Source organism: Mytilus trossulus, chromosome 2 (genome assembly GCF_036588685.1).
Source record: "Mytilus trossulus isolate FHL-02 chromosome 2, PNRI_Mtr1.1.1.hap1, whole genome shotgun sequence".
Lineage (NCBI taxonomy): Eukaryota > Metazoa > Mollusca > Bivalvia > Mytilida > Mytilidae > Mytilus > Mytilus trossulus.
In genome coordinates, this window is record NC_086374.1 from 94177593 (window position 1) to 94236703 (window position 59111).

Below are 59111 nucleotides of genomic sequence, written 5' to 3' on the forward strand. Positions count from 1 at the left end.
AATTAAGTTCCCCTAAAGGCGTCTTACGTCAGTCAAGTATTGATGCCGTAACATGTAATACGATTGGTTTCAAGAAATCAAGAAGTTTAAGATTTGAAAATTCCAATCACTTAAAAACAAAATAAACATATAAACAGTAAAAAACAGTAAAAAACACTAAAAACAGTAAAAAAGGGAGTGTAAAAAGGATGAAATTAACTGGACAATTTTGCAACGGAAATAGATAATTTCTTTCACATTAATTGCAAATAAGAAGATATTTTGTTTTTGAAATAATAATTAAACAATAATAAAACAGAAAAAAATCCATGTCTCGCATGTGGTTTACGTTAAGGACAAATATGGGAAGTATTAAGGCGATTTGAATTGTTTTTAAGCGAATGCAAGATAACAGATACACACAGATTTCGACAATTTGTAAAAGATAAAAGAATTCATATCGAAACTTGAGCTGTTTTTGTTCAGAGAATGAGCTGTGTTTTCATGCAAAGAAAAATATAATTATTTAAAAATTCCTATATGGTCTGAATACTCGTATTTGATCCGGCCTGTTAATAACAAAACGAATGAAATACTCAAATGATCCGTCCATATGCGTATGGTCAGACAAATTGAGTATACGCTTATATATGCGTATGGTCAGACCAATTGAGTATACTCATACATATGCATATGGTCAGACCAATTGAGTATACGCATACGCATGAGAAGGCGCGTATGGTCCAAATTCTTATATGATCTGGAAGGAACACAGTTAAAATTGACGTTACAACAAATGATTTATGAAAATGCTTAACGTGATCCTGGCAAGATAATAAGGTGTTGATAGGTATATTGTCAATACGCATCATTTGACCTACTGTAAACCAACTTATTTTCGTGGGTATTTTATTTCGCGTTTTACTCTTTCTTGACCACTTTGAGGCTTTTTAATTTCGCGATAATCTGATTTACTTTGATGAATTTATTAAGGAAAAATCAAAGATTAACATATTCGCGACGATTTATATTCGCGTTATTTTTCGACTTGCGAAAATCGCAAAAATAAATCGATCGCGAAAATAAGTTGGTTAACAGTATTTATTTTATTGCCCAATCTTGTTAAAGCAGTTTGTTTGACTTTGGAATGATGCAAAACGAGCTGTTTCGTCCTCGATATAGTGGATATTGCTGTTAATACTGCAATGTATTAAAACATAGGTGCCATAATCCATGTGTATTTTTTGGGGGTCTTTTTTGGGGTTTATTTCAAAATTGGTAGGTTATCCATTTACAGGTTATTATAATATTTATGTCAATTCCAGGGTATTATCAATTCATAATTTGGTCGAGTTTTTCAAAGGAGAGACGGTTGATAATGAAAACTGAATGTTAAGCTTTAGATATACATGAATCTGGTTAAACGACAAATTAATTGCAGATAACATGATCCAGTGTAATACAAGCTCCAATATATTATTAAATGCATGTATGCTTAAGATACAACATATTTCTTCCATAACCTGTAACTAGATTCTCAAATAAATAAATAAAAAAAATATTGACATTAAAAATATTTGACAATTTCATGTATAGGCAAATAGTTATACAAGATAGCAAAATCAAAAGCAATCAATTTTTGTAACTAAACACAAATGAACATTTTGTAAAACAAATAGCACAAAGGGACTTTTAATCATAAGAAATCTTAAACTGAGGTTAACTGCTCCTATACAGAAAAAAACACACAGTATAAGGAAATATGCATTTGCTGATTTGATGCATTTTCCAAAGTTTAATTCTACCTTAAATGTTCAGATATATATATATATATATATATATATATATCGCCAATGGCAGTCAGCAGGGTTAAAGAACATCAGTTGTTCGACCTGTTAGTCAAATGCGTTTTGTTTAAATATACTTTTTCACTCTTTTGGTCTTTAGGAAAATGTTGTTTGTGCTGTTTTTAGACCCTTCTACAACGAAATTTGTTTGACATGCACACGTATAAAAATTGCGGTTTTTATCCAACGCAGTCATAGGTTTGAACGTAGTTTTCAATTTAGACTCGTATATATATATATATATATATAAACGAGTCTAAATTGAAAACTACGTTCAAACCTGTGACTGCGTTGGATAAAAACCGCAGTTTTTATACGTGTGCATGTCAAACAAATTTCGTTGTAGAAGTGTCTAAAAACAGCACAAACAACATTTTCCAAAAGACCAAAAGAGTGAAAAAGTATATTTAAACAAAACGCATTTGACTAACAGGTCGAACAACTGATGTTCTTTAACCCTGTTGACTGCCATTGGCGATTGCCAAATAAAATTGATCACAAGATGTAACAAAATGGATCCTAATATAAATTTAATACCATATAAAGAATAAAACCAAACAAGTTACTATCATATATACACCATTAAGCTATCATTTTAGCATTCAAAGGTCTATAAAGCAATAAATACATTGACCATGATTATTCAAAACAAAGCATGGGACCAAATATTTGCATACGAATTTATTTTGTAGGTATTCTTTTCTGTTAGACTGAATTGCTATTTTCCAATGATTCTCGCTCTTTCCCTGACTCACCAGTTAAACTTTCTCTATATCTCCAGTTATACAATAAATTTTTAAACAGAAAATTCAGTAAAAACACATTATGCTTCAACAAGATGTAAATTACCTCAGAGCTTAACTATGAAATGATTATACAGAAGCTGAATATAATTGTAATTTTCTCTTTTAGACTAGGAAACTGAAATTACATTTCGGCGCTGGGCGTCTAAAATGTTTTACATTACAAATTTTTCAAGGAAAAAATATCTCACAAACAGGCTTTAAAAATTTTGGCAAAATGCATGCTTCCAAAATGTCGTATGTGAACTTTAAACATTTTTAGCTCACCTGACCTACAAGGCCATGTGAGCTTTTCTCATCACTTGGCGTCCGTCGTCGTCGTCGTCTGTCGTCGTTAACAATTTTTCAAACATCTTCTTCTCTGAAACTACTGAATGGATTTGGATGAAACTTAGCATGATTGTTCCTTAGAGTATCCTGCACAAAGTGTCTCAAAAACTAAAGCATTTAGAGCAAATCTGACATGGGGTAAAAATGTTCATTAGCCCTGAAATTTTCAGATGAATCAAACAAACCATTGTTGGGTTGCTGCCACTTAATTGGTAATTTTAAGGAAATTTTGCAGTTTTTGGTCATTATCTTGAATAGTATTATAGATAAAGATAAACTGTAAACAGCAAAAATGATCAGCAAAGTAAGATCTACAAATAAGTTAATATGACCAAAATTGTCAATTGACCCCTTAAGGGGTTATTGTCCTTTAATGACAATTTTTCACAATTTATTCATCATATTTGCTGACTTTAAAAAATCTTCTCCTCTGAATTTACTGAATGGATTTGGATGAAACTTAGCATGATTGTTCCTTAGATTATCCTGCACAAAGTGTGTGCTTCGATTTTTGATCCGTCAAAAAACATGGCCGCCGTTACTAAAAATAGAAAATAAGGGTCAAATGCAGTTTTTGGCTTATATCTCAAAAACTAAAGCATTAAGAGCAAATCTGACATGGGGGTAAAAATGTTCATTAGCTCAAGATCTATCAGCCCTGACATTTTCAGATGAATCAAACAAACCATTGTTGGGTTGCTGCCACTTAATTGGTAATTTTAAGGAAATTTTGCAGTTTTTGGTCATTATCTTGAATATTATTATAGAAACAAATAAACTGTAGACATCAAAAATTATTAGCAAAGTAAGATCTACAAATAAGTTAATATGACCAAAATTGTCAACTGACCCCTTAAGGGGTTATTGTCTTTTAATGACAATTTTTCACAATTTGTTCATCATATTTGCTAACTTTAAAAAATCTTCTCCTCTGAAACTACTGAATGGATTTGAATGAAACTTAGTATGATTGTTCCTTAGATTATTCTGCACAAAATGTGTGCTTCCATTTTTGATCCATCAAAAAACATGGCCGCCGTTACTTAAAATAGAACATAGGGGTCCAATGCAGTTTTTGGCTTATATCTCAAAAATGAAAGCATTTAGAGCAAATCTGAGATGGAGTTAAAATGTTCATTAGGTCAATATGTATCAGCCCTGAAATTTTCAGATGAATCAAACAACCCATTGTTGGGTTGCTGCCACTTAATTGGTAATTTTAAGGAAATTTTGCAGTTTTTGGTCATTATCTTGAATATTATTATAGATAAAGATAAACTGTAAACAGCAAAAATGATCAGCAAAGTAAGATCTACAAATAAGTCAATTTGTTCAAAATTGTCAATTGACCCCTTAAGGGGTTATTGTCCTTTAATGACAATTTTTCACAATTTTTTCATCATATTTGCTGACTTTAAAAAAATCTTCTCCTCTGAAACTACTGAATGGATTTGGATGAAACTTAGTATGATTGTTCCTTAGATTATTCAGCACAAAGTGTGTGCTTCGATTTTTGATTCATTAAAAAACATGGCCGCCGTTACTTAAAATAGAACATAGGGGTCAAATGCAGTTTTTGGCTTATATCTCAAAAATGAAAGCATTTAGAGCAAATCTGAGATGGAGTTGAAATGTTCATTAGGTCAATATGTATCAGCCCTGACATTTTCAGATGAATCAAACAAACCATTGTTGGGTTGCTGCCACTTAATTGGTAATTTTAAGGAAATTTTGCAGTTTTTGGTCATTATCTTGAATATTATTATAGATACAGATAAACTGTAAACATCAAAAATTATTAGCAAAGTAAGATCTACAAATAAGTTAATATGACCAAAATTGTCAACTGACCCCTTAAGGGGTTATTGTCTTTTAATGACAATTTTTCACAATTTGTTCATCATATTTGCTAACTTTAAAAAATCTTCTCCTCTGAAACTACTGAATGGATTTGAATGAAACTTAGTATGATTGTTCCTTAGATTATTCTGCACAAAATGTGTGCTTCCATTTTTGATCCATCAAAAAACATGGCCGCCGTTACTTAAAATAGAACATAGGGGTCCAATGCAGTTTTTGGCTTATATCTCAAAAATGAAAGCATTTAGAGCAAATCTGAGATGGAGTTAAAATGTTCATTAGGTCAATATGTATCAGCCCTGAAATTTTCAGATGAATCAAACAACCCATTGTTGGGTTGCTGCCACTTAATTGGTAATTTTAAGGAAATTTTGCAGTTTTTGGTCATTATCTTGAATATTATTATAGATAAAGATAAACTGTAAACAGCAAAAATGATCAGCAAAGTAAGATCTACAAATAAGTCAATTTGTTCAAAATTGTCAATTGACCCCTTAAGGGGTTATTGTCCTTTAATGACAATTTTTCACAATTTTTTCATCATATTTGCTGACTTTAAAAAAATCTTCTCCTCTGAAACTACTGAATGGATATGGATGAAACTTAGTATGATTGTTCCTTAGATTATTCTGCACAAAGTGTGTGCTTCGATTTTTGATTCATTAAAAAACATGGCCGCCGTTACTTAAAATAGAACATAGGGGTCAAATGCAGTTTTTGGCTTATATCTCAAAAATGAAAGCATTTAGAGCAAATCTGAGATGGAGTTGAAATGTTCATTAGGTCAATATGTATCAACCCTGAAATTTTCTGATGAATCAAACAACCCATTGTTGGGTTGCTGCCACTTAATTGGTAATTTTAAGGAAATTTTGCAGTTTTTGGTCATTATCTTGAATATTATTATAGATACAGATAAACTGTTAATAGCAAAAATGTTAAGCAAAGTAAGATCTACAAATAAGTCAATTTGATCAAAATTGTCAATTGACCTCTCATGAAGTTATTGCCCTTTAAAGACTTTTTTCACAATTTGTTCATCATGTTGACTTACTTTAAAAATCTTCTCCTTTGAAACTGCTGTATCAATTTCAGCCAAACTTAGGCTAAATGAGTTTCGGAGTTTCAGAGTATCTAGTATAAATTTTATATTTCATTTCCTTGTATATCAAGAAACATAGCTCCTATGGCTAAAATAGAACATAGGAGAAAATATTTTTTTTTTGCTTTTGAAGATAATATGATGATTCAAAGAACATTTAAATAAATTGAAAAGCCAAAATAATCATTGATGAGAGATTAAACCAAAAAAAATCAGGTGAGCGATTCAGGCTCTTGAGAGCCTCTTGTTGTAAATAGCAGTGAAATAAAAACTTTGACATTTCTGGATAATCCAAGAACTTATTTTAACAGAAATAAAGAAATGTACAATTATTTTTTTCCCAAAGCCATTCTACAACGATTTTCAAGTTTTCATACAACATTTTGGAAGCAAACTTTACAAACAACTGACATTGGTAATTTTGTAATATGTCTTATTTCACACATTTTGATTGGTCTAACTGCATGCTATTTTGTAATACCAAAGATTTCCTCCCGCCCAGACCATTGGTGTCAAAAAAGATTTTTTGCCAAAAATGTCATATACGACAAACATTTTAGAAGCCCAGCGACGATTTGATAAGGAAAAACATGAAAATGTCTTGAATGTATAGCAACTTTTCTAACAGCGTTATTCAATGACCTACAATTCACAGAAGGGATTAGTTTTGGTGAAAAATGGGATTTATTTAAACGTGTTTATTGGTATCTAATATTAAATTTAACACCGAGTTGTTTTGTAAATATTTTTCACATAGTAACACATACCTTGATGTCAAATAATAAATTATGTCATCAAAAGAAGTGAAATAACATTGAAGCATAATTGAATAGTAAAGAAAACTCTTTGAATATTTTTACGTGTTCACAGTTGGAAAGGATTTTTTATCTGTCCATAATGGACTGTTGTTTGTCGTTTTTGTTTAATCTTTACTTGAATTTGCCATACATATAAATTTATCTTCATTTGAACAAATCCTTACTGAAGATTGATTCGCTCCTTACTTCTCAACTGAGAATTGAGATATATACATCATTCATAATAAGTTTATATTAAACAGACTTGTAAATGTGCCAGCTTGTCCATTTAGTAAGCACTTCAAAGAGATTTATAAACTAATACGTGTAAAGCCAAACCCTTAAAAGAAATGCCAAAATCACTGAAATTGGCAACTGTCACATTTTCTTTGATTATCATTTTAATCAACTCAATCTTGTAATGATCAAAACTCATTTTATTCTATTCTATTTTACAACGTTAAACCAAGTCAAATGCCGTCTAGAAAACAGAATAGAAAACCTTAAAAGTAATACAAAAAATAGACTTGTTTCACTCCTCTCGCAGCAAAACGCATCTGTTATCATCTATAAATAAGTAACTGTAGTTCTAGAATATAGCAGACAATCCAAGTGTTGTTAGTGCTCATAGGAATGTTTAAATAATTGGAAAATTGTTGTAATTTATCATCTGCAGTTTCTCATTCTTTCTTTTTTTAAGTATGATATGGTTGAATTTTAGTAGGGCTATCACTTAGTCCGTTATCATATCGTATGTAACTAGGGATTACATTATTTTCAATGTATAAGAATTCAGCAAATAATATCTTTCATTTAACGAGACGACGAGAACAATAAATATAGAAATCGACCAAATCAAAGTATTACAGAGTCATGTTTTGTTTCCAGGACAAAATATATTCCTATATTGATTTAAAATACGAAAGTTTTAGTATTTGTCGTAATCTTACACTTTTTAATAATACACTCTATGACAGGCTAATAAAAAATAAAGGCATTGATAAAATAATAAGCCAATGTGAGCCTTATGTAGACGAAATGATCGTCTGGTGTAACAAATGCTTTCAGTCGAATGTCTTTAAAATACATTTTCTTGTTTTTAGAGTAAAAAAAACAGTGGAAAATATGAGTCTAATATTATTACCCAAATTTATTTCGAGAATCTAATATAAATAACGGAAGCTTAATTGGCATACATACATTAATTTGATATATAGAGACAAGAGGATATGAAAGAATCCATATTCAAATATAAACAGCAACTTATATCAATTTATATTATTAATTTTGAAATTTCCTTGTTTAATTTCTTGTCATATCCATTCGGAACATTGCACTCGGCATTATACATATAATTATTTGACAAAAAAACAAGATTCTATTTACCCCTTAGACTTCAATAGTCTTCCACTCTCAATAGTTTAACCAAAACATGTTTATATGATTGGTTTCATGGGTTTCATCGTTAAAAAAATGCCGAGGTAGAATGTAGATATGTTCCCGTTTTTCTCTCTTTGACTTAAATGTTGGTATAAAAAAGAAAAATATACCTATAAGGAAGTAAACACTATACACTAATTAAAGAAACATAGACGTTCATAACTCGAGAAAGACACTAGAAAAGGGAAATATGAGATAGTCTACGGATAGAAAGGAATTATCGTCACTTGATATACAAAAGAAATGTACCTTTAATACAATTCTCATTTGGTAACAGGGTGATAGAATTGACTTTAAATTAGGTAAATTTATCGGTTGAAAATGGCATTTTGATACCTTCTAGGTGGTCGGAAATATTTTAACATATGACCTGAATTATAGGAAACATTGTTCCTAACCTTTTATAATGTTCAACAGTTTATATAGTTATCGGAAGATTATCGCTTAGCCTTTACAGACTTTAGATTTGCAGATGAAGTAACATGCTTAGAACTGATATATCTTTTTCCTAAGAATTTTAATATCATAACTAAAAGTCCATGTATTTGTAAATGCCTGACAGCACCAGGCGTTTATTGATTACTGTCAGTTACAAAAAAGGAGGAAATGAATTAAATTTAAAATGAAACTGTAAACTGTAAACTGCAAGGATGTTTAAAAAAAAATACATGAAATCCTCGCATGTTGTTTATATGAAAGACAGCGGTAAACTATGTATCTAAAATTCGAAAAGACTTATTTTTGACATTTCAAATTCTAAATCATTCCTCTTTTATTTGGTGGACTTATAAAAGGTATAATTAGTTATCGTAGGTACTAATATAATAATCAAATACGCCAGACGCGCGTTTCGTCTACATAAGACTCATCAGTGACGCTCAGATCAAAAAAGTTATAAAGCCAAACGAGTAAAAAGTATGACAAGAATGTTCAATAAAAGCCCAGTTTTCACATAACGTGAACTATATGGGAACTAATATATTAGACGTGTTTTGTTTTGTTTTTTTGTGGTCTTTATGGTTATTTTACTCTATAAGAAAATGTTTTTATATTTTTTGTGTTTTCAAACTTTATCATTCCAGATACACGGGTTGTGAATACTGTAACCATTATCTTCCCAGAGACACATGTCATAAGTACAGAAAACAATATCATACCAGAGACACATGTCATAAGTACAGAAAACAATATCATACCAGAGACACATGTCATAAGTACAGAAAACAATATCATACCAGAGACATGTTATGAGTACAGAAAACAATATCATACCAGAGACACATGTCATAAGTACAGAAAACAATATCATACCAGAGACACATGTCATAAGTACAGAAAACAATATCATACCAGAGACACATGTTATAAGTACAGAAAACAGCATCATACCAGAGACATGTTATGAGTACAGAAAACAATATCATACCAGAGACATGTTATGAGTACAGAAAACAATATCATACCAGAGACACATGTCATAAGTACAGAAAACAATATCATACCAGAGACACATGTCATAAGTACAGAAAACAATATCATACCAGAGACATGTTATGAGTACAGAAAACAATATCATACCAGAGACATGTTATGAGTACAGAACATAGTATCAAACATAATTTCAAAATTTTTCATTGAAACCATAATTAATGATAATACGATATATAATCTTTATGTATGCACGAATTCCAAGAACGTTTCACAAGTTACCAATCCTCATTTAACTATTGCTTTGATATACATACTCTTAAAATAACTCATTTAGTTTCTCTTACAAAGATAAAGAGTCTTACATTATACAATTTATTACAAAATGGAAATAAAATAAAAGTTAAGTACACTAACAGCTTTAAATATAAAATGTGTAAAATGTATTGCATTTGCAATATCATTTACTTTTTTTGGCGGAATTGAAAGAAAAAAGACGATAAAGTACCGTTTAAAGTCAACACGGAAAAACCATTTAAATGTTAAATAAATTGAGTGAATTTATCAAAAACACTTGAGATTCCTATATCTACAAGTGACGTATAATATTCGCTCATACTATATTAATTCTGATACCTGTTTATACAACGCAAAGCTAAACGTTTGTTTCCACATTATCAAAAATAAAAACGCGTGGCTAATTTTGAAAATTTTATCTGTAATCATAACTTATTGAGACACGAACCGGGGAACATTGAATGAATACAATGAAAATTCGCACCATTCCTCATATTTTGTTGTTTATTTGGACTTTTACATATACAGAAGCCTTTTTTCCTAACCCTTACGGACTACATGTTGGTAGAGATGATTTTACACACGCAGAAATAACAGAAATTGGAATTCTGAAAGCAGTAGCAGCCTTTTATGAAGAAACACCACTTACTCCCGGAGGATCAACACCTAGCTCCGGTTCTCTGACGGGAATCCAAGATATTACTGCTAAGAAGCTATACGATAAGGTGTTTACAGGTAAAACATAATTTCAAAAATCTAAGCTTCCAGATTCGTTATCAGTAGCTACAAAACAAGGTTCAATCCACCATTTTTTACATAAAAAATGCCTGGTTCAAGTCAGGAATATGACAGTTGTAATCTATTTGTTTGATATGTTTGAGGTTTTCATTTTGTCATTTGATAAGGGACTTTCCTTTTTTTAATTTTACTCGGAGTTCAATATTTTTGTGATTTTACTTTTTTCCGTACCTACTGGATCAATTCTTACATTATTATATTTGTTTTCATTATTTTAAAAGATTCATATTCTTTTAACAAATAAAATTGAAAAATATATTAGAGAACAACAAGTAAAAACAACATTCGCTTATTTAAGCATATATATATATTCAAACGAGAAAACATCATTGATAAATTTGTTAGTTACAGCTTTTCATCATAATAATTCGTCTTAGATCAATTAGTAATATATGATTGCACAAAAATTAATCACTGCATTATAGTTTCAACAACTGATCAAAGTGGTATGACCCTATGAGGTCTTACTTATATATACAGGCAGCAGTAGTATACCGCTGTTCGAAATTTACAGATCGATTAGGAAAAAAACAAATCCGTACTAAAACGTAGATTAACTACTGTCTTGCTTTGTCTTTCTGAAATTTGAGATATTGACTTTATAAAGAGTTCCAATATTTTTGTTAAATTTGAACACTTCTAATGATAATTCTCTACAGGTGTATTTGTCCTGTTTGCTTTGCTTTTTCTGTTTTATATATGATTAATTCCATTTTTAAAAGAGCATTTTCAATTTATAAACAATTATCTTACACTACATTATATATAACCTGCACGATAAAAAAAAAACTTTCGACAATGACTATTCCCAGATATAAGTTTACCCGTAAAAAGTAAAATAACAAAAAAATCGAACTCCGGTAAAAATTCAAAACGGAAATTCCATATTCAAATTTTTAAATCAAAATCTCAAATACATTAAACGAATTGATATCAACCGTCATATCCTGACTTGATGCAGGCATTTCCTTCTGTGAAAAATGGTGGATTGAACGTGGTTGCCAGCTAAACCTCTCACTTGTATGATAGTTGCATAAAAATTGACAACAAAATGTGAACAAAACAAACATACATGATAAATAAAAAATATCCAAAATAGGGGTACTGTTGTCAACATTGTGTTTTAATCTAAATGACTATTACACAAATAAGTCAACAAAGAAAAAGGCATATGAATAAAGCTCATTAACAAAGACATAAGACAAACATACAATAACTTACCATTGCACAACAACGGGATGTATAAGTACCGTGCCACGCCAAATGGATATTACCAAAAATAGACCAAACAGTATAAGTAAAATTGTACAAAGACAATTACAACAATGCTTTAACACCTGTTTAATGATAAAAAATGTCAGTTCCTAGAATATATACTTCAAGACCATCGTGTATTATTTGTGTATTATTTGTGAAGTTGATATGGAATATTTATAAACAAAGTATTGGTATATTCGTATAAACTATTTTAGATCTTTAAAAAAAAAAGGCTAGACATTCTTTGACATGACAGTCAGACCAATACTTGTATGTTCAATTTGTATAATGTATCATTTAGTGATTGAAATGATATTCCATACGGAAGAACAATGATAAATGTCCCAAAGTTTTTTTTTAAATCCGTTTTCCTTATAAAATATTATATAACATATGTTGCACTGTACTATTATCATTTTTGACTTTTAAACAAATAATCAATGTATTAACATATCCGGTGAATACTTCCTGACACGGCATTATTCGGCTCTGTGTGTTATTTTAGAAGGACTCAAGTTTTTCTACTTTATCTTACAACATACTATTGAGTATTAAAATAGTATATATTAATATCGCTTGAAAAACACATCGTGTAAAAAGTAAAATCACAAAATTCTTAAGTGCGAGGAGAATTTAAAACGGAAAGTCCCTTATCAAATGGCAAAATCAAAAGCTCATACACATCAAACGAACGGATAACAACTGCCATATTCCTGACTATAGGTACATGCATTTTTCTAATGTAGAAAACTATGAATTAAAACTGTTTTATAGGTAGGTAGATAAACCGCTCACTTGTATGACAGATGTATGACTTGTGATAGAGAGTTCTGTGTTGAAATAAGTTAGGTTGTCTTTGTTCTATGTTTAACATATGTTCAATAAAGTTTAGAGTCCCAAACAATTACTTCAGATGTCTTTTTCTTTTACCTCAATTTACATATAAATGTAAGATTCCCCTCACTGTTATACATAACTTAAGTTGAAAAGATTGTTCTGTCAAAATATCGAAATAGTACTGTATTGAAATAGCTTCAGAATTATGAGAGTTCCCTGTAAAATATATTAACTTAAATTTGTAAAAAATAAAATAACAAAAATACCGAACTTAAAGGAAAACTTAAACCGTAAAGTACCTAAGCAAATGTTGAAATCAATAAGACTTACTACAGATCATTTAAAAGTAAAAGTAAAAGCTCACAAACATATCAAACAAATGGAAAACAACTGTCATATTCTTGATTTGATACAGGTAGTTGCGTAAAAAGAAAATGGTGAATTTGACCTGGTTTTATAGCTAGCTAAACCGTTCACTTCAATGGCAGTCACCGGAATAAAAGCATATTTCGAACAATTTTAATTAATCAACTGACACGTACGGTAGTTTAGTGAATCTTTTATGACAATGGATTAACAAATGAATGTTTTTTGTAAAGTTGAATTAATGAATTGTACTTCACATGCAACGAATTAATATGTAATTTTTTTTTTGCATGTGTCCAACACACTTACTTATGACACCTTATTCATACAATGCAACAGTTATCATATATTACACTACAAAACCTGCATGTTGTTTAAGGTCACTTATTTTCATGATGTAAATATTTTGTTAATTATTTTATACTATTTCATGTCACTGATCAGTTCAGGTAAAAATATAGGGATTTAAAATTATCGTCATTTCTTAAATTACCGAAACAAAAACCAGTGGAGAAATCACTTCTCCATGAGTGCTAGAACGAAATATACCGTATAGTTTGAGTTTCTCTGTACCGCGAAATGAACTAAATGTTCATTTGATAATAGATGTGTGGAAGTACTATATATATCTATGCTTCCTATATCACGAAACACGAGTTTAAAAACATTGTACCAACATTTTATTAATTCCAATTTAAATTGCCATGTCACCGTATGAATCTAAGATGATTGAGTTTGGAGTACCAAGTTATCATAACACATTTATTTGATTGTGAAATAAACTTTGCTTAAGATAACAATATTTGTATACTATTGAACGTAGAAGTACATGCCTGTTCTCTAACGGGTGGAATTTAAAAGCATTCGTGTGGGTTTTTCATGTTTTCACAGCCAGTAGCCTATCCCTTTCTCAAGTTAATTGGTTATATATAACGTACTTTTGTCGATAGGAAACCACCCAATAAAATGATAATGTCAAAATCCTTCGAATATAAATGTTCATTAAAAAATAAACTACATTTGTGTTAATAATGTAGTAAAAAAAACCCGGCTTTCGCCTAAAAAATAATGAAAGTTAAATGATGGATTGTTTGGTATTATTTCTACTGTATTACTCTCACCTTTAAGATCTTACATTATCTTCAACGAAAACATAAGTAGGTAGTTACTGACTTTGCTCGTGTTCAAATGTGACATCTACCATGTAGTCTTTTTCTTTTACTGCACTGCAAGCCTTTTAAGAGAGATATTTTGTTAATGACACAAGTCTATTCCTAACAAGCGATACAAATACTCTATACATGTGTGCATGGCAACATTGCTTGTTTAATCAATGACTCGCATATTTGATTTGTATGCATAATGCCATAAATTGGATTTATATTTTGTACTTTAGAAACAAATCAAGGACATATATATTTCTGTGCAGTTAATTCCCCTAATTAATGTACTTATCAACCCTTAGTTTTCAGTCTTGTTTTAAGTGTGGCTTTCTCGAAAAGGTACGAGTGTTAAAGTACCTTGCCACAGCATTGGCCGTCGACTGAACAAAATTTAGATTTAAATATAAAAAATGTTTTCACATAAAACTTATAAGAAACTAGACAAATTGATGCCCCCGCATTTTTTAAAATATCATTGTGCTTAGGAGAAACAAATGATGTCCCCGCAGATGCAAAGTCTTATTTTGAAATACACAAAGATGAGAATGTGAGCAAAATAAAACCCCTAATCAGCCAACAAAATGAAATCTTTATAGCAGTCTGTAGGAAGAGTTATCTGAAATAGCTATATACCCGTAATGAGCGGACGGAAGAAAAGACGGATGGACGGAATGAGCAAAAACAATATGCCCCTATCCCAACTTTCAGTAGCGGGGCATAAATGAACATTTCGGTATATAATTACGATTAAGTTTAAAAGGGCAATAGCTGAATGTATCATACTGAAACGTTTATCCAAATTCCAAAAAGTCTAAAATAAACTTTTTGCAATGGATTCGATACTTTGTTTCATGTTATTATTTTCTTGGCGCCATCTAATTATATATCAATAGATATCGACCATGTGCCATTTGAATTTCCAAGTTGTGTGTTTTTTAATATTGTAGGATACACACACAGATGATTCATTCATATTAGAAAATGTTCTGTTTTGTATAATGCAACATGAATAATTTCAGATTTCGTAATTGGATATTGCAATATAATGTCTAGACTTCATACTTAAGTATAGTTGCTTACGATTTTCCTGAATATTCACTTCAACATTCAGGTTGGTATGAAGTGTATGTTGATCCGTCAAACATAAATTTGAGTAATAGTCCATGTAGGCATAATGTTTTGTTCTTGGAATTTTTTGTTGGCCCCGTTTTGAAATAGCTTATAATATAACGATGGATTTCATAGTTTATTGTTCATATATATGAAACAAGATCTGCCGATAACATCTCTGGTTGAGGATCGTGACATTTTGATCCTCAGTTGCGTTCTCTGTGTTTGTATACCGGCGTTTCTTGTTCGTACGCCAATAGTGTCAATAAATCATCAATACAGATTTTCGGTGACCTATAGTTGTTAATGTTTGTGTCATTTTGGTCTTTTGTGGATAGTTGTCTCATGGCAATCATACCACATCTTCTTTTTTATATTTCCTTTTTCGTTTTTTTTCTTCAAATTCAGGTTCAAGATCACCTAGGCGCTTACAGGATGCAATTGACAACATTGTCAGATACAATAATAAAGTTGACCAGGACCATTTCAACGAGGCAGCGTGGCATTTCAATGGTGAACAGATTGAACCAAGTAATATTTTTTTCATTCTTTGGACATTACCTATCTAATTAATTGTTTTGTTAACTCATTATGAGAATTCCATGATATGCCATAAGGTTTCTTACTTTAGCTTATCAGCAGGTGATTACCATTTTCTGCGATAAAAAAGCATAAGCATAAATTCAAAGAGATTATGAAAAAACATTATTATGAATACAGGACCCGAACACAAAATTTGCTATCATTCTAGACACATTAAGCCCTTCTAGTCGCATTAAATATATAAACATATGAACAATTCAAGTAGATGCTATACATATTTTTGGGCGGACTTCTACCTGTTGGTTTAGTTCGTCATTTCAGGTCAACCGAACCATCGTTTGTTTTATTATTAATTTGGCTGATACATTGATAAAAACCTGCATAATGGAAAACTCCCTAGTACATTGATTAAAAAAATGCATAATTTGAAAACTCAGACTGCTCGTTCCCGGTTGGATCAGCAGGATAGCTAGTAGTCAGGACTTGGACACAAGGTTTGAAGATACGGATAAAGTTTTGCAAATCATTTAAAATTGAAAAAGTTTCTTCCTCGTTTGTTGAAAAGTTAGTGTTACATCGTCAGCACAATTCACTATACATATGTGTGTAATTTAGTGTAGATATCCTGACTAATTGCAGACCTTAATTTCACTCTAGTGCATTGTAAATATTGTAATGAAGTTGCTGTACTTTTATTTAATGTATAGGTAACTTAAAGCTCCAAGGTTTACGCTCACAACTACTATTGGAATTAAATAAACCGAATCCTGATTATGAATTGTCACGACAACTTATTGGCCAATTTTTACATATTTTACAAATGTTTTATTCAAATACCAACTGGATCGAAGACAACGGCGCAAACAAATATCCCGCTGTCGGTGAGTGCGTTATATTTTTTTATTATCATATTCTATCCTCTGTTTGTCATTATTACATTTAAAGGAAATTCTCAGATTAAAACTGTTTATTAAAATCAGTGGAAGGGGGATCGCCAAAAAATTGCATAGTACATAGCAGATAAATGTAGAGTAACGTTCAAAGCTTACAAGCTTATCAATAGAATTGATTTTTTTATTTTAAAGAATAAGGAGTGATGAAAGGGCCTTAAATCATCGGACACATTTTATTATTATACTGATCATGCAAGAACCTACAATATACCAAATGGGCACAACCTGTTGGTTAATAAGTAAAAAATGAAAAGACATCGAGAACAATTTAAATATATTTATACACATTTTATAAATAATCAATAATATTTCATAATCATAAACGTAGTACGTCAATGCTATGCTGAAATTTATAACGGGTTTATTTTCAAATAATTTAAATTTGGATGTAACGCGTCTTCTGATTGGCTGGTGGTGTATTGTCTATCATCTTATAGACATAATGTTGTCATGTGAGCGTGGCGTTATCAGCGATTTTTCATGATTAACTCCGGATTAAAATGAAGGTTACAATTAATTTACAAGGAATGACGCAGTCTATTCAGTGTGCACCACATATTTGTATTCAGTGTGCACCACATATTATTTCGTCATCATAGACAGAAAAAAAAATACAGTCATTCTTTAATTAGTACTTTATTAATATATGGATTTTTTTCTGCTTGTAAAAACTTATCTATAATATTTTACAAAACCTTTTTCTCTCAGGTATGACAGGAGTAAGACTATTACCAACTGCAGCACCCAGCGACGACGCTTGTAAAAGTTGTGTGTATGTATTCATGCTTCCCTTTTTAATAATTTAGATGTAGATTTATAGTAAAACTCTTCTATTCTTCTTCTAGATTAGGCTAATTTAATATAAGATTTGAATGCTTCTTCTTTTAATTTTATTGGAGTGTAAATCGAAATATTGTAAATATCAAGATATCAGAATGAGACAAATCGGAAGTTTAGGAGTGTTACATTAAACTAAAAACGTTGTTGAAGCCATACACAAAGGTATTAAACAATTGATGAAACACCATTATATGAAAGACATATTAATTTTTCATGAAGGATTTCGTGTTAATGTCTCATATTTTCAGATTTTTCAGATCAAGAGGGTCCAAATAATAGTTCTATAATACCGGTATCGTCATCTTTTCGTCTGTTATTCTATTTCTCAGTATAAGTGTATGTTTATGAACTATTGACGAAGTTATTATTTAAAAACATAACAAAATAATTTGCTGTCATGAATATTCTGTATGACTTTCACTGTTTGATTGTAGTTTTCAGACATATGAAAAATCTAATTTCTCGATAGACTCTAAATTTTTTTATAGAGGAGTTTGTGTATTCAATATAATATTGCCGAAAAAACAGTTTTTGACAAGCGGATATAAATCAGGACAAGACATTAAAAAGCCATTCAGTAAGTACATTGTTTATTTCAAAATCCAAGTTTTTTTTTACTTGTTTTAATTACATTTAATTACTTAAACTACAAAACACAATATAAAATTTAGAAAAATTATATTTTGTAAAAATTGTACTAACTTTATTTGAATAGAATATCAAAATATCAATTAACATTTAATTAAACAGAACAGATGCAGAGACACGTCTGATCTTACAACATACTAGTAATTCGTCTTAAGAATAGATTGTAGATTCTGCAGCAAAACTACGCTCGTTCAAAAAAGGGGCTTCATAGGTTGATCTACACAAAATAAGGAAAAATACAGGATACAAATTATAAGCATAGTTTTGGGTGTGTATTAATAGATTAACAAGTGATGACGATTACTGAGGTCATAAAAAGTGTCTCGTTTTAAATTTGTAATTTAAATAGAAAAACATAGTCATTTGAAAAAGTGACTAAGAACCTAAATAATATTGAATACTATTGTTAAAGTTCAAAGTGCTTTAACATATGTAATGTCTATTAACAGAAGACCCAAAAACAAACACAAAGGGCAAATGTAGCCATGGAGGACCAACTGACAACACCACAACTACAAGCGCAGCAACGGGCGGAATGAATAAAGACTCAAAACTCCCTGAGATGTCTCCGCATTTTTATAAACATACGCCTGCAGCTGAAACAGCTATTGACCATACTGTGTATTTCTTCAATGACAATAGTAAGTTTGGTATCAGTCACTTACGGTTTTTTGGTAAAAACATCTATTGTAGGACTCAAGTACACATATGACATTTTTTTTTTAAATCACTATTGAAAGCTGTTGAGAGTTGATGATTCAAGCTTAAACATGTCTTTGTATTTGAGGCAATATTTGTCCTTGTTTTATATATTTATTACGGTAGAACTTTGTCAACATGATGCTTTTTAACAAAAAGTAAAATCACTAAAATGCCAAACTTTTGGGATAATGCAGAACTGACAGTCCCTAATGAAATTGCAAAATCAAATTCTCAAACACACCAAACCATTATATAACAACTGTTATATTGTCATATTCCTGACTTATCACTTCTTCAAAAATATATTTATCCAAAACAAAGAATGATTTTTATTGTAGCAAATGGAATACGACATTTGACTACTCCAGAAAAATTCATGAAACTGCTCCAATTAGACTCTGATTACTCCTTAGTTTTTGTAATCGACACGAGTGGATCAATGGCTTCTGATTTACCGACGATCAAACAACAGTCAAATATTATTATACAGGCTGCCAATACAGTTTCCAATTCACCATCTAATTATATACTTGTTACGTTCAGTGATCCAGGTAAGTTTCATTTTGACCTCTGATATTAATGAAAGTTTGATTTTGACGGTCAATTTGGATCAATCGTGTCAAAATGAGCTCAACACATCGACAATATATAATTCGCTTTCATGTCAATAATTCAACTCATTTCAATCCACATAACTAAACTTGGATGCTGTTAATTTAAAAAACATAAATAACAAATACACTCAAACAAATGAAATATCATTTAGAACATTAAACCACAAGGTATACATTCATCGAATAAAGCTGTTCTGTTTAATTCGTTTTTGGTGTTCATTATTTCGGTAAAAAAGATTGTTTTTCATCGGCTTACCAATCAGGGTTTCTCCAAAAACACTTTAATTTTGTTTCGCTTTGTTTCGCACGTTGGAAGTCTTATTACCAATCCGATTTTTTTGTAAAAACTATGCAAGGAAAATAGTTGGAATAAGGTATATGACTCGGTATTTTTGTTTGTGATATGCCTATTGTAATTATTCCAATTTCTTTTTTACAGTGACATCAATAAATTTACAAAAGACTACACACTCAGCAGATATTACAAACTGGATAAATTATTTAAAAGCTCAGGGCGGCAGTGGTGACGATTGTCCGGAATTTTCGTTATCTGCGATTGAGTCAGGTAAGGGGAAAACAATCTTAAATACAATTTAAAATATGATTTTGAAACGAGACAAAAAACGTACAAAGGACACACGGAAATGAATGTAACGTTTCTTAACAGCAATAACTGCAAACATAGAACAGGCAAAAAATCGACAAAAAACTGGCAAAAGAAAGTAAAAATGAAGTATTACACATTATAGAAATTTTTCAAGAATAAATTTCGTATAAAACGTTTACACCAATTTAGCGGCTAACTGTATAGAAAATTACTTAATACAAAAACAACTTATATCCTTTTTCATTCGAGAGAACAGATGCAATAAAAAAAAATATAATATCAAACAAGCCTTTTACATATTATTAAGAACTTTTTCTGTTTTTTTTTTCAAGCTGCTAATGCATCTTCTCCTGGATCTATTATATACGTATTCACTGATGCTACACCAAAAGATCCTTATAAACAAGAGAAGATCGATAGTCTTATAGCAGAAAAACAACTACAAATATTCTTTACTGTCACGGGTACATGTTCAACAACGAATCACAACGGTTTGAAGTATAGTGACAACTCTAAGCCAGCAATAGGTAAGTACATCAAGTAGTAGGCGCGGAACCATAGTTGTTGTGATCCTTTGTGGTTTGTTTTTTGTAATTTTTGGATCAAAAAGCTGATGACCTAATGAAACTGAAAACAGTGTATAACAGACCTTCCGATAAATCCAAATATCTTTGAAAAGTATCTCTTTTTCTACCAACGAAAGCAACAACAAGGAACAATATACTTATAATTCAAATAAAATAAGTTTATCTATTTATTGAAGCCTTTCGCTTTATATATTACAAGTGCCATTGCAATTTGATATATCAATGCAATATAAGCAAACTTGCATCATTTCAAAAGAATTAAGACACACACTCAAATATACTTTATTGTTTTGTAGGTCGAAAGAAAAGAGATGCTCTGGACAACTTTTATAATGAGGACAACGAAGATGCAGATGTAAATATAAGATAAAACTCTCTTTTTTTTCATTTCAAGGACTTGCTTAGTTGAATATCGTCAATATACAAACACAATTTGTTTTTGATGCGTACGTAAAATTAAAATATTATACATGAATTTTGGACGGTGACATTAAATGTATTATGCTTAAATATTAAAAATAAAAAGTAATATCACAAAAATTAAACCATTACTGCAAGTTCTACAATTATTGCATTTTTTTTTCAGAATGACCTTTTTGTTTTTAGAGAATACTCATTTGGAATTCCGGACAATCTGAATACAGATATATGTGTCATAAATCAGAAGGTTGTTTCTTATAATTGCGATATCCAGCATGTTGCATGAATCGCATTAAGAAGAAAATCACAATTATATCTGAATTTATATTATTCTGACTGATGCTATTGTTTATATCTAGATAATTACAACATGCATTTGTTTATTTTGAAATTTTAATCTAAATTTCAGAACGATAAGCAGTCTAGTATTGTCCTAATTGTAAAAGAAAAACTAAGTGTATTAGAGCCACCTAGAATTCAGATTCCAGTTGACAATACCATTGAAGAAATTCACATCGACATAAAAGGCGATACTGCAATGCCCCATCCTGTGTTTCAAAAGCCTAACAGTAAGTTTAGGGAAATGTTGCTACAGTTTTGATCGATTCTTACCTCTGCTTAGAACAGTCAAATTAATATCAAAGAACTTTTCTAAATAGTTCTGTTAAATATATTGACATAAAACTATCCTTTGACAGGACTATCAGAATCAGTCCAAGGGTATAAATGTCAAATCCTGCAGGTTAGAACATTTCGGATCTCTTATTCCGATTGAAAGCAGATCCCATTAGCTGGGATATCCCTATCGTTGTATCTACTTTTTTTTTTATTTAACCAGGGTAATTTTTAATAGTCTGTATTGTTCTAACAGTAGCTCTATTGTTGAACCGGTATATGTTTGTAATAACCCCTCTCGTGTTTCCTGCATATTCGTTTTTAATAATCAACTTGGTAATGCTTCATGTGATGCGTAACATACACACATGTCGCCTATGCAAATACATTTTTTTAAACTATGAAAAAAAATCTATTTGCACAAATAAATGCAGTGGAAAAGAAAAAAAACCATTTGAATTGTTATTAGCTGTGTGTCAAAATTGCAAATTGTGTGTACATAGCATTATTGATTTAATTTGATTTACAATGTACAATTTGATATATTATCTTGCAGAGGAATACGTTAATATGGATGGACAAGATGCATCAAAGACTATATTAACAGAAAATATGATATCAATTACTATTCAGGTAGAGTTTGTTTTTAAAATAACTTACCTTAATTTGTAGAGTACCTATTATTATTTTATTTCTATGGAACACTAGTTGATATAAAGCAAACTATTTCATACTGCATGGTTTAAGAAGACACGATGTTAACAGAAATGGTTAGAAGAGTGTTTGAAATTACAGTCTTTTGTACGTTGTGAATTCCGTATAACGCACAAATCAATTGGAGCCAATCGCCTTTTAAAAAATGTAACAAATGTGACTTTTCAGTAGTTTCATAGCCAATATGAAATTAACATCAAGCCGATAAAAGTAGTATTGACACATTCAGATAGTGATCCAAATAAGTGTATTTTGTTTGTTACGCATATCACAGATGTTATTGCTTTTGTTTTAAAAGATGTAAAAAAAAAGATAAGAGTATGATGATTAATGTAAAATTCTGAAATTATTGCGCAAACTATAATTTTGAAATAAACATTTTATATGAATTAACAGAATTTTTCTCACAGTCGTAAAAATAAAAATCGCATTTAAGTCTTAAATGACAAATCCGCAATAATAAATGCACGCAATGATTTCTGAATTAACAGTACCTTTATGCTAAGTTGAATGTAATATCAAAATATATATTCTTATATTTAGGATCCTGAACCAGGAATATGGAACTTACTACGATCTGATTATACAAACTGGGACATTGAAGTAACAGGACTGAGCAACCTAGATTTCGAATACAAAATATCCAAGGATGACATTGAAAGTAATTATTATTATAGGGACAAAGCAAAATAAGTTGTCTGACAGCTTCATAAATGCCATTGATATTGTCTTATTTAATGTAGGAGTTAATGTATATAAACTCATCATAGATACCAAAATTAAAATTGTATGTATACCCCAGACGCGCGTTTCCTATACAAAAGACATACTGATCACGTGCAAACATTTTTATGAAAAGCCATAGCTTCTGTCAAGTATTTGTTTATGATCGTCGTATCCAAACTGCCTTTGAAATATTATGTTTAATGAAATTAAAGATAACAGAGCATGCTCAACTATAGATCATGCACTTACCTAAATCGATTTGCAGATTTTGATAAAAGTATGTGTTATATTATCAAGTTTCCTAATCTACGGTTCTGATCTAGTTATGTTGCAATAAACTTAATAGCTCAAATTCAAAATAGAGGTTGCTTTCCAAGATCTTCGAAAGTTTTGATATTTTAAAAAAAATGGAAACAAGCATCAAAACGAACATAGCATGAAATTTGCGTGTTTTTTCTCAGTATAAAAGAACAAAGTGTTATATGAATATAACCACCCATTTATTGGGAATGTATCTACCATGTGTCAGATAAGTTAAATAATAGAAGTAGAGTTTCTGTCACCTTATCTAATGTTCAAATGAGTACCAAGAGTACAATTGAAACAATAAGACTAATGTGAGTGAGTATCATTTCAAATACCGAGACCGACGTAAAATATAAAATTGAGAAAGGAAATGGGGAATGTGCCAAAGCGACAAAAACCGACCATAGAGCAGACAACAGCCGAAGGCCACGAATTGGTCTTCAATGTAGCGAGAAACTCCCGCATCTGTAGGCGTCCTTCTGCTGACCCTTAAAAAATATGTAAATTTGTACAGTGAAAATTGACGTTATACTAAACTCCAAATTATACACAAGAAAATATGAGATATGAGATCTCAACCCTCCCCTATACATCTAGCTAATGAAGAAAAGTAAACGCATAATAATATGCACATTAAATTCAGATCAAGAGAAGTTCGAGTCCGATGTCAGAAGATGTAACAAAAGAAAATAAACGAAATGACAATAATATATAAATAACAGCAGACTTCTAGCAGTCAACTGACACGCCAGCTCCAGACCCCAACTAAACTGATTCAAAGATGATGTCTGCGTCATATGAATATCAGGCACAATCCTTCCCGTTACGGGTTTAGTATCATACTATCATAAAATATATGAGAAGAACACACTACAAAAGTCAAAAAGTCTGAAAAGACCAGTTTTTGTCTGAATTTGCATGAATTTTTACTTGACATTCTTAATTTGTCTGCATAATTTTTGAAAATTCATAGTATTAGTTTGTCTAAAAAGTTTCTTGATTTTTCTTGACAAGTGTCTTGACAGTATTAACATTGTCTTAAAATTTCTCGACACTTCCTGTATCATCTGATAAGAGTCTGGATTAGTCTCGACCAATTCTTGACTGTCTTAAATTTGTCTCGATCTGTCTTGACATATTCTTGACATTCTTAATAATGTCTGAATTTGTCTTGACATATTCTTGACATTCTTAATAATGTCTGAATATGTCTTGACACATTCTTGAGAGTATTAAATATGTCTTGACACTATCTCAACAGTATAAATTTCGCCTGAACGGTTTATGAAATCTTTTGGGTTTGTGTGGCTAAAAAAAGAGGAGGGTGGCTTTCGTGTTGGTCAAAGAATTTGTTCTCGTCTTGATTCAAACTCTATATTTTTAGAACAACCCAAAAACATTTTTGTTTTATATTTGGGTGTTGAGTTTTATAATTTTTTATCAACAAAAAATTGTGATAACGGGCTCCTTCCTGAAAAAAAAATGTTTAGATCTATATTATGTATGTTTGTTTGAGACCAATGAAATTATTAATTAAAAATTATAAAAATCAACACTCAAATTTGAATAGTAAATAGAAATCATTGATGGGACCCATTATGAATACTTTTTTTATTATTATTCCTTGAGTAGATAGTAATTTTCTTTTAATCTTTGGAATGTTTATGGCAGGTCAACTGATAAGTTGTATGGCTGATTACAGGTAAATCAATAATTTCGATTTGACAGTTGTGTGTATTCTGGGGTGTGTTATAACTTAATTTCATGGGGAACATCCTGTCCATGTATAATACTTAAGATATATTCCAACAGATGGCATTACACAAATTTTTCTTCTGTTAAATGAATGATTTTATGTCATCATAATATGCTATTTATATAAACCACATTTTTGTACAATAAATATTTACCATATTAACATTGGATATTATGAATGTAGAGTGAAATATGTCTACCATATGATTGGTTTTAATAATTTGATTAATAATTAAGATTTAGGAATCAAAATTTGTATTTTTTTACAAAAAAACACATTTAAATTGTTTTATATCAACACACCCTCATTTAAATTTTCTTATACATTATATTTCGTAGTCATATTTGCATTTGTGAAACTATTTAAATACCCAAATTTTCAATTGTTTTACATGCCAAACTTCATATTTGTTGTAAGGAATGTAACTTAATAACAACAGTATATTATGTAAAAAGAAATAAAGATTAAAGTTATATTATGAATATTGGTCATGATTTGTTAAACTCAGAACTGTCAAGTAAATTTGAGACACAATTCAAAATGTTCAGAATATGTCAAGCCAAACTGAGAAAAAATAAGAATGTCGAGAATATGTCGAGAAATTTCAAGACAGTATTCAAATGTCAATAATTTGTCAAGAAATTTTAAGACCATATTCAGAATGTCAAGAATATGTCGAGTAAATTTCATACAAATTTGATATAAATGAGAATTTGTCAAGAAAAATTAAGACACGAGTCATACTTTTGGAGAATGTCAAGTAAAAGTTCATGCAAATCAAGACAAAAACTGGTCTTTTCAGACTTTTTGACTTTTGTAGTGACATAACCCGTGTCTTGTCAACAACTGTTGTTTTCTTTAAATAAATGTGTTTAGTTCCGATGCAAAGACCGACGTAAACTACTTGTTTGATTTAAATCGAGTGCTTTATTATTTTTACAGATAAGTTTTTCATAGAAATTACAACGGATTATAGAGACAAATCTATGGTGATGTATAGCTTAATCATTGGTAATCCAAATGGAGATGTACAGACAATTGATCTAAACCGAACATCCGAAAATGTATATAGTTGCAATGTAATGGAATACAATAAGGTACGTACAAAATTGAAAACAACACGTTTGAGATCACCCCTAGTTTTTGGTGGGGTTATGTTGTTTATTCTTTAGTTTTCTATGTTGTGTCATGTGTACTATTGTTTTTCTGTTTGTCTTTTTCATTTTTAGCCACGGCGTTGTCTGTTTGTTTTAGATTTACGAGTTTGACTGTCCCTTTGGTATCTTTTGTCCCTCTTTTAATAGTTTTGTAATAATTTCAAAATTTAAAAACGGACAGTTTTAGTAAAAAAATTTAAATCATGTCAGTGCCAAAGTACTGACTACTAAGCTGATGATATCCTTGGGGACTGATAGTCCACCAGCAGAGGTATCAACCCAGTGATGTAAAAAATTGAAACAACACATTTAATAATTTCTTATGTCTGAAATTTAGCTACAAAGGAAATTGTTTTCATCAAAATGGCAATTTAAGGGTGTGCTTAACGATTTACAAATTGCAAAGCCAAAAGTTAAACACTGTTATTTAGTAAATTTACGTCATCGACGTTTTGAATTGCTTGATATCAAACGGCTAGCACAGTGTTTTAACCTTTGGTCTACATTTATCAAGAAACTAATTGTTACTTTACAAAAGTATTACAAGTAACCAATAATGGGTTAAATTGGAATGATTTACTGGATATAAAAACGAAACAAGGGAGTTTATTTGGTTTCTTATCGTATAATAAACATTTACAATCATATAATTGACATTCTCATGATGTACTTCTTTCTCAAAATAGGATTTCGTTCTTGCAATCGAAGGACTAGACGAGAAAGGCTATGTGTTTCAGAGATTTCATCATTCATATTCAGATGTTAGTGTCGCGACTGTTGCATCACACACAGGTTTGTTTGGGTCTGTTTTTGACATCTTATTGACACAAGCAACACTGAAGTTTTTAAATTTTATAATGAAAGATCTATAAAGTATTCGTTTATTAATTTATTAAAGAAAGGTAAAAATAATCTTATACCACATCTTCCTATATCTTTTAAACTATCAACCAATATATACATTTACGTCATTTGACATATTCTTGCATCTTGAAAGTTTATAAATGAAATAGGTTGAATTATATTCTATTTCAATTAATTATTTAATCTTTAATTACAGGACACTATCGACATCGCCGTGCAACCCCCTGGGATCTAATGGATGTGTATCGTCATTTAGCCTCAGTATCCGGTGGTCATATGTTACAGACTACCAAGGATCAAATACCCTATGTAGCGAATATGTTTAAGGTAAATAATATTCCGCGATAAACATGTGTTCAAGATAACCATGGTTGTAGTTGAATTTTATTACTTTCCCATTTGTAAAACTTCAATGTTTTATTTGTTGGTACCTTCATGAGTAAAGGAATCACAATCTGATCACAATCTGATACAAAATCATTTTCGTTGAATGAATGCAATTCAAAAGTAAAAAAAATAAGTGGATCATGTTTTAAGCACGTAAATTTCATTGTAAATACCGAATAAGATTTATCACCGGATTTGTACATCATGTGAATAACATGATAGGTACTAATTGTGGAGCTGGATCTGCTTATTCTTCGAAAACATTTGCGATCACTAACAATTTGTGGTGGGAATCATGTTGCTTAGACTTCTATGTTGTGTTTTGTGTAAAGTAGTTTGCCTGGTTTTATTTTAGCGTTGTCCGTGTACTTATGAGATAGAATGTCCCTCCGCTATTTTTTTCCTTTCTCTCTGAATAACGGTGAAAATATGCATTCTTTTTAAAGACTTTGACATTATTCACAAATTACAAAAATATGTTGGCTCGCTATTCCACAAAATAAAATATATAACATTTTAATTGAAATACTTTTATCATAATCTTGATTAAGAGTTTAAATTTGACGTGTTGACATAGTAATTAAGAGATCATCATATTCTATAACTTAAAAAGACATCATCACCTCATGCTTTTATTGACATAAGCAGTACACTATGTGAATATATTTTTGTATCTATATTTGTAGGCATCACTATCAAAGTCTGAAGTTTTAATCCTCAAGAACGTATTTCCAGGAGGGCCATCAACAACAAAGCAAATAAATATTGATATTGATGACAGTATCTCTCAGTTTACACTTAAAATACACAGCAAAAAAGATGTTCCGCACTTCAACCTTTTAAATTCAAATGGTAAGTCATTATTACTTCATTGATGTCAAGACGATATGTGTTAATCGACAAACTAAGAAGAGTGAAAAATTTAAAACTATCATGAAATTAGTATATATATGTTATTTCTGTGTCTATATACCAAAATAGTTCACTTGTAGTAGTGAATTTGTTATTTTTTCAAAGGAAACATACATTTCAAATATAAAAATGATAAGATAACAAACTACACCTTCTGTATTACATGCTCTGGTACAGGCATATACAAATTTTCCTTTAAAAATGTCCTGTACCAAGTCAGAAATATGGCCATTGTTATCTTATTGCTTGTTTGTGTGTGTGTTACATTTTAACGTTGCGTCGTTTGTTTTCTCTTATTTTTGAGTATAAATTCACATTGCGATAAGACGTGTCACGGTACTTGTCAATTCCAAATTCCTGTATTTGGTTCTGATGTTATATTTGTTATTCTCGTGGGATTTTGTCTGATACTTGGTCCGTTTCTGTGTATGTTACATTTCATTGTTGTGTCGTTGTTCTCCTCATGAATTTAATGCGTTTCCCTCGGTTTTGGTTTGTTATCCCGATTTTGTTTTTTGTCCATGAATTTATGAGTTTTGAACAGCGGTATACTAATGTTGTCTAATACCGAATATGGCGGACAAAATATGTTTGCTGGCATCAAAAATTATCTCTAACCTGTTTACTGTTTAACATGAGAGCAAACTATAATAATTATTTCTGTAGTGATGAACTCATTTGATCGATACAAGGCAGAAAAATACGAACACAAACACAGACCGGACGTGGTAAGGAATTATACATTCCTCACAAAAAGGACATGCAGTTCAGATCTGAGAATATGCAGAGTTACTGACAGCTAGTTCAAAGCAACAACAAATAGAAATGATGTATCCAAATCTAAAATATCAATCAATACATATCTAACATCCAAAAGAATTATTGCAAAGCTGTCGTACACAGTGTTTATCATTAATGTTAAGTAAACGAGTTGTGTGAAATATCTTAAGCTTACTACACTTTTTGTAATTCTAGGGAATACACAGCCTATTGATAACAAGACAATTCACATGTACAATATTGGTACAACATATATAAGTATCGTTGTGGATGTAAGTATCACAAAGAATTGTCTTATATTAACACGTGACCAATTATGTATCGTTGTGTTCTGTAGATAATCTTCTATGAATAATAACGCTAGCGCTTTAGGTATAATTCTGTTAATTGCTGTAAAATTGCATAAGCTTATAGTCCTACGTAAATGTTCGTAGAACAAAACTACGTATGCAAGGGTAAAGATCGATAAATGAACTGAATATAAATAAAGTTTATTCTCTGTGTGCCACCCATTATAATTAAAATTCAAAAAGTATTGATAAAGATCATATTCAACTTTTGCAATCATTACCCAACATTGCTGACTTATCCGTTCATTGTTTGACAAACTCAGGATTTCAGCAAAAGTTTTTAACATTGTCATCAAAGTGGGAGGTTTGGCTGGACAAAAAAACAGGTTCAACACATTCTTTTTGCCTATCAATATGGAAGTCATTCACAAAATTGAAAGTACACTTTACTCCCTTTTATAAATGTTCAAAGCACAAACATGAAGGAGGTGCTTACATAAATTTGAATTGAGTTTTTTAACATTTTTAATTTAGAAAATATCAATTAAACAATATCCCTATTTGAAGGTGACTCCAGAAAACACTCCTAATGTACCAAATTTATAAAGTGTTATTTCTATTTGCCTGAGTGTGGTTTTGCTTGCTTGCAGGGTGATTCGTATATTGCAGTATAATCTTGCCTCGTAGTTCAAGCAATTCTTGGTTTTATTTTTTTTTATTTTTTCAAATATATTTTTACATAGGTTTGCTTCTTATTTAATTGTTCTTTGAAGTTTTGTTACATATACATTTGTAAACTTTTGGTGCAGAATGCAAATTTTGACCATGACTGTATTTTGCTATTATGTTCTCTCTAGTCATACAGTTTTTAATGTTTCTATGTATTTTTACATCTCTGGTATTCACATGTTTAAGCATGATGGGCAATTCAGAAAAGCGCTTCGAATATTTAGAAGGCATTTGCAACGAATATTTCAAAACACGTGAGGTATAATTGGTATAATACGTTTGTCAGTGCGCTGCTCCTAAACTGCTAGTCAAGTCTTATAATTCCAAACATTTTTTTTTTAATGTAAGCATCATGAAATGATCCATTCAGCAGGTATATAACAGTCTATATATTAAACTGTAACTAAATTGGCAATTTCTATCGAAAAACTGCTCTCTGATTGTTTTCTCTTTATTGTTTGGCGCTTCACATTTCTAATTTGGCGTTTAACATATTTAAACATTTTGCTCACTCAAACTGATTTATGGGTAAAGTACTATTTATTTTCCACAGACTCCTAAAACAGGTAGTTGGTCGTTACGTAAAAATGATATGAATGAGTGGGATGTAGAGGTTACAGCTCAAAGCACAGTTGATTTTACCGCAAAGCTAATGACATATGATGCAGCAAGTTTTTCCTACTATCAAATTCATGGAAGACCCATTCCAGGTTAGACTATTTTTATGCTTGTTCATTATCTGATTTTGAACGCATATGATTGTACTATCGATGTCTATCGATGAGTATCAACAAAACGTGTGTGAAGCTATCGATAAACATACATTACTAAAGCATCAGATAAATATAAGATTTTGCAAAGACAAAATTTGTTAACCTAGAAACCAAGTTATCAATATGAAAAGATTTTCAATACCAGTACTGAGGATTTATTTATTTTCATGGGTACAAATGTTTACAAAAGTCGAAAACAAGCCTACAAAAATGTGTCCTTTGTATCAAAATGTTATTTATTCAAGGAACACATTGTAAGACTGGACTATCGATTAACATACAGAACTTAAGCATCAGATAGAAATATATTTTAAGATTTTGCAAAGACAAATTTGTAAACGATGAAACCAACTTATCAATAAGAAAAGATTGTCAATGACCTTCTGTGGATTTGTTACTTTTCATGGGTACCAATGTTTGCAAATGGCGACAATAACAATCAAAACCAAGGAGTAAAACAAGCCTACAAAATTGTGTCCTTTGTATCAAACTTTTATATATCCAAATCAAGTAACACTGTGTAAGACTGGGTAAAAATATCTCTTTCCGTTTCAAAATTATAGTTTTTTGGAAATTTGTTTGGAAGAATGAAACTTTGTACTTTTACATGAAACATGAAAATTTTAAACTGAAATGTCCAGAAAAGTTAGTCATGACGGTAAACTTTCTCAAATATTCTCATAATGCATACCAAACTATAATTTGTGGCAAAGTCACCAAGGGACTCATTTTCTGGACCGCTTGCCCTTAAGTTTACTGTTCATCTATATCCACGAAATCAATGAACATGTGAACAAAATTGATTTCATAGTATCAATATCACATTATTATCTTTGTAGCAACGTGTAGTAACATGTTCGTTAGAACAATGGTTATTTCGTTCACTACTGTTTCGTGTTTCCGATTAATTTCCTGTTAGTTTATAATTGAATGTAGCTTTATAACCTTTTAACTGTCATAGGACTGTAGATTTTAGATTGTATTTATTTTACAGTAACTCCAAAATGTGTTTGTTTATTTCAAGGTAATGGACACATACTTGTTAGCGATATAAGGTATTTTGTCTTGCTTCCCTTAAATCCACTTTGATCCTACTATGTTTCGAGCTCTTTGCTGACATCTTCCATGCATTTTCAAAACTAAAATATAATTATCAACACGATTCGCATGCAAAAATATTTATAAGCAGTTTGACATTACAAATAATCTTCGTTTGTCTTGAAGCATTTTTGATTTTATAGATTTTTTTTTTGTTTCTTTCAGATGAAAATGTAACCTTAGCGATTGAAATTAACGACAAAAGCATAGACTTAAATCGTGTTTCGCTATTGGATGTATTTGATGATGAAATATCACATTATTCGTTGCAATTGAGAAATAAAACCAACCCTCGAGCGTTCTATATGACTACTATTATGATTCCACATGAGGTAATTGCTGAACATTGCTAAACATAATACACTTTAACCAATACCTCTCTTTTTGCATGTTTTTTTCTGAGTTATTCCTTAGATATAGTTTACTTTTCCTTAATATTTACTTTGTTATGTCCTACAATAGTCCAGAATATTATGTTTTTTAGTCCCAAGTCTTCGGTTGATCGCTAGCGCGCCCGTCCTGTATCACCCTTACGCGTTTGGAATTGGTTTAAAACATTTATATTTGTAGCTGTAATCACATCAACCTAAAGTTGACATGTGGAATCCTAATGATTTAAGATATATACCTTATAAGGTTTGTGTCCAAATTGCGATCTTTCTTAAATAAAGGAATGAGGTAGTGTGAATGCAGAGATAGAAAGTGTGGAATCCACACATATTCTGCTATTGTCAAGATTGCATGAACATAAAAAATGATAATATACTGAAAAATAAATTTCTTGGATCCTCATGCATTTTTAAAAAAAATATTCCCAGTAATGATGGCACAACTGTTTAAATATTATAATAGTTATCAAAAGTACCAGGATTATAATTTTATACGCCAGTATATAAAACAAACTTGACCAATAAGACATGAATCGTGACACTTTACATAGTATAAAATCATAATACTAATATGTATGTGGAAAAGTAAGATAAACAATAAAGTGACCAAACAAATGTTATATTAATTTCTGAATTTGAATATAAGGTAAAAAAGATAAGAAGAAACATAATGTTTTTACCATTTTATTTTTAGTTTTTCAAATTGGCAGTTGTTGGGACAACTAAGTCTACTGGTAACAATTTTGTACGGATACATCGGAATTGTATAGAAATAGTTAACATAAAACTAGACCATTTACCTGAAAAAGGTATGAAGAATTGCTAATAGAAATGCATTATATTGATTAATCCTTATATCAGTTTACGACTACACAAAAATAACAAATAATTGATGTAATAACTATTATTAACAAAGCAATTTGAATTATTTATGTTACACCTCAATGAAAAAAGACATTCATATAAACTGTAGAGTTATTTGAAAGTAATTTCTTACTTTTTCGAATACATCAGTATTAATTGTATAAATATATCTCTTGGCAATGAAATAACATTAAAATGAGATGCGCAAGATATCAAACGGCTTTAAAACTTATACCTAACAATCAAACGATAACGCCATGACAAAAGAAACCAACAGAAAACGACGAAAGAAAAGGCAGTCTAAGAAACACGACATGCGATGGGAAGAGGAAACAACACAATACCAAATACCGGGGCTGATTTCATGTGCTCTAAAATTGTAAGCAGATCCAGCTCTTCATACAATACCCGTCGTTTTTTCCAAATATGTAATTACAAATTCGGTAATGAGTCATTTTTGGTGATGTCACATGTAAAGAAGATAGTTACATGGTGATTCCGATAATTGGGAAAGTATGTTGTCATCCCTGAAACAGATATTTGTAAAACAGATATTGCATAACGGTCAACAAATTCTTAATTGCGTCAGTAAATTTATGAAAGGGAAACATTATTTCTATCAGTTTGATCCCCTGCTCTAATAACTTCCTTGTCAGCATCAACCCTTTATTAAGGAAATCTATATAAGACATATGCTGAATACACTACAAGTTATTTGGGATACATGTGAAAAACATAGTCATCATAAGTTGTAAAATATAATTTTATTGTCTATGTATCCAAACGTGAAGTTAAAATCTGAAGCAAGCTTTTTCATTCTTTTTTTAACCACCTGAATGAAGAACAAATAAAAAATCGTCAAACGAAGAACACAATTTACCTTGTTCGTATAAGGATTCCGATTTGTTATTGTAAAAAAGTCTTCTAAACAATCGTATGATCATTTTTGTTTCATTAAATCATATAGATCCATTGTACCTTAATGAGGATCTGAATGTGACATTTGTCATAAAAAATGCTGGAAGTCAGGATGAAGATGTTATAGTCACAATAAAAGACGACAAAACATTTGCTGTCGGAATTAAATCTAGAACATTTCATCTGAAGGCATGGACAAACCAAACGAGTTATTTTACAATACACGGAGGCAAAACAAAAGGAGAAACCACGTAAGTCAGAGTTATGTTTAATATGCATCGCTAAGAACATCATATGTTTGTTTATGTACTTGCGTTCGTCCGTGTGTCCCTCCAGCATTAGGTTAAAGATTTGGTCTTAGGTAGTTGAATGTGTAGGTTTTACCTTATATACCCATTATTGTTTTGACTCGATTCATTAAACATGGGAATGTGATTCTGTAAGCTTTGCATAGTGCACTATGAACACTTATGTTTTATAATTTGTCTAATAACTCGAAATCTGTTCAAGTATTTACAATTTACAGAAAGATATTCATACAGAGGTACAATATGCCGTACATTCTACGCAAGACCAGTACTTGAATAACATGACCAAGTTGATGGATTCACGTCTAGAGGAGTGTTAATAAGATAACGTTTGTACAGATGACTTAAAGACAGTTCTACAATTAAGCGAATATCTTCCTCATAGGCGAACATTCTCTTTTCTTTTTACTGAATTTTTCGTAAAATATATTTGAGCTCAACCTCAAAAGCGTTTGGCTTTATATTAATGGTTTATGCTTCATTGCATATTGTTTTGTTTGTTATAAGTAAAATAAGAATAAACAACCAATGCCAAGGAAAATTAAAAACGGTAATGGCCTTGAAAATAGCATAATAAAAAGCCCAATGACACCAAACGAACGAAACACATCATAGACTTGACACATGTATTTTTCAATGTAAAAATGATGGAACAAACCTGGTGTTTATATCTAGCTAAACCTCTTATTTGTATGACAATATTTTTAATTGAACCGCGGTTTCAAAACATATGTCTGAGGCTTACATCTTTTGTAAAGTCTATTCATCTATGTGTTTATAAGTTTAAACGTTTCGTGTTTCTTCTATATCCATATATGAGACGTACTCTTTACATGATGTTTTTTTCTAAAAAAAAATGTCTTGTTTAATGATCTCCTTCAATGGGATTTCCTTCAAAAGGTCGGTGTTTGTTTAATACAAACATACTTTCGCAACTAATAATAAAATGACCGCCACGATATGAAATTGAGAATTGAAACAAGAGTTCTGACAAAGAGACAAAAACAACAGCCCCAGCAAACAGCAGAAACAGGCGAAGGCCACCAAGTGGCGTTTTATTTCCAACAATCAATCGTAATGAAAGCTGATTTAGTAACAATAGATAAAACATTATAAAACATTGTCCAACAGATTAACGCGTGTTCATACATGTATGATGGTAATAAAATAAGATGGTAAACACACATGCAATACGAGAGAAAACAAAAGGGCATTCATAGATTTTATTCCGGTTATTGATAAAATCATTTCAAGTAATAGTAGTTTTTAAGTATTTGTATAAAAAAATTAGTTATATAAGATTATGATTTCCTTACTTTTCAGAACAATCACACTAACTGCTAAACCAGCCGCTTCAACAAGATCTAACAGCAAGTTTCAACAAGTCATAACGTCTCTGACAGTCGAAGAAAGGGTCGGTATTACTGATATTTTTTTTCAAGTGTACAATAATGTAAACAACAAATTGGAAGGACCCCATGAAAGGGTTCAAAATTCTTCAAAAGTCGTAACAAATTACCAACGGGTAAATCAATGAAAAAATCAGCAAGAATATCCATGCTTCTTGTAGCGCATAAACAAAGAAGTGAGACAAGTTTGCATTTTAGAGAGTTGCAACATTTGTGCTATCCTGTAACTCTCTTTTCTTTATTGTTGGTTGCAATTTCAAATCAATAATAACTAGACAAAGGTATTTCTTTTCATCTCGTAAGACTTTGAAGACAAAACTTTACGACAAAAGAGATGATTTCAGCTTTGCAATTGTGAACTTTCCATTTCTAAGTGGCAACATTCAAGCTGCACCTGCATACGGGGTATATATCTCCCAATTGATACGATATTCCCGTGCTTGCATTTCCTATCATGATTTTCTTGATAGAGGGTTACTGCTCACAAGGAAGCTATTAAACCAAGAGTTCCAAATGGTGAAGTTGAAATCATCCCTTTGTAAATTTTACGGACGCCATCACGAGTTGGTTGACCGTTATGGAATAACCGTTTCACAAATGATATCGGATATGTTCCTTACGTCGTAACTACAATCCCCTTCCCTTTCATGAATTTGACCTACCGAATTAGACTTTTTATCGGATTTGTAATCACATAAGCAACACAATGGGTGCCGCATGTGGAGCAGGATCTGCTTATCCTTCCGGAGCACCTGAGATCCCCCCTAGTTTTTGGTGGGGTTCGTGTTGTTTATTCTTTAGTTTTCTATGTTGTGGCATGTGTACTATTGTTTTTCTGTTTGTCTTTTTCATTGTAGCCATGGCGTTGTCAGTTTGTTTTAGATTTACGAGTTTGACTGTCCCTTTGGTATTTTTGGTCCCTCTTTTATAGGGGCATTTGTTCATTGTTGGTTTCTTGTGGGATTGTATATCCCAACCTGTGTAGTATTATATGGTCATGTGTGTTTTCCTGACCGTTTTACTTATGTCTACCATAGTAACCGTACTGAAATTATTATCAATATGACATAATATTTCAAAATAAAAGAAGTTAATAGGATAATAATATCATTTTAATGATTTCTAAAACTGAAAAGATTCAATTGTAGGGAGTATAATTCAGACGATAAAGGAAGTGTATATCAATGTGATAATTTTACAATCTTAAATTACTCTTTATCTCTGTCTTCGCTACATAATGTTAGCATCTTTTGTCACATATAACCATATTCAAAGATGAATTCTCCCAATTTGCGTCTGTCTCCTCCGTTAAGTTTTAAAACAATCTTTCTCTCTTAACCTACTTGGCCCATTGGAACCAAATGACCACAATTCTGCGTAAGTTATCTGGTATACAAACTATAAAAAGGGATCTTGTATACCATTCAACACAGCTATATCCACCATATTTCAACGATATGGATTCATAATAGTTGTCACTTTGTGGATAAGATTTAATTTTTAATTTTAATCCTAGAATATATGATGAGTTTATGTATATCATGAAAACTCTCATACAATAAGTATAGATTATTACATGGCATTTTTCATATCAGACCCTTTATCGGCCCAAGGTTATGGTATTAGCCCAAGAGCCGCAGGCTCGAGGGCTAATATCATGAACGAGGGCCGATAAAGGGTCTGATATGAAAAATGACATGTAATTATCTTTTTATCATATACTTCAACAGAAGAAATACAGACAAGAACTTTTAAAATTTAATTTTGTTTGTCTTTGCATTTTCAGATAATATTTGCAGACAACAACAAAAAAAATCTTAACTTTAATTGTTTTTATTGCATGCTATTGCAAGCATTCATTTATCTTTTCACAACAATTATCATGTTCTTCACTAATATTGTCAACTCAATTCTGTCTTTCAAAGCAAGTTTAACTTAATTCATTTTTGCATCTCAACCATTTTAGGAAAAGTCTTGTCACTTGCCGTTTTCCGCGTTCTGTTGTCCTTTTCATACAAATTTCCGGAAATGCACGAAGTTGCATGTAATAAACGTCAAGGAAATTAACGGAAAGGCATGTGATAACATACCGGAAGCAGTCAATAAAGGTACCTTTATCAGCCCGCTGATGAAATTCGTAGGAATCTGGTAATCCTTTCGTAGCCTTTTGATATTTTCAAATGTTATTGAACTGTAAAAGTTTAGTAATATTTTATATTATTATACTTCAGTGTGTTTTTTCTATATAAAAAGTAATGAAATAGTTGTGCTATTTCGTTCCACAGAATCATTTGCCAGTCAATAGTTTCAAAGACTATTGCCCCGGTGAATAGTTTCATAATCATCTTTCCCGTACTTTTTCATGCTTTTTTTTCATTGGACGATAATGATGTCATTGACTTCTCTGCTTGGTTATGTATGCTTTGCAACGTCAAACTTCCGCTAATATTGTAAACGGTGGAATCTGTTTGTGTTGATTGTAATTTCCCTAACAAGAAGCAATTCTAAAAAAGAAAAAAAATGTTCACGGGGAATTTTTTAAAGATCTAAAATATAGTACCTTATTCTTAATATGGGTTCGCTCTCCGTATATTAAAAATGAATTTGCGTTTGGTGTATTTTAGCTAGAATTTTTTATAAGCACAGAAAGTTTAACACAAGTATTTCTAGTCTTGATTGAAATTAATGATAAATTTATTAATACAAAACGAATTAAAAAAAAAAGAATAATTCATCATGTGCTTATAAAGTTATGTGGCATTTTTATTTTCTTTCAGATGATATATATACACTTTCAGAAAATTAGTTATTTGGTATATATATATAAAATACTTAATGGCTGTGTTGTTCAGTATAATAAAACACCTAATGACTGGTTGTGCGGGTTATAGCAAGTTTGTTGTCCCTTCGCATACCAACTATTACTCTCGGTTTTGCCTCGAGCAATAGTTGGTACCTCAGGGACAACAAACTTGCTATTACCCTCACACCCAGTCAATAGGTGTATACAAATATATGATAAAATATGACTTCAACAAAACTATTTAGAATGTATCGTCTCTTTTTACTAAATAAATCAGATGATTCCTGAAAGTAGTTATTGACCTAAAATAACTTTTTGTTTACCATTTTTCGTGTTTACCTTTAATAATATTTAGAGAGAAACTATAAACAGCATAATCAGCTCCTTATATGCGTTATTGTCCCTTTTTGAAGAATTTCGATAAATTTTAGACCTTTTTATAATATTTTGACACTATGAAAAATAATCTGAAGCTTTGAACAGAATAAATGATCAAAAGTACAAGAGCTACCATTAAATATACTGATTGAAATCGTCAATCCAGGGTTACGTGAGTTGTGGTCTGGAACCCAAATTACAAAGCGTTTTATTTTATTCAATAAAAGTATCAATCTTCTTGCCTTTGAAAAACCCTGCATTTTAGGGCCATCAAATTGGCAATTCAAAATATGTCGTAACTGTGACAGGTTACAAGATTATTACCTGTCACAAGGGGTTCAAGTAATGGATCACGAATTGATTGATTTTCTTCAGCATCTGAATTCCTTTCATTGTTTAAATATGTTTGTTAAGAGTATAGTTGACTGTTTTGTGTTATTGTATCACGGACTGTCGTTTATTTGTCCACTTTCCTTTCTCTCAAATGTGAAACTAAATGTGAAACTAAAAGACAAGAAAAAGGAAAGTTTGGTACAATTAAAATGTTTAATTCCGCTGCAAATGTACATGTCCTAAATCAGATGTACTTATGATGTACAGTAGTTGTCGTTTGTTTATGGGATTTATACGTGTTTTTCGTTTGTTGTTTTTTATATAGATTAGACCGTTGGTTTTCCCGTTTGAATGGTTTAACATAATTTTGGGACCCTTCATAGCTTTTGGTTCGGTGTTAGCCAAGACTTTGTGTTGAAGGCCGTACATTGACCTATAATGGGTTACGTTTATAAATTGTTATTTGGATGATTGTCACTCACACCACATCTTCCTATATCTAATCAATCTATCGATGGAATTTTGTCGAAAGTTGACCATAGAAAACAATCTAGCGTTTAGATCTAGCATTAAAAGTTTAATTTCGTGTTCTGTAAACTGCAGTGGAAGAGTTTAAATTATAAACTGGTTTTCCTTTGTAAAACGTGATTAGCGTTAAAATGATTGTTGGAAAAGAGCGTGTTTTATCCTATGATTGCTTTATTTTGTAGAAGGTCGACAAAATTCCACCTGTGTGTAACGTAACGACCACTTCTATTTCTTGCAACGATCCTTGTAAATGTAGTAAAATGAATGCATTTGTTATTGCTGAGTTATGGGATGAAGGTGAAGGGTTATCAGAAGTAACAGCACCAAACACTCCTCCTAATTCGCTGCAAGTACATGGTTTTTCGAAAGGACTTGTCAAATCCAAAGGAACAGTTACAGCAACATTAATGTAATATACGTTCATATGAAATCAATATTCAATGCAAATCATTCAAATAATTTAATTACATAAATTCGGAGTTAAAAAAAACCCAACAACATAAGCATTGTTTATAACTTTTTCTACGAAAAATGAATTTCCTATTAAATCAATTTTAATCTTTTAAAGCATTGAGAGTTTATAAAACAAACAAAAAAGAACACGTAACTACCACACAACAGACACTAACATTAAAAACAAAACAAACATAAACTGCATCACAATTAACTCCAAAAGCTACATTAAGATATAATTTGCCTTAAAAAAAACTGTATTTTTCAATCAGAAAGGGGTACCAGTTGTTTTGCCTTCAGATTAAAATATCTTTGTTAAATAGACCGAAAGCTAATACATTATTTGTCAAACATCGAAAATTGATATATTGTTCTTTCGTTTTGGATTTTTTTTGTTTTCAATTTTAGATGGGAAAAAGGTTGAAAATACCGGTTGTTTTTTTTAACAAAACTCATATATTATTAATCCGTCTTTTTAATCTTTATTGTTACTTGAAGAGCATTTGCCTTAATTGGTTCTGCAATATTCTTAGATACAAAGCTTTGATATCATCTGTTATACACACTTTATTTGAAGTTCGTTTTAACTTTATTGTTTCTATAGATACTTCAATGTTGTTGCAATTCCACTGTTTGAACACACACTAGCGCATTTATATATTAAGATACAATTGAATATTTGTAGCATTGACTGCTGTCGAAAAAACGTGACCATTGATGTTAAAGATTTGAAAAATCTTACAAGTTCATGTGACATACCAATAGATCCAACATATGACGCAACTAATCCTTGTACAACTACAACTACCACTACAACAACACCTGCCTCATCATCAACAATTTCTACATCAACATCAATGATCACCAAGGCAAGATTTATAAATAAGGCAACGCTCAAGGGGAACTATCGACATTTTTTTTTTTTTTTTATCAGAAACACATATCTACAAATAAGTCAAACGGTTGAAATCGCCAATCTACGGCTAACAGAAGTTGTGACCTGATACCAAATGTCGCACGATTCTTACAAAACAAGTATTTATGTAGGAAGTGCTTGCTAATCGGGAACATTGAATACAATTGAGAATGGAAATGGGGAATGTGTCAAAGAGACAACAACCCGACCATAGAACAAACAAAAGCAGCAGGTCAACAACAGGTCTTCAATGCAGCGAGAAATTGCCACATCCGGAGGTGTCCTTCAGCTGGCCCCCAAACAAATATACATACTAGTTCAGTGATAATGAACACCATACTAAACTCCAAATTGTACACAGGAAACTAAAATTTAAAATAATACAAGACTAACAAAGGCCAGAGGCTCATAACTTGGGACAGGCGCAAAAATGCCAACCCTCCCCTATACATCTAGCCAATGTAGAAAAGTAAACGCAAAACGCACATTAAAATTCAGTCCAAGAGAAGTCCGAGTCTGATGCCAGAAGATTTAACCAAAGAACATAAACAAAATGAAGCTTATTTCACAGATTAGGAAATTCGCATGGAATATAAATGACTTGTCAGTGTAAATGTTAAACGATCTGTTGTTTGTTAGTCCCTATTTTATTCTCTCAAAAACAAAATTAAAAAAACAGTACACTTCATCTTTCGCATGATTATTTTTGTTTTCAATTTACTACTTTAGATTGATCACAAAATCAATGCTTTTGACTCCATGAGTGGAGAATGCGAACAAAGACAAAACCGATTCCTATTCTGCATACATCAGGTTAGGAGCTGGATTTAGAATTGATGGGTTTCTTTGAAAACAAAAGATATTCATTGAGAAAATTCGTGGTTAATATGATATATATTTTATATTTTCCTTACATTGTAGAAAGTTGACATCATTCCACCTGTTTGTAATGTGACGACCACTTCTATTTCTTGTAACGATCCTTGTAAATGTAGCAATATAAATGCGGTTGTCATAGCAGAGGTATGGGATGAAGGCGATGGGTTATCAGAAATAACAGCACCAAGTGCTCCTCTAAATTCATTGCAAGTGCATGGTTTTTCAAAAGGACTCGTCAAAGCCAAAGGAACAGTTGCAGCAACACTTATGTAAATATGTGTCCCGATTTTGTTTGTTTGTCCATCGATTTATGAGTTTTGAACAGCGGTATACTACTGTTGCCTTTATTTGTATGATCAAATCAGCTTAATCATTTAGTTTCCTAAATTCATAGTAAAGAATTAAAAAAAATTGCACTGTATAATTTTCTTTTTAGCCTTGCATTTTATATAGCAAACTAAAGAAACTATGGAAAACACACAGAAGACATTAACAAAACTATAATACAATAAGAAACGGCATCATAGTCAACTTTCATTGTGGTACTAACATAAATTTGTTATTTACAAAATATAAAAATCAACTTTTCCGAGTGTAATACTGTCTTAAAACAAAACGAATATAAGTTGTAAGGACTGATTGCTAACGTATCATATTTAAAATACCGACAATTAATCTTATTTGACAGACGTTAACATGGTTAAGTATATTTTATAGTTTTTCAAATTTGGATCTGAAAAAGGTATAGGTCTACTATATAATAAGATTTGATCCCCACTTAAAGTTATGTGGTTCGGTACCTGTTATATCACTATTTATACTGCACTCGTTCTATTTGAGCAGTCAAAATGTGTTGACCGTATATATTTATCTCATATACAGTCACTGACATGATATCACTTTTTCTCATGAATATTTAAATAGAAACTTCGAAATTATAATTAATTATTCATACGACCTGTTCAACCTGTTCTTGTTTTCCATGTATACAAACTCAAACTTATTTCTTTTGCAAATTTTATTAAAAAACATTTTACTTGTTAATATTTTTGGTCTGCAAACTATAAATCATTATGTTCTATGTTTACCGTTGATATTTTAGTTCATTCGTTTACAATCGATTGCGAATTTCAACAGGTAATGTCGATTTCATCGTGTTGTATATTCCTCCGCCTGCATGATATGAGGCCTTTTTATAAAAGGGGGAAGTTCACCATTATTTAATCAAATGATAACTTAACACATTCAACAGCAATTGGAAATGTTTTTTTTAGATTACAGTATAAAGACAATAATAGTGCATTGACTTGACATATCAACGATATAAGGATTCGGTCCTAAACGGGGAAATAGCTCGGCATAGCCTCGCATTTCCCCGTTTCTAAGCCTCATCCTTATATCGTTGATATGTCAAGTCAATGCACTATTATTGTCTATATTCAAAGTATATTTGAACTTTTTTTTTTACCTGAAATAAACATCCAGTATCTCTTTCAAAGGTTCACAGTATCGAAGGAGTTGCATTGGAAAAACACAAGAAATTCTGGCTTACTATATTGCGTCAATTGTGTTGCAATTTTTATTTTGAAATAAAAAATGTAAAAAAATTTATCGCAATGAACATAATTTAGTATTAATATCTATTCGTTTAAATATTTGTAGCATTGACTGCTGTCGACAAAACGTGACCATTGATGTTAAAGATTTGAAAAATCTTACTAGTTCATGTGACATAATAATAGATCCAACATATGACGCAACTAATCCTTGTACAACTACAACTACCACAACTACTACCACAACAACACCTGCCACATCATCAACATCAACAGTCACCAAGGCAAGATTTATAAATAAGGCAAAGTTCAAGGGGAATTATCGACATTTAAAAACAAATTATCAGAGACACATATCTATGAATAGGTCAAATGTTTGAAATCATCAATCTACGGCTAACAGAATTTGTGAGCTGATATCAAATGTCACAAGAATCTTACAAATCTCAGTAATTATGTAAGATGTGCTTGCTAATCAGAAACATTAAAACTTATTTTATAGACTAGGAAGTTCGCATATGGGATATAATTGACCTGTCAGTACAAATGCTTTGTGCTCTATCGTTTGTTAGTTCCTTTTTCTTCTTGCAAATATAAAATAAAAAAAACAAAAATCCGCATTTTTTATTGGATTATTTTTTTTCTCAATCTACTAATTGAAATTTATCACAAAATCAATCCTGCTTTTGACTTTGTGAGCGGAGAATGTGAACAAAGACATCAAAAGATTCATATTTTGCATACTACACTGGAAGAGATTAATTTAGAATTGAGGGGTTCTTTCAAAACAAGTGATTTTTGTTGAAAAAAATCGTGTTTAACATAATATTTATTTAATATTTTCCTTACATTGTAGAAAGTTGACATAATTCCACCTGTATGCAATGTGACGACCTCTTCTATTGTTTGTAACGATCATTGTAAATGTAGCAGCATGAATGCCTTTGTAATAGCTGAGTTATGGGATGAAGGAGACGGGTTATCAGAAATAACAGCAACAAATTCTCCATCTAATTCACTGCAAGTGCATGGTTTTTCGAAAGGACTGGTCAAAGTCAAAGGAACAGTTACAGCCACACTAATGTAAATATGAGTTTGTATAATTAAATCATCTCAATTATTTAGTTTCATAAATTCATAGTAAAGAGTTGAAATAATTCACTGTATCGTAATTTGTTATGTTTGTTTTGTTATCAGATGAATATACTTATATTACAGATCAGATTTTGTTCTTTTTAACCTTGCATTTAATGTAACAAACTAAAGTAACTATTGCAAACACAGTGAAGACATTAACATAAATATAATACAATAAGTAATAGCATCATAGTCAACTTTCAAAGTGATACTGACATAAATAAGTTATTTACATAAAATAAAAAACAACTTTTCCGACAGAAAAAGCTAGTTGTAAGAAATTCTGTCTGAAAACAAAACAACAATATTTTTTAAGGACTGATTGCTTCCGTATAATATTTCAAATGCCGAATATTAATTTTATGTGACAAACCTTAACATGGTTAAGTATGTGTAATTGGTTTTCAAATTTAGATCTGAAAAAAGTTGCTTTTTCCTCAACAATTAAGTCGTAATTTTTCATCTTTATTGCTTCTTATAGGTCATCTAAGTGTTTGCCGCATATAAGCGTCCTATATAATAAAGTGAGAAAAGCAATCGAGTTGAGATGACAAATGATAATCTGTTTATCGCTATTTTACCTATGACAACGTTGTCAATTTCAATGTCAATTTCGCTAGCAATGCACGTGCCTGCTTAGTTTCTAGCGATAATTTTTCTATCTCAGGCGAGAAGAATGATATGGAAATTATCACAAAAAAAGATCAAAAGAAAAATGCTCAAAATAGCGATAAAATAAGATGTTAAGATTTTATCCTTGCTTAAAGTTGTGTGGTCGGTACCTGTTATATCACTATATTCAAAGTATATTTAAACATTTTTCCCCCTGAAATAAACATGCAAGTATCTCTATCAACAGTTCTCAGTATCGAAAGACTTGCATTTAAAAAACACAAGATATTCTGGCGTACTGTGTTGCCTCAATTATGTTGCAATTCTTATTTTGAAATAAAAATTGTGAAAAAAGTATCGCAATGAACATAATTTTGTATTAATATCTATTCGTTTAAATATTTGTAGCATTGACTGCTGTCGAAAAAATGTGACGATTGATGTAAAGGACTTGAAAAATCTTACAAGTTCATGTGACATAACAATCGATCCTACCTATGACGCAGCTAATCCTTGTACAACTTCAACCACAATAACCACAACAACAACAACACCTGCATCATCACCTGCCTCAACATCAACAATTTCTACATCAACAGTCACCAAGGCAAGATTTAAAGAAATGCAAACTCATCAGTCGAGTTCTCAAAGAATATTATCCTTACATAACAATTTTTGCTCATTCATGCGAAAAATCTTTGTTAATATGGAGAAAGTGTATAATGCAAAAAAAAAATTAGCAAGTTTAAGTCAACAAATAATGAAATCGACAGTCAAAGGGAGCATCGCCCTCTGGTTACAATTTGTAACCATGTTTTGCTATAACCTAGAACATCGTCATAGATAGGACAGCATACATGTGACATAATTTGATCAACCAAAAATAATCAAATCAACATCTTGTAAAAAGTTATTCTATATCAATAATTTGCTTTTTCTAATTGATTTAGCGTTGAAACTGTAAAAGCTTCAGAAAAACTGTTAACAAGAAAAATTATGATCACTCATATCAATGACCGAGATCGTCAGTCGACTCATTATGAGAGTATTTTCGCTGTTCAGTTCCAATTTTTACACAATTATATATGTTTGTGTTTTGCATGACAATATTTTAAACGGTGATTTTTTTTTAAAAGGAAAAAGATAAACTGATGCTTTCAAAAGCGAAAATGATCAGGGGCGCTCAAATTTTTTTTCGGCTTAATATTTATTCTGAAAAACAATTGTTCTTTTGATTATTTCAATTCTTTAAACAACAATGAAATAGCTAAATTAATAAATGAAGGTATGATTGAAAAAACAACGTGATTTCGATGAAGAATTCGTGGTTAGCAGTGAACTTGTATGATTTTTTTTAATATTACAATATTTAATTTATGTTTGTCTTATTTTGTAGAAGGTTGACACAATCTCGCCAGTGTGTAACGTAACGACCACTTCTATTTCCTGCAACGATGCGTGTAAATGTAGTAAAACGAATGCTTTTATAATAGCTGAGTTATGGGATGAAGGAGACGGGTTATCAGAAATAACAGCACCAAACTCTCCACCTAATTCACTGCAAGTGCATGGTTTTTCGACAGGACTGGTCAAAGCTAAAGGAAGAGTCACAGCAACACTTATGTAAATATTTATTTGTATAAATAGTTATCTAAGGTAGCAGGATAATAATTTAGTACGCCAGACGCGCGTTTCGTCTACATAAGACTCATCAACTACGCTCATATCAACATATTTATAAAGCCAAACAAGTACAAAGTTGAAGAGCATTGAGGATCCAAAATTCCAAAAAAGTTGTGCCAAAAACGGTTAAGGAAATTTATGCCTGGGATAAGAAAATCCTTAGTTTTTCGAAAAATTCAAGGTTTTGTAAACAGGAATTTATAAAAATGACCAAATTATTGATATTCATATCAACACCGAAGTTTTGCTTACTGGGCTTGTGATACCCTCGGGGACGAAACGTCCACCAGCAGTGGCATCGACCCAGTGGTGTTAATTGTTATCAAAGGTACCAGCATAATAATTTAGTACGCCAGACGCGCGTTTCGTCTACATAAGACTCATCAGTGACGCTCAAATAGAAATATTAATAAAGCCAAACAAGTACAAAGTTGAAGAGCATTGAAAATCCAAAATTCCCCCAAAAAGTTGTGCCAAATACGGGTAAGGATATCTATGCCTAAGATAAGAAAATCCGTAATTTTTCGAAAAATTTATAAAAATGACCACATTATTGATATTCATATCAACACCGAAGTGCTGACTATAAAATCAGTTTTTAATGGAAATCTTCTCAATTATTTAGTCTCATAAATCAAGAGTAAAGAGTTCAAACAATTGCACTGTATAGTAATTTGTTATGTTATACTAGTATACGATGAATATATCTATCAAACCAGATTATTTCTTTTAAGCCTTGCATTTGTAGATAGCAAAATAAAGAAACTATAGAAAACAAACAGAAGACATGACTTTAGATATAATACAATTAGACACAGCATTACAACCAACTTTGCAAAATAGCACTAACATAAACTTGTTATTTAGAAAAACGAAAATGAACTTCTCTGACGGAAAGGAATGTTAGTTATACTGTCTTAAAACCAATTCAAATATATGTTATACGGACTGATAGCTAACCTATAATATTTCAAATGCCAAATATTAATGATATTCGACAGCTGTAAGGTATTTTGTTTTGTTTGTTTTTGAATTCAGATCCGAAAAAGGTTGCTATCTTGACATAAAAAAAACCTTAACAAATCTGTTTTAAAACTCATCATTTATCGGTTCGTAATTGTCAATGCCCTAGTTGTAGTTTTTCTCTTTATTGCTTCTTATTGGCCATCTAAGTGTTTGTCTTAAGGTGGTATGGGAGTCTAAAATAAAAATGATAGAATTTGTTCATACTTTGCCAAAATGTGGTATCTATTGATAAATGTTAAAAAATATTATAAAAATGATAGGTCACCGTGCATTTTTTCAAGCTACGGGTCGTGACAAATGACACATTTTGTATGGATTATACAGGAAAAAACACCATTTTGTGAATAGAAACTAAACGAAATGATAGAATTGTAAATTAAATTAGGAAAATATAGCTTTCATACAATGCTTTGATAATATCAAAAGAAAAGATAGGGTCACCGTGCGTTTTTCCGGCTAAAATACAAAGTAGGAAAATTCCATGAACAATTCAACAGAAAATGCACTGTTTTAGAGTTACCTCCCCTTAAAATGACAATTTCAAAATATTTAAAAACAACCAAAAATAATCTACACTTGTACATATATTTATATTTATAAGTTATATTCTCATAAATTGGATCTTTTAGATGTAAAAACACATGAAATATCTGCATTCTTGCATTAAATTTTGCTAATTTGATAGAAAATATGGACCTTAGATTCTCTGTTTTTTACAATCCAAGATGGCGAAAGACACCCATACCACCTTAAATAGGTCTCCTATATGATATATAATAAGATGTTAAGATTTGATCACCACTTACAGTTATGTGATTCGTCATCAGTTATACAAACTATAAAGTATTATTAAACTTCTCCCCCCTAAAATAAACATGCATATATATATATATTTATATAGATTAGACCGTTGGTTTTCCCGTTTGAATGGTTTTACACTAGTAATTTTGGGGCCCTTTATAGCTTGTTGTTCGGTGTGAGCCAAGGCTCCGTGTTGAAGTCCGTACTTTAACCTTTAATGGTTTAATTTTTAAATTGTTATTTGGATGGAGAGTTGTCTCATTGGCAATCACACCACATCTTCCTATATCTATGTATTCATTTGTATATTTCCAAATTTCGAAAGATGTGCCTAGGAAAAATACATCAAATTCTGATTCACTGTTTTTCCTCAATTGCGTTGCAATTCCAATTTTGAAATATATAATGTAAAGCATCTTCACAATGAATACTATATCGTACTGATATCTCTTCATTTATATGTTTATAGTGTTGATTGCTGTCGAAAAAATGTGACGATTGATGTAAAAGATTTGAAAAATCTTACAAGTTCATGTGACATACCAATAGATCCAACATATGACGCAGCTAATCCTTGTACAACAACAGCAACCACCACAACCACAACAACACCTGCCTCAACACCTGTCTTAACATCAACAGTTTCTACATCAACATCAATGATCACAAAGGCAAGCTTCTAAAATAAGTGAAATAATCAGTCAACTCCCTAAAAAATTATCCTTCAGGACAATATTTGTTCATTCATGTAGAACATCATTGATAATATGGAGAAAATGTATCTGCAATTTCAGGTCAACAAATGATTAAATCGACAGTCAACTCCTTAAAGAGATTATCGCCCTTTAGAATTGATTTGTAGTCATGATTTGGTATAATCTTGAAAATCATCATAGAAAACTACAACATACCAAAACTAATTAATCAACATCTTGTGAAGAATTCTTCTGTATCGATAAAGATGTTGTACTTTTTTTTGCTTTTTTAATTGAATCTATAAAAGATACAGATGAACTGTAAACAAGTACTTGTATTTTTAACAATATTTTAGAAACTGAGAAAGGAAAAAAGATAAACTGAAACTTTGAAAAGCAAAAATGATCAGAGGCGCTAAAATTTAGTTTTTGGCCTAAAATTTATCCTGAAAAATTGACGATGAGTAACAGGAGGAGATTACATAGACTTCACTGAACTTCGATTCTTGAAACGATATTGAAACAGCTGAATTTAGAAATAAAGGTATTATAAAAAACATGTGATTTTCGAAGAAGGACAAGAAAATATCCCACATTCTTTTTGTTTAATGCTACAATAATTATTTTATGTTTGCTTTATTTTGTAGAAGGTTGACATAATCCCACCTGTTTGTAACGTGAAAACCACTTCTATTTCTTGTAACGATCCGTGTAAATGTAGTAGAATGAACGCTTTTGTCATCGCAGAGTTATGGGATGAAGGTGACGGGTTATCAGAAATATCAGCACATACCTCTCCACCTAATTCGCTGCAATTGCATGGGTTTTCTAAAGGACTAGTCAAAGCCAAAGGAACAGTTTCAGCATCACTAATGTAAATATGTGTCTGTGTAAAAGAAATACTCAATGCAAATCATCCCAATATTCTACCTGCAAAATAAAGAATTACTAAATACTCCATATTTTTTTTATATACGAATAATGATATTTCTAGCATTCCAAGTTATTTTTCTGTTTAGCCATCAATTCAACAGACCAAAGAAACGAAAGAAGTTTAGAAAACATACGGAAGACTTTTGCATAAACATTAAACATTGAAATGCGGCGTCACAATCAACTTTGCTTAGGGACAACAAAAAAAGCTGGTTGGCTAGAAAACGAGAATTTCTTTTCTTACAGACAGAGGTACCAGTTATTATGTCTTGAATCAGACAAATGTATGTTGTACCAACTGCAGACAACCGAATTATAAAATCGTTAATGTCGGACACATATTTAATTTGACAGACAGATGTGAAAAAGGTTGCTTTCTTGAAGAATTCATTATACTTGCTACCTATTGATTATCTTTGTGTCTGCTTTAATAGCTTTTGCAATGATAAATTGTGATTCCTCTTTAAGTTAACGTGATCAATTATCTGATATATAAATATTAATAATATTTATTAAAACATTTTATAATTTGCATGGTTATTGTCAGGAAAAAATTAAGGAAGTTCTAACTGCCTGTTTGGCTTCAATTGTGTTGCAATTCAATTTTGAAAGTAAGAGATGTTTTAGCAGCGTTGCAATGGAAATCCGATTGTATTTATATCTATACATTTGTATATTTGTAGCATTGACTGCTGTCGAAAAAATGTGACGATTTATGTAAAGGATTTGAAAAATCTGACTAGCTCATGTGACATAACAATCGATCCAACATATGACGCAACTAATCCTTGTACAACTACAACCACCACAACCACTACAACATTGAAACCTACGTCTACCACAACCTCCCTAAACCCAACGACTTCATCCAAGTTGTCCGCAGGATCATTGTCTGCTTCAAACAAGGTTCTGGTAACTTCAACACAAAATCCATTGATAAAACAGTCAGGACAGACAGGCAGTACCACAACAACAATGACACAGAATCCATCATCTTCTAAGGTAAAATAAACGTCATTTGTTAGACATAAATGTGTTTCGTTGTTATAGATTATACATTATTTTAAAAGACCAGATGAAGCCCGACTTGGAATCATTATTTTTCACTGCGTTGAAGACCCTTTGGTGGCTTTGGTTTGTTTACTGATTTATGGTCGAGTTTTTCTCTTTTTAATATTGTGTCATGTACATTACTATTACTTTTACAAAGTTTTTCCAATATTTGCAAGTGTTTATAAAAACTATGTCTTTTGAATATGTGTTTAAGTAATTATTGCTAACAATGTTTTTAACGACTTAAACATATTTAAGAAACACTTTCTTTTAACATATGATATATATTCTCCAGCATACCACGAATTATATATTCAGATAAGATGAATACGAAATATCAATCGTCATATTATTTCGCAATTACAAATCCCAAATATAAAAACAAAGATGTGGTATGACTGCCAATAAGACAACTGTCCACAAGAAACCAAAATGATATTTTCATAGAGTAATTTCTTATGTTAGTAGCTCTTTTTATTTCTGATCATTTCTTTTCAGGAAGAAAACTCTAGTTCTTTATCTGATGGTGCTACCTATGGAATAGCTGCTGCAGTAGGTGCAGTGACCCTGGCTGTGATCATAGGAGCAATTGCGCTTATTACGAAAAAACTTGCAGCAGTATCACCAAAGAAAACGGAGGAAGATTGAATTAAGATACATTTTGTTAATTTATTTATTTGTTTTGTTATTGTTGTTTATTTTTCGTTAACAATCAAAATATAACATGCGAAATGAAAAGTTTAATCAAAATTCTGTAAAGTATAATTTTGTGAATTTTTAATTGTTTTTTCTTTTCTTTTCATTCTTAATCATGGAACCTTTTTTTTTTAAAGTGTCAAGAAAATGATTTTATCAGATTTAGTACACTTGTCTGTTTATTGTCCGATTATATCACTTCAGCGGATACGGTTATTTATGATTACGTAATTGAACGACATCCAATAAAAGTCCAAAACATGCATGTAATATTGCTGACTTTAAGCAAGCATTATTCAATACATTGATTTAATAAAAAGAAATCAACACATGCTTTTGTGTTTGAAGGGAAATTAAACCATTTCAAATACATTTTTCCTATCAATTATCAAAGATGTAGCAAATAACTCCTTATAATGTCATTTAAGATTTAACACATTTTCTGTTTGCCTGGAAGGTGTTTGTCTTTCAGGTCATAGAAATAAATTTATGATGTGGCCGTCCTGATCAACGTTTTTATGCCCAACCTACGATAGTAGAGGTGCATTATGTTATCTTATCTGTACGTCCGTTCGTCCGTGCTTCCGTCCATCCGTTCGTCTAACTTGAAGTTTAAGTTTTTGGTCAAGGTAGTTTTTGATGAAGTTGAAATCCAATCAACTTTACACATAGTACACATGTTTCCCATGATATGATCTTTCTAATTTGTATGCCAAATTAAAGTTTTGACCCCAATTTCACGGTCCACTGAACATAAAAAATTATAGTGCAAAGTTGAGGTTAAAGTTTTTTTGGTCAAGGTATTTTTTGATGAAGTTGAAGTACAATCAACTTGAAACTCAGTTCACATGTTCCCTATGGTATGATTTTTCTAATTTAAATGCCTTATTAAAGTTTTGACCCCAACTTCACGGTCTACTGGACATGGAAAATGATAGTGTGAATGGGGCATTCGTGTACTGTGGACACATTTTTCTTTCATTACTAATTTTCCTCCTTAATAATAGAATTGAGAACATGTTATGACTAATGACTGTAATATATTTTACTGTCCTTTTGAAATAACACAACAAATGCGGTGCACACTTTTAAATATTCAGTGTGCATATGACATTCCTCAAATGTATGTACCATGAGTGAATATATCTTTTTGAACATCTAAACTTATATACACTTTTATTTTTTTCAAAAATGTGTTGCTACCCCTTACAGTAGAGATGAATGTGTTGACACAGAAATTTTCATTCCTTTATTACGAAATTGCTGCTATATACATGTATTCAAGTTGCCTGTGACTTTATTATGTTTATAGTAGAGAAAAACATAATGTATTGTTTTTTTTTTTTTTATCTCCATTTATTGTGGGATGATGTTTGTCGATTGTGTGACCATACAGTTATTTACTTTTATACAATGTCTTTCATAAGTCTATTAACTGTGATGTAGAAAAAGTGTTTGATAAATAAATCATTTTGAAAATTTCGTTTTGATATTTTTCTTGGAAACACAACTAAATTTAAAAGTGGCAACGACAATAAACATTTATTAATCTGTTACAAACCAAAGTCAACCACGAACAAAGCATTATTGATTAATAATAACCACAAAATGACGAAATATAAAATAGGATGATTCGGTATGATTGCTTATGAAGCATGACAAAACGTAAATCATTTCAAACGAGAAAACAAATTTATGAAAAATATCTTCTACAAGTGCAGTTGATGAAATCGAATATCTTTTAAGTGCAGTTGAAATGGAATATCATCTACTTCATTTTCATGACTTGATTTTGAAACTAGTGACTTTCAAAGTTGCATTTACTGACAAAATATTTGTATTCCTCATCTCAGTTATGGACTTCAACGCAGCATTTCCCCTCATTTTTTCATCAATAAATTTTAGGTCAAGATGACATTTTAGTATTCTCGATTCTGACTATTACAGACGCATCTACTGACAAAATATCATTTCTCCCCGAGTTGTATCTCAGATCAGGACTCCAACACAAGCTTTAATCAGTTACGCATATGTGAAATGTAAGTCAAGATAAACTTATTTTAACGACATTAAAAAGCCATATACATTCTTCAACAATAGATTTGTGTCTATCTTACATGTAACAATATAATACGCGTTCAATAACCACCTACTTATTGGTTCAATACATATATTGAAAATTCAAGAGTAATGCAGGTTATTCAGAAATTACATACCATTTACAATGTAAAGGTTTTTATACGCCCGTCTTTTAGACGGGACATATTATGGTATACCGTTGTCCGTCCGTCCGTCTGTCCGTCCGTTCGTCCGTCTGTCCGTCCATCTATCCGACGTCCACACTTCGGACAATAACTCAAAAAACACTTTCACCAATTTCTATGAAACTTAAAAGAATCGTTTATATCTATTGATGTAAGCTCCCTTTCAATTTTTATAAATTTCAGATTTTAAGTTTTGGATTTATGGGGCTTTATTCATAAAAAAAGGGGGATTTTTTAAACTTCGGACAATAACTCAAAAAGTCTTTCACCAATGTCCATGAAACTTTGGTGAATTGTTTATATCTATTGATGTAAGCTCCCTTTCAATTTTAATAAATTTCAGATTTTACATTTCCGTGTTATAAATTTTTATGCTTAAAAAAGGGGGATTTTCCAATTTTGTTAAAAGGGCAACGGGCGTATCATGCGCTAAAGCGCAGCCCTTTATTAAATGGTATGTCTCTTCATATTGAAAGAGGGACGAAAGATATCAAGGGGACAGTCAAACTCATAAATCTAAAACAAACTGACAACGCCATGGCTAAAAATGAAAAAAACAAACAGAATAACAATAGTACACATGACACAACATGGAAAACTAAAGAATAAACAACACGAACCCCACCAAAAACTAGGGGTGATCTAGGTGCTCCAGAAGAGTAAGCAGATCCTGCTCCACATGTTGCACCTGTCGTGTTACTAATGTGATAACAAATCCAGTAAATAGTCTAATTCGGTAGGTCACATTCATGAAAGGGAAGAGAATTGTAGTTACGATGTAAGGAACATATCCGATATCATTTGTGAAACGGTTATTCCATAACGATCAACCAACTCGTGATGGCGTCCGTAAATATGATGGGATGATTTCAACTTCACCATTTGAAACTTTTGGTTTAATAGCTTCCTTGTGAGCAGTAACCCTCTATCAAGAAAATCATGATAGGAAATGCAAGCACGGGAATATCGTATATATTGGGAGATATATACCCCGTATGCAGGTGCTGCTTGGAATGTTGCTACTTAGAAATGGAAAGTTCACAATTGGAAAGCTGCAATCATCTCTTTTGTCGTAAAGTTTTGTTTTCAACCGACCCTCATTGTCAATTTCTAGATGTAAGTCAAGATATGAAGCCGACTTAACTGTATCTGTAGTATCCTTTATCTCCAGTTCGATGGGATAGATGCGTTCCACAAAGTCACCAAATTTTGAATTGTTTAGCGAAAGAACATCATCTTTATAGCAGAAAGTAGTGTTAAATGATATTGATAACTTCTTATATTTCTTTCTAAAAAGTTCCTGCGTGAAGTCAGCCTCATAATAATAAAGAAACAAGTCGGCAAGTAGAGGGGCACAGTTTGTTCCTTTTGGAATGCCGACAGTCTGTTGAAAAACACGTCCTCCGAACGTAACAAATATGTTGTCAATCAAGAAATTAAGCATCTTGATAATATCAGTTTCAGAGAATTTTTTGTTTGAATCAGAGTGATTCTTTACAAAATAATTTATCCCTTTCTAAGACAAGATACTTGTATCTACGTTGGCCATTCTTTTTTATGAAGCAAAGTAATACCAGCTCTTTCAATTTGTCTTTAAGTTTGGAATGTGAAATACTTGTGTAAAGAGTAGAAAAGTCAAATGTTTTAATAATGTTACAAGATGAAAGAGAGTTAGATTGTATGTACTCTAAAAGATCTTTGGAATTTTTAAGTATCCACATCTGATTCACGCCACCTCTAGAATAGGCAGTTTCACAATAACCTTGAAGCCCGTCTTTGATTGCTGATAAAACAGAAGTTAATAATTTAGAAAGAGGTTTCGTGGAGCACTTGGAAGACCCATCAATATACCGTTGTTTGAAAAACACTTATGTAGTTTAGGTATCCAATACAGTGATGGAAGATCCAGTTCTTCATCTTTGATTGAAATTCCAAAGGAACAAAGAACAGACCTATGAATATCCAGGATTTCCTCTTTGGTTAGTGTCGTGAGGTTTTATGTTTAGTTTCAAAGTGATCTGTCAATATTATACCTTATTCGTTTATCAAGCAGTTAATGTAATGACTTTTACACACAAAAACGATGTTATTTGGGGCTTTGTCTGCGGGGACAACAACATATTTATCATGGAGGTCGGATAGGTGTTTAGCATTATTTGTGTCTTTAAAGATTGACGTAGCATGGGCATTCAGTTTCTTAATTCTGATTTGTATCAACGACCTCACTGCCTTAATCCATTCAGATAGAGGGTCTACGTCTTCCTTCTCGCGCTTAGTCCATTGCTTGGCATAATCCTCGACTGATTCCATCAAAATTTTAAAGTTGTATTTCCAATTGATGGATTTAGGCTCACAAAATTTCGGACCTTTCGATAAAAAATAACTGAAGCATCACTAAAGCAATTCCTCTCTTAGGCAGTCAGTGGGACCTCTCTTATAATAATTTCTGGATCCGCCACTGAATTAGCAAAATATGTGTTAGCAGTAACATCATAGTCCGGTCCTTCTGAGAGTTTTTGTTTTTCATGTGTAGAACTTGTAACAAAACTTAGAAAAAGAACTTCATCTGGATGTATGCGTCAGATCATATTTCTGAACAAGAATAAAATTATATTGCCCTGCTGTTAAACCTACCCAGCTGATAAGAACCATTTTGAAACGTTGTTTTTAAAAAGGTGGCACAAATAAAACCTGAAGAAATGTAGTACATGTATATCTTTAAATAAAATATACAATCAAAAACTTTATTTATTTCGTTGAAAATTATAGGATGTACAGGCAACCAAAATAAGTTGCACATAAAATTGCACTGCGAAAAGTCAGAGCAAGCATTTATTATATTGCAAGTTTTTGAATTTTAGTAATCTAGTTTAAGGTAAATTTTTACATTGGTGGAATTTTTTTTTCTTTCGTTAATGTATATTTTTTTAATTCAATGCCTTTTATTACAATTGATTATTGTACCATTGCAACTACAAAAATGCTTGTTTTTGGCTCCTTGTTGGCCCATTATTCCTAGACTGTTTGCTCCATAACCCTTAAAATATATCTGTACCAAGTCAGGAATATGACAGTTCTTGTCCATGCATTCGTTTTTGATGCGTTTTGTTATTTGATTTTGCCATGTGATTATGGACTTTCCTAATTGATTTTCCTCTGAGTTCAGTATTTTTGTGATTTTACTTTTTTCTTAACCTTCTACTTATAGTATAAAACATTGTGGTACAAAGATACTCCCTAGTTTTTCGAAAATTTCAAATTTTTTTTTTTTTGTTCACAGAAACCTACTAGTGACATCACCTTGTTTCGTTGCCTTTCCAAAATAATAACACCATTTCGAGAAGTTTTCGTTATATGAAATTTTGCCATGAAAATAAATTGAAATGGACTAATTTGTTTATTTTGCTCGAGATAAATATATTGTATCTGAATCGTGGCCTTCGAAAACTGGTAAACTGATTTTGATATCGGAAATTGAGAATATCTGGAAGTAAATAAGTTGGCCGTAACGCCGAACAGCTGTTTTTGTGTATTACTATATTTGCGCTAAAGGTAGATATATTGTGATTCTACTGGTTGTCGATAATAGGCCATCATATTAGAATAAATGATAAATACCGATTTGATTGGCCAAAAATGGTTTTAACACATGACGCCATCAATTAGCGTGACTGTTTTGGAAATGTGCGGACGTTCTATTAAATGTATTCCCAATCTTTAAATGAATAAATGACGATTAAGAATTTGACATATTGGGTAGACACCAATCTCTAATGTTTAAAGCTATTTGTTGCCCTCTAGATCGTGATGTCATCAGTTTTGGGCTTTTTTTGTCGTTAGATTGTTGTCTTATTAACGTATACACACATTTCCTACAGGTTTTGTTCCGTTAGGTGTACTTTTAAATTGATGTATGTAAAATCATAACTGAAAGGGTTATTTATATAGAAAAAGAAGATTAATTTATATTGTTAAATAAGCAAATAAAAAAAACCTATTCACTTTCCAACTGTGCAGTTTTTCTGAATAAGTCTGCAATTTT

General features: G+C 31.2%; 2 protein-coding genes across 2 annotated transcripts; both read left to right on the forward strand.

The window, feature by feature from the left end:
- Positions 1-10183: 10183 nt before the first annotated feature.
- LOC134706108 (uncharacterized) lies at positions 10184-46765 on the forward strand. The gene is made up of 29 exons (XM_063564817.1): positions 10184-10618; positions 15823-15945; positions 16665-16838; positions 17619-17682; positions 18239-18327; positions 18848-19039; positions 19439-19651; positions 20154-20279; positions 20654-20848; positions 21205-21263; positions 21738-21897; positions 22500-22576; positions 23201-23318; positions 26388-26542; positions 27289-27394; positions 27663-27793; positions 28540-28705; positions 29741-29817; positions 31118-31274; positions 32601-32767; positions 33519-33633; positions 34656-34857; positions 36238-36328; positions 40548-40774; positions 41504-41687; positions 42656-42882; positions 44276-44453; positions 45026-45252; positions 46327-46765. Exons 1-29 carry the CDS (start codon positions 10345-10347, stop codon positions 46763-46765), a joined length of 4713 nt encoding a protein of 1570 aa, XP_063420887.1. The 5' UTR covers positions 10184-10344.
- Positions 46766-50774: 4009 nt separating this feature from the next.
- LOC134706109 (uncharacterized) lies at positions 50775-52757 on the forward strand. Its single transcript, XM_063564818.1, has 3 exons — positions 50775-50997; positions 51740-52058; positions 52608-52757. The coding sequence occupies exons 1-3, from the start codon at positions 50849-50851 to the stop codon at positions 52755-52757; spliced, it is 618 nt and encodes a 205-aa protein (XP_063420888.1). The 5' UTR covers positions 50775-50848.
- The last annotated feature ends 6354 nt before the right edge of the window (positions 52758-59111 follow it).

What these genes read in the sequence shown, in the direction of transcription:
- LOC134706109 (XM_063564818.1), top strand. Translation starts at nt 50,849, where the DNA reads ATGAACGCTTTTGTCATCGCAGAGTTATGGGATGAAGGTGACGGGTTA. An exon ending in ACAGTTTCAGCATCACTAAT is followed by an intron (nt 50,998 to 51,739) that starts GTAAATATGTGT and finishes GTATATTTGTAG; the next exon opens with CATTGACTGCTGTCGAAAAA. An exon ending in AGAATCCATCATCTTCTAAG is followed by an intron (nt 52,059 to 52,607) that starts GTAAAATAAACG and finishes ATTTCTTTTCAG; the next exon opens with GAAGAAAACTCTAGTTCTTT.
- LOC134706108 (XM_063564817.1), top strand. Translation starts at nt 10,345, where the DNA reads ATGAATACAATGAAAATTCGCACCATTCCTCATATTTTGTTGTTTATT. An exon ending in ATGTAGCGAATATGTTTAAG is followed by an intron (nt 27,794 to 28,539) that starts GTAAATAATATT and finishes CTATATTTGTAG; the next exon opens with GCATCACTATCAAAGTCTGA. An exon ending in TCATGGAAGACCCATTCCAG is followed by an intron (nt 31,275 to 32,600) that starts GTTAGACTATTT and finishes TGTTTCTTTCAG; the next exon opens with ATGAAAATGTAACCTTAGCG.